At 39.9% G+C, this 72089-nt stretch overlaps 3 protein-coding genes across 5 annotated transcripts in view; 1 reads left to right on the top strand and 2 right to left on the bottom strand.

Moving 5' to 3' along the window:
- Positions 1-4941, bottom strand: part of matcap2 (microtubule associated tyrosine carboxypeptidase 2) — an 8110-nt gene extending 3169 nt beyond the window's left edge. Inside the window, exons 1-5 of the mRNA XM_028399114.1 lie at positions 4841-4941; positions 4676-4739; positions 3001-3659; positions 1255-1398; positions 98-230 (exon numbers count right to left, since the gene is read on the bottom strand). Of these exons, the coding sequence (XP_028254915.1) occupies positions 98-230; positions 1255-1398; positions 3001-3659; positions 4676-4700 (961 nt within the window). The 5' untranslated portion in view covers positions 4701-4739; positions 4841-4941. The remainder of the gene's footprint in view (positions 1-97; positions 231-1254; positions 1399-3000; positions 3660-4675; positions 4740-4840) is intronic.
- Positions 4942-5887: 946 nt separating this feature from the next.
- anln (anillin, actin binding protein) lies at positions 5888-15586 on the top strand. 3 transcript variants are annotated; one of them, XM_028400481.1, is made up of 24 exons: positions 5888-6038; positions 7554-7704; positions 7796-8242; positions 8405-8691; positions 8784-9135; positions 9324-9526; positions 9620-9727; positions 9804-9915; positions 10624-10946; positions 11036-11184; positions 11271-11412; positions 11499-11634; positions 11744-11926; positions 12017-12143; positions 12238-12286; positions 12488-12541; positions 12882-12914; positions 12997-13015; positions 13300-13412; positions 13621-13674; positions 13894-13980; positions 14066-14173; positions 14311-14483; positions 14570-15586. In XM_028400481.1, the coding sequence occupies exons 1-24, from the start codon at positions 6021-6023 to the stop codon at positions 14664-14666; spliced, it is 3525 nt and encodes a 1174-aa protein (XP_028256282.1). In that variant the 5' UTR covers positions 5888-6020; the 3' UTR covers positions 14667-15586. The 3 variants fall into 3 exon arrangements, with proteins under 3 accessions (XP_028256282.1, XP_028256281.1, XP_028256283.1); XM_028400480.1 differs by having other exon boundaries at positions 8781-9135; XM_028400482.1 differs by lacking the exon at positions 13621-13674 and having other exon boundaries at positions 8781-9135.
- A 23712-nt stretch (positions 15587-39298) lies between these two features.
- Positions 39299-54322, bottom strand: lrrc3b (leucine rich repeat containing 3B). Its single transcript, XM_028400902.1, has 2 exons — positions 54157-54322; positions 39299-43050 (listed from the first exon to the last, which is right to left on the bottom strand). Exon 2 carries the CDS (start codon positions 42900-42902, stop codon positions 42120-42122), a length of 783 nt encoding a protein of 260 aa, XP_028256703.1. The 5' UTR covers positions 42903-43050; positions 54157-54322; the 3' UTR covers positions 39299-42119.
- Positions 54323-72089: the final 17767 nt, after the last annotated feature.

Raw genomic sequence — 72089 nt, 5'->3', positions numbered from 1 at the left:
AGTGCTTCACAGTCAAAATGTAATGGTTTCTGTGAACCATTTATCTGGCTCCCGCACATTAAGAGATAAACAATATGTGAAAGCTTCTAATACCCACCAATCTCATGCCTCAGCATGCCTTCCAGCCAGTGCTCCCTGGCGGTGGAGACGTTAATGGTCAGTGTAGGTCTGCTATTCACCACTGTCATGGAGGCTCGAGACAGGAGGTCATCTGTCACCTGCACTACTACCTATTAAGACAACACACACAGAATCATAACAACAGATGGAATTATCCTTTTGCAGCATGATTAAGACATCAGTGCTACAAATATTATTTTTGAGAACATGCGTTTGGTTGTTTGACACAGTCCCAAAAGAGCTAGGTCATAGGATTGAGTGGCTGTTGTTTCCATTAGCTTGCATTGGAGAGGACAAGTTTCTGGATCCCATGAGTTAAATACAACAATAATAGTGTAGCTCTGCAGTGAGAGTCATCGACCTGTTGTTAATGTAGTATTGATTGTTCATACTTCTGATTATGTAACATCCAATATGGCTGGCAAGGAATCAAGAACACTGCATGGTAACAATATCTCTTGTAGGCTGCTTATGTGTGCAACCACGAGATTTTGGCTTACTGGGATACACAGAAACACTTGGAAATAATATCCATAGTATTTGTATACTCTTTTTTTTATTGAACAATAATAGAAGTAAAAGCCAATATATATGATTTGAGGGACATTGATATTTTGTTTAGAAACCTTGCTGATATTAATACATCATATTAAATTTTTGATATAGGCAGGCTACACACTTGACTGTTTCAACTTTTAACCCATTAGAGTGAGCAGACCAGCATGCTTTAGCAAACATATGCTACATAGCAACAAACATTAAAGTGATCAAATATTATTATAGTATAAATGTCGCCAAGAAACTCATCTTCAAGCACAGAAACGTTCATCCAAGAGTAAATGGGAATATGTCAGCATTACACAAGGTGTGTGTATATGTTCAGTGAAACATTATTAAGTTGGTGATGTAACATGCATTTGTTTGGTTACATAAACAGCTCCACACAAGTAAAGTGCAGGACGACTCCAGTGCAGGATGGCTCCCTGGAGCGCATTCAGTTATGCTTTGTGCCGCTCTATAATGACAATGTGCAAATCCGCCATGACACACGCTGCAGAGAGCAGCCCTCGCATGATCCAAGCTGAAGCATCTTGTAAAATAAAACATCAAATTAATTTTTTTTTGTCCTCTTACTTCCCCCATGCAGCCTTCCTTCTCCATGTATTTCCTGATGTTCTGCCAGATGCGACTCTTGGTGAGGAGGCTGCCACCGGTGACCTGCTCAAACTTCTCATAGCTGCCATATCTCTGCAGTGCAAGCTCCATGATGTTTACTGCCTGCAAAAAAAATTCACAATGGTAAGCTGCAACCATCGTTGTCACTGGCTTAGGACTTTGCAATGGTAATATGGAACCAGTGGCACAGCTTTGTTTCTGTTGTTGTCCGTCATACGTCCTTATTGCAATAAATAAGACCTCTTGTAGATCAAAACCTCTAAATAACTTTCCACTATCCTATTCTGGCAGTAGCTCAAAACTGCAGTTTCTCAAATGACCACTGGAGGATGTCTTCAAAGGAAGTCAATCCCCATAGACCTTCATGTTAAAAATAACATTTCCAACTTTGCAGCAGAAATAAACAGGTTTACAACCTGATAAATACATAAATCACTTCTATACTTTTACTATTGACTGGGGGGGTCAATAGTACAATTAACATAATACCTTACTACTAGACTGTTTATTTTTTTTACTGCAGCTATGCTGTGTGATGTGACATTAAATGATAAACAGAAGTCTTTTGTTGCAGTTTAACTCCATGAATGCATACTCTTATTGGCTCTATTCAGTTTTGCCATAAATATAATCACAGTAAGATTGAAGTGGAAATCCGCTTTCAAAGAGGTGTAAACACAGGGAATGAAATGTGACAAACTAGGACAGACTTGAGGAAAAAAACATGAGCATCCTCTGGAGGATTATCTTACTGCATTTCCTGCTCTCACTCACTTTTTCCTTGTCTTACTATGTGAGTGCTAGTGTTTCTAAAACATCCTGCAATAGAACACCACAGTGCTGTGATCCTGTTCACTTGTAATATGTCTGACTTCAATTCTTGTCACTTTGCAGGACATCTTGTTCTGAAGTGATTCTTATACAGCTTCAGACATTAAGTCAAATTGCAGATGATCAAACTAATGCCAAAGAAAGCCTTTTGTGAATTTGTTTGCTTTCACTTTAACAACACACTCATGCTTTCTCAGCTCTAAACTGCCCTGACACTAAACCGATTTGGCAGCAAGTCTTTGTGATCACAGCATCCACCCTGAGTTACGGCATGTGGCATGAAGTTGCCTGCTCAGCACTGAGGCTCATGCACTGGGGGACGTTGTTGTAGTTGTGATGAATGACCTGTCACTAGCTCTGAGCAAAACTTTTGCACCGGCGTGGACTGCTTGTACTTTGCATGCAAGCGAGCATGTCTGAGCTGGGAAGTAATTATTTCCACATCACCAGATAAAGAAATATAGATCATCCAGGGTTTAGTTTTAAGATGTAGGACATTTTTTTGTTGTTTGTTGTGTTGAACATCAAGTGCGAGGTCAAGTCTAATGTTGAGACTGCAGGCTCTGGATGAATATCCGGCAATGTCACCCATATGTCTCTGGAGGGGTTTTGAAACTCAGTGTGGGTGGCTCTGGCCTTTGCCATCTTGTGTACAATTTAATTAGGTTTTTAAGCCTTTATTCTGCCTCATATTTTAATATTTGCCACAAAAATTAAAAACATCAACCTTCTAAGTTGAGATAAGGTACATAGGTTGGTAGGTAAGGCTATAATTTGTTTTTTTTAAGTTGCTAAGAATAAGTTTAGAATCTAATTAGCTGCTTGCAATAGATATATCATATAATGTCATAAATCAATCAATGATTGACTTACCTGTGCGAGGAAGCGATCCGAGGCACTGTTATGCCGTTCCAGGACAAGTGGAGAAACTGGGTTGCTGTACTCAAACTGTGGATTGTAGTTGTAGTCAGACTTAAAGAACTTGGCCTTCTCTTTCTCAACATTTAACGGCTTGATGGCCGCAAGGATGCAGAGCTTCTTGGAATTTTCCACCTCCCGTGTGATTGCTGCCTTGTGCAAAGAAGGAAGTTTGGTGCGGGAAGAGTTGGAGACGCACGTCTTCCTGAGCTGCGGAAGCGCACGAGGGGTTAGGCCAATAGTGCTGCCCACGACTGCCATGTTGCGCACTGGCTTCAATAGGTTGGCGTTGCTGCCTGAGAGGGCACAATTCCTACGATCTACTGTAGAAAACATCTTCTTCTGGGCCATGCCAGGCCGGTTTCTCTTACTGAACGTGGTACCACATTTTACTGATGTCTTTGGCCTCTTGTGGGGGCACTGCTTTTGGCTCTTCTTCTCATTCTCCTCAGCATGCAGCAGGGTGTTGTGGCTGTTGGAACCAGGGCTGAAGAGGTCTTTAAGGACACTGGAGGAAATCTTTTCCAAGTACACTTGGCTTGGACTCACAGGCTTATCAGCAGAGTTTAAGATGTACTTTTTGGACATTTCTACCTCTGGCCAGTGGAGTCTTTCTGAAAGAAGAAAGAGCTTTCTTCAGAATCACTGTCACATGCAGCAGGCCTTTTTATAGATCACTAGATAGACTAATCCTCTTACCAAGGCGGGGTTAAATTAGATGGACACTGATGTCGAAGTGAAACACAAGGCAATAAATATATGAACATCCTGACTTGCAATAACTGTGATTGTTGTTACATATTTAGATTTATTTTTATAGCTTTTTCTTCACAATGGAGCCAACTCAAATGCACTTAATTGAACATTTCTTGCACTGCTGTTATGTCAGCAGTCCGTAGCTATGCATCATTCCCTTTCATGAGTCAGTATCCGGCTTTCACAAAGAGAAATTATTCTCATCATGTCTCCTGAGACAGGAGTCAGTGTAAAAAGCTATACAGTTTCCAGCATGGTGACCTGGACATCATCCCACAAAGAGCAGAGGCTGTGTTCAGACAGCAGCGCTAAAGCAGAATCCACAGACTAATGACCTCAGCTGGACCAGGAAATAGCGCTGACTGATTGGCTCGCTCAGACACCAAATCAAAGGCTATTACCTAACACTTTAGATGAGTTTCCCATCAGCATCAATTCACAATGACAATGTGGGCAATTATTGATTTAGCTGGTGATTTCTGGATGTTTAACAAATATAAGATAACATCAGATATACAAGTACATTGCCACAAATAGAAATAATCAGTGCTCAAACATTTCCACATCAATCATGACCTCATCCATTATCATAATCATAACAATCAAAGCATATATTTAGCATTGATTTAGCAAAATGATTTAGCATCATATATCTGCTTGTCACGGTGTCATTTGCAGGATACAGTAATCACCACTTAAAAAAACACAATTTGAAGTCATAATGATGTAAAAGCAACTTCCTCGTAATAATCACTTAATTAGTTACTTAATTATTAACAGGAGCTCATATTTTCTCATAAAAAGGTTCAACATTGCTATTATTATTTTATAGTATTATTATTCCTAATGTGTTATAAGCCAAATATAACATTACCTGTAACTTTTATGGACTCCAGCATTTTCTGTAAAGCAAAAACGCCACGGTGCTTGCTTGCAACCTAGCGAAAAGAGACAGCGAATGTTGTTCAAAGAGAAAGCTGTCGAGAAAAGTGAGACATTGTCTTCGAATTTAAATTAAAATATCTTCTTAAAGGCTTACAGCGGGGCTGACATTAGACGACAAATCAGTCGAACTGAGACTGAGCCGCAGCTGTCTGTGGTACTGGCTCTGCAGTCACTGCTCTGTTTCCTTGGTTTCGTCGCCAACGACGCACACACAAGAGGCTCATGGGAAATGAAGTCCCTTTGAAGTACAGTTTGCTCAAACTCTCTATATGACGTCATCAGTTTGGTTCTACACGTCTTGAGATTTGTAAAAATGATAAATAATTGTCACAATTTGATTGTAGCTTCTGTGAACTGATTACATCTGTTAGCAAAATAGATTAAGATTAAGAAACCTTTATTAGTCCCACAATGGGGAAATTGCATTTTTGCAACGGCATACAGACAGCAAGGGATAAGTTAAGAAAAAAGTTATATACATTATAAAATAGACTACAATAATAAATATAAAGCAGCAGTATGCTTGTGTATTGAGTTCAATTATAAATCATTCTTCTTACTTTAATTCTTTATCTGGACCCATAGATTTGGATTTTTGTGTAATTATACTAGTAAGAGGAAAGATGTGAATTTATGTATGGATCAATAAACAATTTAACGCTGGTGCTACATTACATAACCAACAGTAAAAGGCTACAAGGAATCACTGACATTTGTTTTAGATGACTTGCTTAATGCCTCGTCAAAAAATTAAAGCAACACGATCATGTGATCTATATTTAGCCTACTTCCAAGTGCATAAATTATATTTTTCTGCATTCTGCGGCTGCAGTTATGAATACAGCCCTGTTTATTCTAACCTAATTCTTGGCATCAGAGCAACATATGTTTTAACCGTTCATTTTTAGCATTTGCATACACAGATGACTGATTCATATTAAAATGTGCAGTGATGAAGTGTTGTGAATTGTGGTTTGTAGTCGGGTGTCATGTGGCACATTTGCTGGCTGTGATTGGTTGAACAAACGCAAAGTTCTTCTCGTCAATCCTGATTGGTTCTCTCGCGATATGGTCTCGGGTTGGAGTCTGCGCAGAAGGCGCAGCGCTGAAATTCAAATTTGAACAGTTGTTTTGTGCAGAGAAGAGGAGTGGTGAAGAAAGAGGCTGCGAGTCGTTCAGCTCGTATTCCCACCTGTTTGTGTACACACAGAGGTGTACAAGACGTTTTTAATTTTTGTTTATATACTGCATGAGTTAGTTCAAACCGTCCAAAAATGGATCCATTTACTGAGGTGAGTCGACAAGCTAACTTTAATTACTAGCTAACGTGTTGAAGTTGCTGCGTCAACGTCCCTGCTATTGCTAACGTTATATATTTTTACGGAAGTATTAGAGGTGACACAAGACCGCATCTGCTTTATTTAGCGTCAACTTATTTTTTCCCTAAGTTGACGTTGACACACACAAATGTAACGTTATTGTAATATGGTCGATGTAAACATGCCACGTGTCGTTCCTTTGTCAGTCAGCAAACGCAAATTGAGATTAAAATCTGTATCTAGTTGGTACTTACCCTACAGACACCATCATAGTTGTCTTGACATTTGTCTAATAGGAAAGTGGTTAAGTCATACTGACTAGTTCTTATACACTTTATTTTACCTGTTTTATGTGTTTAAATAACGTAAAAAGCACTGCAGTTCATAAATTGTAGTGTTAGTCACATGGAATAACGTTGTTTCTATTTATAGTAATGGTATGTGGCAGCTCTGGAAACTGTCCAACATCTGTGCTTGATTGATTGATCCCTATTTTCTTGATACATCAATTCTGCTGTTTAGGGATCAAAATAGTAATGAATCTGGATAAACATCTGATAACGGTTCTTTGCAAACAAATAAACTGGCTGCTGTATTTCAAATCCAGGCTCCACAAGCAGGAGTGGCTCATTCCTGAGGAATGCTGTTAAATGTGACCTCAAGTTTTCCACACTGCCTGGAGAAATTGCGCAGGCGGTGTGGCACAGCTGCAGGAATGTGTTTGGGCTTGCACAGTAAAAGTGCAGCACAGTAAATCAGATTGTGTGTGAGGCAGGGGGAAGAAATGTCACATGAAGAAAGAAGGAAGGAAGGAGAGCAAGCCAACAGAGGCCCTTTTTTATCTCTGGTGAAGACACTATTGTTTGCCTTGGGCTGTTAGGTTGCTTGTCAAAGTCACCCACGTAGAGCGTGGCAGTATGCTGATTACATTAATCTGTAACAACCACAGACTCTTTCAAGTCATATAGCCAAATGGGTATAATTAAAAAGGGAAAGTAAGGAGCTGCATGGTCAAAACATATGTACAGTAGAGAGTGTAAAATGTTAAAAAAAAGAGGTCTTCTGCCCAGATTGTGAATGCCAGTTCATTGGATTGTTGTTTCATGCAACCACCACCCTGATTTGATTGTGCAAAAGCGGTCGGGAACAAAGTGTCTGGCTATTTAACAAGTGCTTTTAAAGAACTCCATTTATGCTTACTTGTTGTTTAGGTGCAGCTTGGAGATGCTACACATTTTTACCACGTTTTACATACATGTACATAAGATGAAATTAAATACTTCTAAAGTGATATGACATAACTGAAGCTTTTGTTCTGTAGTAGTTGCTGGTAAATTATGTAATTAATAAAGTTCATGAAGTGCAAACCAATAGAATTATAGTTATAGCATAATCCACTACAGCAATGTTAAACTTGTCACTTTTGTGCAACACACTTAATAATGTGACATATTAAGACAATCATGTTACTTGTGTGCGTCAAACTAGAAACTGTTGGAGCGGACCCGGGCGCGCAGAGAAAACCTGCAGAAGAAAATGGCAGAGAGGCCAAATGCAGCGAACAGACAGATGGTCAAAAGGCCCAGAGAGCCACTAGCTGACACCAACAGTGTGATCACTGACTCCGTCATAGATAAAGGTACTCTTTGACTACATTTGTTAAATTGCAATCCTGTTAGTTTGGACACTTGCATTTCAACTGCTTATACTTCTCCATCTCTTTCTCCCAGTTCCACAGGTGACTTCAAAGCCCTCGCCCTCAAAGCGCAGGTGCTCTGGGGAAAATGCCCAGCCTGCAGCTGGCAGCGAGGAGAACCTGGAGCCAGGGATGTCACAAGCTGGAGCTCATATGCATCCAGATCCCCTCACAGACAAGAAACCTCCAGTGATCCCCACCAGTATTCGGCCTTCCTCATCCCTGGAGAAGACTTCAGGGCTTCAGACCCGGCCTGTCGTGCAGTCTCAGCCAGGACAGCTGAAAACTGTACAGCCAGAGCTAGAGAAGATGGCTATCACCCCTACTGGCGATCTGCCGAGCAGCAGAGAAACACAGTTGGTACCAACTGGTTCGGCTATACAAAGAAATACGGAAGGCCTGGTGGATGATCAAACTCCATCTGCTGCTGGCATGAAATCACGACTGCAGAGGCTGGCAGAGCAGAGGAAGTGTTGGGATGGTAATAGCAGGCATTTATTTATGTGTGGTGTAAGATGGTGATGATGCTATTTTTGGATTGATCAGATTTTTGGATATAATTTTAGGCCAAGGGTGTAACAACTGTCTAACAGTCTGTTATTTAGTTTGTCCATATTCTCATGTTCTGTGTTGTCATTTTCAGGCACTTATGATGCAGTTCAGGACAGTACTCCTCTGCCCTTGTTAAAAATTCAAGCTGATGTCCCACCAGCTCCTGTCCCCACTGTCTCCAACGATACGCCAGTAGGAAGGAGAGGCAGATTTGCTAATCTGGCTGCCACAATTGGATCCTGGGAAGATGACCTAAGCCATGCTAACATCCCCAAAGAGAAGCCTGCTACTGCCTCTGTCCCCAAATTTTCAGTACCTTCCAGAACTGCTGCCACCAGTTCCACTGTAAACAGCAAGCCCATACCCAGCTCTGATCAGGTAGGTTTACCTGGTGTCATATTCTCTTTCAACATGCCTCCACTTGTGTTTTTTTAATATGCTTTCTCACTGTTTGTATGTGTTTTCAGCAGGCTGTGTATTCTCCAGTAAAATCTAGCCAGGTGGTTTTTCCAACCCCCCAGAAAGCTGATATTCCCACTTCCAAACCTGCGTTTCAGTCAGCCACCTGTCCTCAGAAGGGCTCAAGTGAGAGGGTGACCACCCCCTCTAGTCCTCAGAAGAGCTCCATCCAGAGATCCGCCTGCTCTTCAAGTCCTCAAAAGGCAAACTTATCCACATCAGTGCCTCCAAGCCCTCTTAAAAATCAGGGCATCTCCAGAGGTCACAACCTCACTTCCAGCCCCCAAAAGCCAGAGCTTCGTGCCAAGCCCACCATTGCTGGCCCATCAGTCCCCCAGGAAAAAGCGATTGCTGGAACTCCTGGTGAGCTATTTGACATCATTAGTAATTGACTTAGTTTGGCGTATACACTTTTTGTCCATCAGTCAGTTATATATTTCTGCACAACCTGCAGATTTGTAACCCTCCTTTACACAAGCCAGTGCCTGGTACACATTCAGTATTTTTTACAGTTATGATAGAATATAATACAGAATATTTTTTCATAACAGGTGTGAAGTCTTTCCTGGAGCGGTTTGGAGAGAGGTGCCACGAACGCAACAACCAGAACTCCCCAGCTGGAGCCACCACACAGGCTAAAACTCCTTCTGTAACTCCATCAGTCACACCAAACACCCGACTGGTACAAGAGAGACTCAGAGTCGCCCAGGCTGCAAGCACAACCACAGCTGAACTTGCTCAAAGACAGAAGTTGGTAGGTAACATTTGCCAGTGTGTGTGCGTGACTTCTTTCGCTGATTTGATCATTCCAAAAGCAAGCTGACTTTAATAATCTCCATCTTTTCAGGAGCGTGAGGCTGAGCTTGCTCAGATCCGCAGTCGCTTCCAGAAGGGAAACAATATGTGCAAAAACAAAGAAGAACAAGCAGAAACCAAGACAAGCACAGGGAATAAGGTTAGCCACACGAAATTAGGTTTTGCAAGTTAGCTATCATCAACCAGTGTGTATTTAACAAATGTTTGCTTTTTAGGAACAGCTTGATAAGCCAGTGAAGAGTGAACTTGTCTCATGTGAGCAGCAAGATGAACCAGCAGCACTGTCAAATGAGAGTGCAGATACACCCATCAAGTGCCCTCCACCAGGTACTTATATATAATTGTAGCATTAAGTGATTATTCACCAACAATGGCTTAGCTTAATTTGCCCCTTTGCACAATGAAATAAAGGCATTGAGACTGAATGCTATGGAGCCAGGAATAACTAAAAAAGAACACAAATTAAGTAATATAGGTATCTTTTAATAGTGTCAAAGGTGTTCATAAGGTTAAAATGCAGTCTCCACCATTTGATTTACCATAGCTCAATCCTTTGGTTCATTGAATCTGCTGTGGCCTTTTACATAATGCATCTTCAACGGCTTGATAAGACATTCAGATCAGCCTGTCAATAATGACAGCATAACCTTTTGTACTCGATATATACATTTGGATCTTCTAAATCAAAAGGCACACACATATGCAGGGCTGTGATGGAAACCGGTGATGGTAAAGTGGTAAAAAAGAGTAATGTTTTCCAGAGCTCCACCACCACCACTAAAGAATAATGTCACTTTTTCTTCTGGAATTACAGTGAGTTGTTTCCTGAAATGACCACTAGATGGAGCTAATATCTATAATTTGAAACATTCGAACAGGTTTTAACTTCTAGTAGTAGTGTCAGCACTACAGTGTTAAGCACATTCATGCATCTTCCTTGAAGTTAATTACATTTAAAGTAAACTCAGTTTGCAATAGATACATGTATTGCCCACACTTATCTAACATGGGAAAATCTACTATGTCAAATTGCAGGTCATGGGTTGCTGGTGTCCCCTCCAGCATCCACTTCCAGCCCACTGAGGGTTGTCACCAACAGTGTGGATGAGGTGACTAACGAAACTCCAGAGGAGGAGAAAGAAGAACAGGAAGTGGTAAAAGAAGTAGAGATGAATGTGGACCAGTCCATCAACTCTGCAGTCATCAATGAGTTGTTTGATGGAGTCCTGGAGCAGAGCGAAGATCAGGATGAAGATGACGAGGAGGAAGATCCTTTGAATATCTCCTCCATGTCCCTCCTAACTCCACTGGCAGAGACTGTGGCTGCAGTGGTGAAGAGTCCAGAGAGAAGAATGATGGTGGGCACTCTCATAATCTGAATAATCTTTTTATGTAAATACAGCAAATAACAGCTTAACAATAAAATTCTCTTATTGTCTTTATCCAGACGTCAACTCCAGCCAGCTCATTCATTGTGAAGAACAACACTCCAGACAATGTTTCCAAACCAAACAAGTTCCAGAGAACTAACATGATTCGGGCCGCCTCCTCAGAAAGTCTTGAAGCTTCAGATGAAGACCACAAACTGCCTTATAGGTAGAAGTGTGCTGATTGGATTGGAGTTGTGTGTTTCACCTATTGTATGAATGTGAGTTATAATGCAAGTCTGTTTTGTGTATTAGTATCGATGCATACCGGTCGACTAGGGTGAAGGAGACTGAGAGACCCAGTGTGAAACAGGTTATTGTGAGGAAAGAGGATGTTTCTCACAGAGCAGAGGAGCCCAGAGGATCCAGCGCCTTCAGTATCAAACAAAAGATGAAGGTAATGAATTAAAACATTTCACAGAAGAACATTGTGTTTAAATAAAGCTTCACCCCTGTCATTAAACTACCCCTTTGTTTCTGTAGATTCTAGCTAATGACATGAACCTACAGCAGACGGTTATTCACCAGGCCAGCCAGGCTCTTAACTGCTGCACAGACGAGGAGCATGGTAAAGGATCCCAGGTGGAGGCTGAGGCGGAGAGGCTGCTGCTGGTGGCAAGTGAGTCCATCCAGTGTTTACAAGTTATCTAGCATTATTAGATTTGATTTTCAGCATCTCCTAGTGGCAGGATCAATCTCTTGATTTTCTTCTGTTCTTATGTCTCCAGCGGAAAGGAGGGTAGCATTGAAGGCAGAGCTGGATCGCCTGAAAGGAGACCCGGCAGGACAAAAAAAGACCCCAGCACCCCCAGAACCTGCTGGCCTGTCTGCCTCCAAAGGCGCCATTACTCTGCAGGAGATACGTCTGCCCTTAAAGGCTGACTTTGTTTGCTCAACTGCCAACAAACCAGGTACACTCAAAATTTCTATAATAACAGTATAACAATTTAAATATCAACCAACCAGTTTTTCAGCATGTGTCCTTGTTTTTCTTATTTCAGAGTCAACAAAACATTCCTTCTTCATCATGATTCGTGCTGGACCAGAGAACACTGTGGCCACTCCATTAGCCAGCACTCACCGTGGCCTGAGCGGAGACACCCTCACCTTTCCTACAAAGTTCACTTTGTAAGACACTTGCTCATACAAACAAACATATTTGACCACTGATGTCTGTTAGTTAATTTTATTCCAATTAAATAACCAACGACTTCACTTTTAGGTCTGATGCCTCAAGTAACTTTGAAATTGATATAGAGGTCTACTGTTTGGTAAGTAAAAGCATGTTTGAGTGAACTTAAATTACTGTTAGTATTGGATCTCATATCCTTTGGTAGCAGTTTAATAGTTATCTAACTTAGTGTTGCAAATTTCTTGGAGCCTTTTTGTGTTTTGTAATTCCAGCATCTTTGGACTTGTGCACACAGCACAGTTTTGACAAACCACTGACTTGTATTCATGATTTTGTTCAGGTGCAGAAACGCGAGGTGTGCAGTGACAAGAAGAAAAAACCAAGCAAGTCAAAGGTAAAGCTGCACTCCTTCAGCCATTACAGAATATTTAACACATTTTTAGTCTGCTGGAATGTGCTTTAATGCTAAAGCTGTGTGTGCATCCAGATAATCTGGAGACAGGTTCATGAAGCCCACGATTTGTGTATGTCGGTATGAAAAGTTTCTGTATCAGCTCCTACTTCCTGGTGTGTGTGTGCGTGCACTGTGGTGGCAAACTTTAAATGGCATCGCCACTGTACACAACTCTGGGTGGTTTTAGTCCTGACTGGTTAGCTGGCAATGGACTTGTCTGTATTGATGTTGTCATTCAGTGTGTATTAAAAAAAATATGTGTTTATTTTTATCTTTCCAGGCCATAACCCCAAAGAGATTTCTTGCTATCACTGTAAGTATTAAACAAAAAACAACAAACAAAAGAATCAACAAATGCAAATGTCATTAATTTGTTCTTTTATTTTCTCTTACAGAAAAGTGCACAGACACCAGGTATGTGGAACTATAACATCAGTCTAAAGGAAATTGTTGTTTAGTCGTTTTTTTTTCTATTGATGAGGCACTGGTATGTTACTGCTCTATGGAGCTGTGACTCCCTGCAATCACTGATCCCTATTGTTGGTGTACAGTAAACGTCTTTGTTAAGTCAATACAAAATACTACAAAAACTGTACTAGACAATCTCCATCCTTTAGCAGAGACTGCCTCAATAGTATTCACAGCCTGAGTTGTTACTTTAAGTCTCATTTGTTTTTTTCCAATCTGTCTCTCTGTAGTTGTGGCCAGCCCAGGAGGTCCCAACGCTGTTCGCACCAGTAACTTTGTTCTGGTTGGATCACACAAGCTCACTCTGTCCTCTGTTGGGAAAAACAAATTTCCTCTTGAGAAGGTATATATGCCATTATAGTCACTTTATTACTTTCTCCTCTCTTATTCTACATTCACACGTTTATATGTGGCTTACCTCTGTGTGAGTTTACACTCTGTGCCAGTAATTGTGCTTACTTGTATTTGTGTATATGTCTGTGTACAGGCTTTACAGAGACTGCAGTAACTCTGTTTGCTCTCATTCACCTGCCTTGGTATCTTTCTTTTAGATCAAATATGAAGGAAGTGAAAGGGAACTACTCAGTGACATGTTTCATTACAAGGTTACTACTTGCCTATTGTTGGTTTCTCTTGTTCTGTTTGTGTGTGGGATTGGGTGTAAGACACTGTAACAGAATCTCCTAACACTAACATTAACTTTCTTATTAGGTAATGTATTTAAAGTGTTATCTCTGCCTGTAACCAACCACATTAACCAGCCTTGCATTGTAACCTGTTTGGTGCTTTTATTAAATTTTTAATTCACCATTTTGCACTTCAAGGTGCCTTTCTTGTGCCCACTTGAAGGCCACGTCTACCTCAAGATGCAGTGTGAAGTGGGCTCAAAGGTAGAGGAGAAGGGCTTCCTGGTGAGTGCAGTACATCATCACACAGATGACCTTTGGCTCAGACAGATCTTTATACTGCATCTGAACACTTTGTTTAAACCTCCAGACAATGTTTGAGGATGTCAGTGGATTTGGAGCTTGGCACAGAAGATGGTGTGTGCTGTCTGGATACTACATCTCCTACTGGACCTACCCAGACGATGAGAAGCGAAAGGTAACCATTTATGATGGTCAAGGTTAGGATAGTTGTCTATTTGCTGCTCCCATAAAGGATCAAACCAACGTGCACTTGGTCTACTCCATTAATTCACAAATCCTGACAGTTCTGACAGTTTCCCCTCCTTCTATCAGAACCCCATCGGTCGCATCAACCTGGCTAACTGCACCAGTAAAAAAGTGGAACCAGCCAACAGAGAGTTCTGCGCTAGACCCAACACATTTGAGCTGATTACAGTTAGACCACAAAGAGAGGACGACAGAGAGACACTGGTCAGCCAGTGCCACAACACCATGTGTGTCACCAAGTAAGTCCACACCATGCATACACTCACAAAGGTCTGTTAAAAGGTTTCTCTGCGAATTAACCTACACCACTTGATGTTCTGCACAGAAACTGGCTGAGTGCCGACACCAAGGACGAGAGGAACCTCTGGATGAAGAAACTAAACCAGATTCTGGTGGATCTGCGTATGTGGCAACCAATGTAATCCCAGCCAGCCTTTCATGCAATTACTAAGTGCAATATGACAATTGTTTGATATTTTTACTTGTGGTGAGTAATCCGACCTATAGATTATAGATCAGAGGAGGTAAATAAAGCCATACATTTGAGACATTTCACTTAAGTATTTGTGCAGGACTTTTGGGGTTTGGCACTGTATGTTATCCATTTCCTGTCCAAGATTTTTGGGTGTTTTTTATGTCAATGCCAATATTTAGTGTGAGCGACACACATGATGCATGGCTTTAAATCATTCAGTTTACAGTGCTGAATCCATATAAATGCTATTGAGATTGCATACTGAAGCACCACAGTTTTATATTTTATTGTGCATGTGACACTGAACAGTACTGATACTTTATATTAGCTTCAAATGTTAAGCCATGCACAGTTTTTGATACATTTTATACAGCAGATTTGTTGCGTTTGGTAAGTTTTATTAATGTTTATGTAAACATGGATCACTACAGGTAAAGCCTGTGACATCTGTACGAAGTCTGACCAACACTAATCTGATACTGCTGTGTGAAAATTATTTATTTCCTCATGAGACAATGTGGACACAAACAGGACAAACTGCTGTAAACAAATGAGAAAATCGGTAGACCACATTTTTAGTGTTGTGTACAGAGTGTAACAGACTTTACCCAGATCCTGTAGGTGTTGGTAAAAGTGTGGATAAAAGATGGCGCTTTTTTTTTCACTGTGATAATGAATACAAACAGAGGATCTCTTTTCTGCATACATTTTCTTTCAATAAGGGTGAGCAACATCCGACACACATAATTCCCATGTCAATAAATAACCCGCTTTGACTAAAATGGCAAACATACATACAGTTCCCTTTGTTTTCATTTTATTGAGATGTAACATTAAATGAAATCTAGACTGGTTTTTAAAGCTGAACTGTGATGTCTTAATCTGTGTTAGGATAGTTTCTCACTGTCTAATGTTTAATCTGTGGAAAGAACTGCTGGTTGAAAAAGGTGCCCTTTAGCTAGAAAATCAACATTAAGACACAGTCCAGCTAGTTTTCTAGTGTTGTATAAGAAGAGACTATATTGATCCTGTAAGGGAAATTAGGTCGTTACAGCAGCAAACAAGACAAGAGACGGTGCACGATGTTCCTACAAAGTGAAATATAATGTGGACTATCGCATGGAAAAGTAACAAACAAATATTTACTATGGTGGAAGTATTACGCTGCTGGTAGTGCTTGATATTATTGTTAGTATGTGCAAAATGATTATTAAAATAAGTAGATTATGTTAAAATATGTGAATATACAAGATTTAAGTCTGGAGAACAAGTAAAGAATAAATACAGTCACTGGTCGACATTAGGGTTCTTAATAGCTAACTAGTAAAGGCTGCACTTCTTGCCCTCATTAGTAAACTAATAGACATTTTGGGTTTAGTGACTGTTTCTAAGTTTATTATGGACAAAAAACTTGTGCTTGTTTTGGGCTTGTTAACTGGTGTGTATTATGGACCTCCATTAGTAAATGAATCAAAAATTTAGTCCTATAAATAGAGGAAAATGGCCTCTGATATCAAGGTTATGTAATTAATTTGGATTCTAAATTTAAGTTGGTCATATTTAATTACACTGTGTATGCAAGACTTCCAGTTTGTTCCAACTAATCTTAACGATGTCCATTATATTAAGCGTACTGTATTGTGCAGCCACCGCTGACATCTGTGTATAACCATCTATCAAATGGAGGTGTGTGTGACAGCCAGTGCCAACAAAACAAGCTGCAGATTGTTATATGTCAGTGTCAATCCAATTCTTCGTCTGAAGTTACACATACTTAAAAAAATAAATAAATAAATAAAATGAAATCTCATACTTTTGAAATACCATGGCAGGGGCACCAATAGAACATTAATCAGCTGTTGCTGTTAATAAAATGTTAATGCTAGATGTGAATAAGGAAAATAAATATATATTCTCTACACATTTTATGTGTATAGAAATTAAAAAATAAGGTTACAAACTGTGAATAAGACAATTTACACAGTCAAGTTTTGATTGCATGGTATCATGCAATTTTTGTGTAAAATATTTTTTGTTTTTTTCAATTTAATAATATATTTCTCTGGTATATATTTACCTGTGTCTTTAGTTTCCTGTTTTATTTTGAAAGTCTAGTTTCCTCGTGTATCTCTGTCTGGGATTCTTCCTCTTGTTTTCCCTCCTCAGGCCCCGCCCTAATTGTTTCCACCTGTGTCTCGTCACTGTGTGCTTCCCCTGGGTGAGTTTTTTGTTTGCTTGTTTTTCCTTCTGGTTTCTGTTCAGTTCGGTTTAAATCTTTTTTTGTACTGTTTTATCATTCAGATGTAGGGTTTTTTTTGTTTTATTTTATAATGGTTTTCTTAAGAATTATAAATACCTTTATTAGTCCCACAATGGGGAAATTGCGTTTTTTTTTTTTTAAATTGCGAATTAACTTTATTTAGCTCAAGCTCACCTTTTATTTTCTGTATCTTACCATTTGTTGTCTGGGTTTGGGCCCTCCATCAAAGTGAACTCTAAACATTACATAAGGGTAGTGATGTTATAATGAAGCCCTGTGAACGTATTAAATCTTTAAGTACATCTGTGAGAGAAAGGCAATCCAACTGATAGATGTGTTCTAAGGTTTGTCAGAATATGTCAGAATAGATGCTTCTCAGTGTGCCATTATAGTAAAGGGTCCTGTTGTCTTGGAATGTTCTGTTCCGCAAGATATCTTTGCACTTCAATACTGGCCTCTGCTTCGGCACTGGACTGCCTCATTCGATTTCAGATGGCTGGTGAATGCCAGGACTGTTGCCAGTGTCGATACACTCTTTTTTTTTTCCTGATTTTCTGAGGTGGTCTCTTAGTCGACATAATAGATTGTCGGCTAGGAGTTTGGCAGAGTCAGATTTTACATGTGAGGCCTCGCACTGAACGTGTGGTGGGGCGTCTTCCTGAGCGGCATGACTTTGGAGGTTGACACACGCTTCTCCTCAGATAGTTCCACTGTGGCCTGGTGAAAAGGGCCCAACACTTTTTATGGTTTTCTCTATTGCATCATATTCACGTGAAGTGAGATATGGAATGTCTGTGCACAGAGATGCAAGCGATCAGATTCAGGCTGTCCAAAGAGGCACTGTAACATAAATAGGGTTTCTACTTGGATTATTCATTTATATTTTTGTCTCCTCATTCTGGCCTAAACGTTCCTTTGCTCGCTATTAAGTTCAGGGAAGGTGCAACACAGATACTGTGCCTGACCTGGAGTGTCTTTGTACAGGTTGTCATGATGGATGCAGCATCTGTGACCGAGCACCTCATCTTGCCTTTGACCCCCCCACTCTTCCATGATTTTATCTGTAACTTGTGCCAAGTTTTCTGCTGTGTGACCTAGCAAGATGGTATCTATGGTGTCATCCTCTGTAATAAAGTGGCATGTTATACTCAGATAGGCCTCCATATTTAGAGATGTCCGCATGTCTGCTGTCAGACTTACAGCTGCAGCCTCTGCACCTCTTTCTTTGCTGTGGTATATTTCTGTTCTACCATAGCCTTTAGAGCCTGGAAAAGAAAACAAGGCTGCATTATAGTCTATATATGTTTTATGGTTTATATTTATATAGCACTCTTTATCTCATTATATGCAGCCTACCAACTGCACCACAGCCACAGCACTTGTTGATTTACATAGTACTACATCTGAATCATTTTAATAGTAATACCAACACCAGCACCATATATGTGCATTGCATACTGTACCTGTCTTGTTGGAAGCATGTAGGACATGGATGAGGTTCCTAAATCCCTCAGCTTTCACCACTGTGAAAGGTTGTGAATCTTTTACAATCATGTGTACCTACAGAGATGATAACCATTAAGTCAGCACTGTACGGGCTGTTGTATTTCAGCTACGGTAGTGCCTCAACACACATGTAGCGTTGTTGCTGTAACACAGCTCTCTCAGGCACAGACAGCATTTCACCTTCACCAATAACATTGTTAGGAGAATATGTGTATATTGTATGTGCAACAATTCATATCTTGTGAATTTGTGTGTGTGTGTATGTATGTGTATATATATATGTATATATATATATATATGTATGTATGTATAAACTATGGACAGAGCTTCCGTGACGTCACCCGTTTGTTTCTGAAGAGTCATTTTGAGGCTCGGTGAGAGGCTCTGGAATACGGCAACCACCTCAAAGCGGTAACACCCATAATCTAAATATAAATAAAACAAAGTAGTTATAAAAAAATTCACCCCCATACAATTGACACTAGAAGAGAACCTATCATTTGAGACCAGAATGGTTTCTTGTACCAGGCTGTAAACATGTTCATTTCTGCTGTGAAGTTCTACATTTTAACACGGGAGTCTTTGGGAAATGACTCGTTTCTGGAGCCAGCCCCCAGTGGTTGCAACATGAACTACAAGTTTTGACACTTCTGCATGGGCTTCAAGTCTGAGCCCCAAATGTTGCAGCTTGGGTACAATTCAAATACTCAAGTAATGCTTAATTCATGATAAGTTACTTAATTTCCTATTGATCACTAGATCTAACTAGTTGATATGCTAGACACTAAGGTGTGCTGGTCATTTAAATGTATTTAAACATTTACATGGCAAAGACCAATACAACACGTCATTTTACATTAGTTAAATAGCTCATTATATTTGATGCTCCTTATCAGATTCTTTTGTTGGTCTGCTATTTACTGATGTAAAGTGGCCACTACTTTTCATGATGCATTGTGGGATAAGTTGAGGGGCCCTATATAGGGTCTAAAAATTCTCGAAGGCACTATGTAAGGCCCTATGTAGTGAAAATGGGGGATACTCAAAAATGGTAACCAAACCAAGGGAGGAAGATGCTAACAGTTACAAACCAATTTCAAAATAAAACAGGAAGTGAACGCTTAAATGTCTAACTACACTATCCAAGATGTCTGTCGATCTTAAATCAAAATATGTTTGATTAAAAACAATCCACATCCATCAATGGTTGAACAATGAATTAACATTCCTTAGGAGTGAAGAAATTATATTTGACTTTATCATGAGGTTGTCATTAAGTGTATATATATCAGGTGTACCATTGTTTTGTATGCATGTGTGTCATAGCACACATGCATCCTACACAAGGCAGCAGCAAAAATCAATGCACCGAGCCTGAGCAGCCTCACTCAAGCAGCGTAGTCATAAACGGCGGCCTCCGGGGGTGAAATCAAATGAAATAGAGTGTGGCAAAGAGGAGAATGAGCTTGTCGCATCAAATTATATGAAGCTGCCAGCTGATGTACAGCAAGATTTACACGAGCCACCTGTGTTCCTCTAGGCGTTATTCCTGTTGTGTTCTATTGATTAAGCGTTATGGACACTGTCGAAGAAAAGCTGTTCAGACACTGTGAAATGTGTGATTACACTGACAATTAACAGCAATCTTAACTTCGACTAATGGGCTTCAATTAGACATGGTTGTACAGCAGCAGTAAAGTGGTGGGGGTGCTGGTGGGGGGCAAGATCATTTGGTGCTCACCTGGGGCCATATCTGCTGTATAGTGCCTGTCAAATGTGTTGTTTAGGGTCATTTGTCACACATCTGGGAGGTCAGACTCAGAAGGTAACTGGAAAAATCATCTGTCAGTCACTAATATTCTTGCGCTTTTCAACCATTCAAGTTAGCAGTTAGCAACATGGTCTTCCTATACAAGAAAACAGACCTGTTAAAGTTTTAGGTACAGAGCCATTTTGGTGCCCTAGGCAAGATTATGATTGAATGGTACTGAAAAAACTACAAACGTAGAAATGTAGAAATTTGAATGGAAATGAAATATCTATGTAAATTTTGAAAAATGTTCCTTGATGTTTTATGTATGTCTCATTTGTCTTAGCAAGCTGCGCCTGGTCTACAGCAGGCTGCCTTGCAGGTTGTTTAGGGCGAGCCTGATATGTGAAATGTCCCTCTGCATGGACGGCTTCCCTGCCATCCTTCCAATTCAATTCAATTCAGTTTTATTTATATAGCGCATATTACAATCAGACATTGTCTCAAAGCGCTTCACAGGAACCCCCCTAAGAGCACTGTGGCAAGGAAAAACTCCCTTTAAGAGGAAGAAACCTTGAGCAGGACCCGTCAACTTAAGGGGGAACCAGTCCTGCTGCTAGTCAGAGAGGATGAGGGAGAGAGAGAGAGAGAGAGAGAGAGGATGAAGGAGAGAGAGAGAGGAAAGAGAGGAGCAAACATGATACAAACATGACACAGTACAGAGCAAACATGACAGCAAGATGAAACAGTGATTATATTGCAGTAGATATCTATATATATCGTCGGTCCATAAGTAGGAATAGTAATTTGATAGCAAGGATGAGCAGCAGGGGTTAGTGAAGTCGATGAGCACAGGAGAGATCAGGGACCAGACTGCAGGTCAGCATGCAGGTCTTGAGACCTGCAAAGAGAGAGAGCGAGAGCGAGGCACAGAACTACAAGGAAGACAGTTAACACAGATTATGAGACGATATTACCCAGTATGATCCAGACTAAGGAGAGTGGAGGAGAGGTCAGAGGGTGCTCAGAGGATCGTGTTTGTGCCACCCGACAACGTAGAGCAAGAGAGACTTCACGGGCCGGACTGCAGGTCATCATCCAGGTCTTGAGACCAGTGTGAGCCAGACTAAGGAGAGAAAAGGAGAGGTTAGAGGGTGAGAGGGAAACTGCTCAGTGGATCATGTTTGTGCCCCCCGACAACGTAGGCCTAGAGCAGCATAGCTGTGCTACACACTAGGTCTAAGGCTAACTGTACGCCTTACTAAACAGAAAAGTTTTAAGTCTAGTCTTAAAGGTGGAGGCAGTGTCTGCCTCTCAGACCCAGATTGGTAACTGGTTCCATAATAGCGGTGCCTGATAGCTGAAAGCTCGTCCTCCCATTCTGCTTCTATGAATCCTAGGAACTACTAGTAAACCTGCACTCAGAGATCTGAGTGTCCTATTAGGAACATATGGTACAATCAGGTCCTGCAGATACAATGGAGCAAGTCCATGAAGAGCCTTGTAGGTTAGAAGAAGGATCTTGAAGTGTATTCTTGAGTCCACTGGGAGCCAGTGAAGAGACGCTAGAACAGGAGAGATGTGATCCCTTTGGCTGCTTCCTGTCAGAACTCTAGCTGCTGCATTCTGGATCAGCTGCAGACTGTTGATGGAGTAATGTGGACATCCTGACAATAAAGAGTTGCAGTAGTCCAGTCTTGAAGTGACAAAAGCATGGATGAGCTTTTCAGCATCACTCTGAGAGAGGATGCTCCTGATCTTAGTAATATTACGCAGGTGAAAGAAAGCGGTCTTGGAGACCTGCTTAATATGAGACAAACGACATGTCTTGATCAAAGATAACTCCAAGGTTCCTCACAGTCGTACTGGAGGCCATAGTAATTCCATCCAGAGAGAAAGTATTATCTGATAAACTAGTTCTGAGATGTTTCGGTCCAAAAACAATTACCTCAGTCTTGTCCGAGTTTAATAGTAAAAAGTTGGAGGACATCCAGTCCTTTATGTCCTTTAGACACGCATGTAGTCTGACTAGCGGCTCCGTTTCTTCAGGCTTCATGGATAAATACAGCTGGGTATCATCAGCATAACAATGAAAGTTTATGCCGTGCTTCTGGATGATGTTTCCTAGAGGGAGCATGTAGAGGGTGAACAGGATCGGTCCAAGCACAGAACCCTGTGGAACACCGTGGTTAACCCTTGTACCTGTGGAAGACACATCGTTAGTGTGAACAAAATGAAATCTGTCAGATAAATATGATTTAAACCAGTGCAGTGCTGTTCCTGTAATCCTGATCTTGTGTTCCAATCTGTGTAGCAGGATGCGATGATCTACGGTGTCGAAGACAGCACTGAGATCCAGTAGAACGAGTACAGAGACGAGACCCCGGTCCGATGCCATGAGGAGGTCATTGGTGACTTTAAGCAGTGCTGTTTCTGTGCTGTGATGGGCTCTGAAACCAGACTGGAAAGCATCAAACAGACTGTTCCTACGCAGGTGGTCGTTTAGCTGACTTACAACAGCTCTTTCGAGTAGTTTGGAGATAAAGGTGAGGTTGGAGATCGGTCTGTAGTTTCCTAGGATGTCCGGGTCCAGTGAAGGTTTTTTAAGTATCGGAATGATCACAGCAGTTTTAAAAGCCTGTGGTACATATCCTGTTTCCAGAGACAAGTTGATCTGTCCTAATATAGAGTCTCAGATCAGTGGAATAGCATCTTTGAGGAGCTGTGAAGGGATCGGATCCAGAAGACAGGTAGTAGGTTTAGACTTGCTGATGCTGGTGGTCAGCTCAGGGAGGCCGATGGGCACGAAGCAGTCCAGAGTTAGATCAGGATCCGTTTCCAGAAGTGGCGGTGTATCCTCAGCGGTCACAGAGAGATTGTGGTTGATTTGTCCTCTAATAGTGGTGATTTTATCAGTGAAGAAGCTCATGAAGTCTTCACTACTAAGAGCTGCAGGAATGCGAGGCTCCACAGAGCTGTGGCTCTTTGTCAGCCTGGCCACGGCGTTAAAGAGAAAGCGCGGGTTGTTCTTGTTTTCTTCTATTAGTGATGAATAGTAGGCTGTCCTAGCTTTGCGAAGGGCCTTCTTATACGTCAGCAGACTGTCTCTCCAGATCCTCCGGGAGTCATCTGATTTAGAGGACTGCCACATCCTCTCCATCCTACGTGTAATCCGTTTCAGTGATCGGATGTTTGAGTTGTACCACGGAGCTAGCCTCTTCTGGTTTGTAGTTTTCTTCTTCTTCAGTGGAGCAATCCTGTTTAAGACTGAGTGTAGTGTGTCTGCAGTGTTGTTGACAAAGCGGTCCAGCTCTGCAGGAGTAATATTTAAGTTGGTACCCAGTGGAGGAATCTTTAGGCTGCTGTTGTGGCTGCATTTTGACGGAATTTTACGGTCTCCTCAGGTTTTTTGGAGGCGTCAGTGCTCCTATTCCTGGAAGCAGTTTAACTCCTTCGCATTGCAGCATTCTTTGTGGAAGCAGTGTTTGAGTGTGTGATCAGATTGGACTGAATTATGTGTCTACGGTAAACTCTCTAGCTGAAATAACAGCACAAAGTAACAATGTTACGTGACATGACGTGTAAAAAAATGGCCAAAGACTGAACTGAATGAATGAATTAAAGGTTATAAATCTTTGTGATTGAGTTAGGATAATTTTGCATTTAAACTTCTGTATTATTTCTGATATTCCTGCGAGTACCACAGTTAAAAATCTTTGAAGAACTTAAGCTACACTTTAAACCCGAAGATGAAGAAGAAGTTGTTTACATTTTGTCTGTGGAGGTGGAAATGTGGCTCAAAGCTTGCAGGAACGTAATTCCCGGTGTGACCGGCAGAGAGTTGGTAGCTACATTTGTAGGATTGTCTACCTGCAGCAGGTAAACGCCTATATTATCACAATTGATGCCAACAGACAGTTGTGTATCCTTTGTTATTTGATCGCAGTCTGGAGATACTTGTTGTAGGTTTGCAATTTGAAGCACACTTTTCTCAAGTTTTAAAATTCTTTCTTTCTTCATCACTTCTTGGAGTTGAAGTATTACACTATGCATGCACCTCATGCTTGCAGTACAGTGATTTGTCCATTTCAATGGAAATATGATAGCTTTTGCTATTTGTACACAGAAGCTCAGTAAATATTTGAAAACGGACATTTTCTCATAATTGTGTCTCCAGCTGTAGCATCCTAGTAATCAAACTGCATAATGTATAAAGTCCAGTATTAACACGCTGTGTTGATCTCTGATAGAAAATGAAACACCAGCTTCATTATGTGTGCCTACGTTATAGCACAGCATACACACAAGGTGTCAGTGTGGGTAATATAATACAGCAAGCCTAATGTGGATAATGGCATAGTTACATAAGGAAATACTGACCTCATGCTTTATTATTATTACTATTTTGTGCGAAGTCCAAAATGTGAATTGAAGTAAGCAGCCCGTGAGACTTTCCATATAAACGCAGAGATGAAATGGCTCCACATAACAAAAGCCAGTCATTTCATGAATGTAATTTCAGGCTGAGGAAACTGAATTATTATTTAGCATCTTCACACGAGCATTCTAATTTCATCACCGGAGAGAGTCCAACATTTAGGATTTCATTTGGCTTTAGAGTGATGGAGTCATGTGCCCTGCCTGCCATGATAATAATACTAGCAAACAGAAGCTGTTTTTCATCAACGTTGTTTGTCTCAGTTCAAGCAGCAAACAGTTATGCCTTTGCCAATTCGATGTGATTTCTCCTCTGCTGTATCTATTTACTGTCCCTTTGTAGCGAGTGGGTGGGGTGGGGTGCGTTGTGGAAGGTGGTGGGGTGGGTGCTGTGCACACACATGCTCATGCACGAGCCGTGTACAGGCACGCCAGCGTGTGGTTTGTATATGTGTGAGAGAATAATGATGGGAGCTGGTGGAGGAGCTGCCTGTCATCTGCAGCAGCAGCTCATTAAGAAGAGAGAGAGAGAGAGAGAAAAGAAAGTGGGCTCCTCTTCCCAGAGCAGATCAAGGAAAGCTGGAGGCATGCAGCAGCCTAAATGCTTCCAAAGAACATTTTAATACACGTAAAACGTCAAGAGACCAGCAGAGTGAGGGGACTAGGTTCATTCATTTTGCATAGAGGGGGGCCACGTAAGACATCAAGTTCGGGCTTTATGTGTTCCAACAGATAAAGTCCGGGCATGTTTGAAAATCAGAAGAACAATTGGTATCATTATTGCATGTTTTTATTTGCTCAACCACATGTTTCTACAAGTCTGTGGTGGGATTTGAACCTGCGACCTTCCAGATCTAATCTGATCATTTCTGCTCGTATTTCTTTGCCTGGCCATTTTCTATTCTATGCAAAGAATTACTCTTTTAGACTTTTAACTGCATGTTTTAATAGCAACAAGCTAGGAACATATAGTCACAGGGTATTCTGGGAAATGAAGTTTTATTATTGATTTTTTTTCCTCCGTTTTCTCTGGTCTGGTCTTTTTCCAGTCTATAGACCTTCACGATTTATGATAAAATCATCTTTGTTAGTAGCATTCATGTTGGATACTCCTTCATATTAATACATGACCATGACCAAAGTTAGCTGAGTGCATTCAGGCAAATACAAGTCTAAGTCTTTCCAGATTGATGTGCAGCAACAGTTGCTTCTCTAACACCATTGTTTATGCCTTTCCCTCTTGGATGTGGACAGCATCTTAATTGCCTGCACACACTTCTTGCACTGTACAATAATATTGTGGGCCTTATCTGCAGTCTGAACCTCCAACACACCAATGCGTTCTTCGTCGACATTGTTGCTGTCTGACTAATCACACGCCAGCCACATGACGGGAGAGACCAATCAGAAGGCTCCCTGTGTAGAGAGAGGACGCTGTCATAGAATATTGAAAGTTGTTCAAATCACATGTAATTAAAAGTTTAACCATGGAAATTTCCAAAAGAAAGTCTAATTTAATTACATACTTTTCTCAATTAATGTAACTCATTAAAATGACGATCATTTTGTAAGTTACTTAACGGCGTTACATGTAGTTCGACTACACACGACTATGACTGAAGATGTTTTTGGATTTTCCCCAGGTAGAGTTTTAACATGACATTATATATTCCATATACTGTACTTCAAACCCCCTCCCCCTCCTCTCCTGCCTGCATGAATGAATACATTTGTCACTGCTGCTTATATCTGGTGCAACTTTTAAGCAGCGTTCCCCTCTTTGATGTTGCTGCCAGTTTGACATTAAAAAAGCCTCATTGTCATCATATATTTCCATCTGAAAGTGTATTTCTGTTTCATCTCTCATCCACCACCACCTTTTACTTTTGACTTTCAAAACACAAGGTCCTACACACACACACACACACACACAAAAAGGGTCTTCCTTCCTTGAATAACTAGCGGCCTGCTCTAGGATTGTTTAAAAATAATTGAACACATTCATTCTGTGGGGAGATTTATAGTCTTTTCTTTCTTTCTTTTGCACTTTCATCTGCAGGCTGATGTGTGCTTCAGTGTGTGGGAAGTCCAATTACTGAAAAGTGCGATTTTTCCAGCCCTGAGGTTGGAATTATACTCCTGTTCCTCTAAGACATTACTATCATGACAAGTAAGCAAGAGCTTTCTGAGCGGCTCCATTTATCAGCCTCGACAAAGAGCTGAAAAATCTCATATGAGCAGAGAGGAGAACAGACGGGAGGCCTGCATGTGGTGATGGTGTGTGTGCGCGTGTGTGTGTACACAGTCTTTTCTCTTCTTTGTTCATATGTGATAACCAGAGCTCAGAGTTACCCCATCTGCTGCCACATGGTGTTAGTCCCTATACAGCAATGTGAGCAACGCTAAAGCGTCAGCCGCAGGAGATTTACACCCGGGAGATATACATAGCACATGTACGTAGCATAAACGTTAAAGTGAGGCTAGAAATAGCCAGCCTTACCATAAGAGAGCATTCGTGACGAAACTTAAGTATAAATGTGTCAGCTGATGGCTTAACTCGACATGGAGCGGAATCAGGGCACGGATGTTTGCAACAGCGGAAGAAATTATGACACCAAAAGCTGGAGAGTGGAGAATTAGCGGTTAATCTCCAGGCTGGTTTCAGTGGAATTTTATTACCTTCATTTTCAGGCTTTTATTTTAGCCCACCATAAAAAATGCCATTCTTTTTTAAAAATAAAAACATTTACCATAATATTTTGAAGAGAATAAAAGAGTAACAGAACCAAAAAGTATCAGGGTAAATAGCCTATTATTTAAGAACTGCCCTTTGTGTTTATCCATAGACAACAGACTGTCATGCTGATGCTGCTTTATGTCTACATGAACAAATGCATTGAGTTGCTGCTGTCTGATTGGCTGGCTAGCTTTAACAAGCAGGTAAACTAGTGCATACAGGTGCTGCCGATGAGTATGGAGATGTCTATACAGAGAAGAGAGTGAATGTGATGTAACACTACATAATGTCATTGTTTAAGCTGTATATATTGTATAGCATAGTAGTATTATGTATTGTTCTCAATATTTAATTAACTGACAGATGCAGAACATTTTAATTGTGCGACACAATTAACAGCACCAACATAATGCTCTGAGTATGGTGTCTCATGTAGTGAGTGACACAGTCTACGATTATGTTGTGTGAACCATAAGCACTGATTCAGTGATTAGGGATAGTATCATGATTCTTAGTTTTAGATGGGCTTTATTTTGAAACTTCTTCTCTTGTGCTATGTTCCTGTTTTATTTTGAAATCATCATATCATGGTTGGAGTTGTATAATTACTTGTGCTTGTGTATCTCAGCTTATTTTACTTCTGGTCATTGTTCCCTCCTCTGCCCTCCCCCTTTATTAAATCCACCTGTGTCTGTTTAAGCTCATCAGATGTAGCCTAATTAGTCTGTATGCTACACCTCATGTGTTTTTATTAGTGCTTTATTTTGCCTCATTTTTGGCTTATTTTCATAAAGTTGAAAACATGTTGTTCCTGATCATCCTGATATGCATAATCTTTAAAATGTCTCTAATGTCTCTCTCTCTCTGTTAAAGTGGGTAATCTGTCTATTTTACCAATTGTCTCCTATTTTGCATGCACACTCTTGGCAAATAAACTGCTTAAGATTCCACATACAATGAAACAGATGTAATTTTCACAGTCCTTCTGCCAGCGTGTTCAGTGGAGCTAATGAGTAATACAATGAAATATCTACGCTGCAAGATGGAGTGCCATCCAGGAACACACACAGGTTAGACAGAGCCAGACTTTCTTTGAATGACAAAGCATAAGCTCACAATCAGAGACAACTGCTATCATGCTGTTGGTTATAAACAGAGATTTTTTTGTCCCTCTTCCTGTTTTAGGCTCTGCGCACCTTCAAAATGAGCACATCTTTTGATAAAACGAATATTGGAATAATCAATATGATACTCTAATCAGTAATATTTGTTCAGCCATTTTTACCCTTTCATTATGTTTTGATGTTTGATGATTTTAAAATACAATGTGGATACGAAGTTATGTTTAACATGTTGCCATTCAGCTGACATTCAGGCAGTCCCTTAGCTAAGAGTGATCAATGAGCAGAATCTGACACCTCATTTGGTCAATAATAGTACATCCCCCCCATATTGGACATGTGGTTATGTTCATGCTAACAGACATATCTATGTATTGAACAATGTATTTGATCATATGACCTAGAGTTCCCAGAAGTCCCTTTTCAAGTTAGGTTTTATTATCTCTCACTGTCCAAGTTACAGATTAGAAACTTCTGGTTAAGGCTAGGCATTATAAAACAGGGTAAGGGTTAAGGTAAAGATAATGGTTTTTCTGTGGCTGTACATTTCAGGTACCTTTAAAACCATTGGACTGACTGTTGGTGGTGACACTTTATAGTAGGTGGTCAGTGAAAGCAGCACCTGTTTAAGCTTAAGATTAAGGTTTTTCAGCGTATTTTAACATGGTGATCTTGCCAGGTTAAAAGAGAGCCACCAAAGTGATGTTGCTAACCCAACAAACCTTACTCTCTGTGTGATGTACTCCCTGTAGTCCTTTCCACAGAGGCTCTGCTGGTATTTATACACTTTATTAGATTTGAGGGAAGCTGGCATTTTTCCCATGATTCCTTTCACTGTCAAAACTACAGGAAAAAAAAACGTGGGATTTCTTTGAAACCACCTACACGAGCACAGGCTGGAGATGGTAGCAGATAAATAAACTTTCAGGATAATCGCATGAGGCATTCACTTCTCACAAAGCGCCGGCTAAACAAAGAGGCTTTCAGTAGAAGTCGCCTTTGATTACTCCGTCTATGAATCAGCCAGAGACTCTACTGATAGGGAAGCACAACTCCCAAAATGCACTTTGTTGCACATCTCCTTTGTATCACTATCAGAAATGTAAATCGGATATATTTGATCAGATTCCATTACTGCCGCTTTGGGTATTGTGCACCTTCATCTGACTCATCTGCAGTCTTTGATTCATAGATTGATTCATTCCCAGATCGGTGATGCCTTCTGGATGTCCTTTAATTGGTCTGCATTTTGACTTTACTTTAAATGTCTTCAAATTGTGACGAATCAATTCAACACTAGGTTTTTTAATTTAATGACGTTTGGCACTTCAGGTGAAATATCTGTTAAAAAAAGTGATGAAAACAAGTGAGCGTCGGAAGTCATCAGGTGTGAAAGTGACTAAAAACAGGTTGTCTTCACAGGGCTCCTCCGGGGTCGGCCCACGTACCTCGCAGCATGCTAGAACAGAAGCTGTGACCTCATATACGCATGTTTCAAACAGCTACTGAGGTATAAACAGAAGCATGGTGGGAGTTACTGCGGCCCTCAGTCTCAACACAGATGTTTCCACAGGGCAGTTTGTTTTTTGTGTGTTTTTGTTTTTTTTTTTTTTTTACATAACACTGGCACCAGCTTGAAGACTTCAACAGTGTCAAACAGTCTGTGACGGGTGAGAAGCACATTCTGAAAATTGTATTTTATGTTAGGAAAGAGGAGGAACAACAACGATGCTGGATGAAGCTTGCATCTAAATATTCAAACTAGATGAGCTCATACATATGTTTGTGTCCAGACGTTATTTAAATTTTCTGTTGAATTATGGTCAGCAGACATTTATTTTATCTTCCTGGTAAATATATCTTCTCCTGTATGTGTTGCTACATTTCTTTTACTACATACCTTCCCAAGCCTTCCAGGCCCTGCTGTTAAGACCCCGTTCAGACTGGGGAAAGTCAGTCCAGCTAGAATGGGATTGAATCCGGACTGCTGTTAAGCCAGATACATTCAGCTGTCTGCTAGGTGTTGCATCGTGAAATTCAGAAATCAGATCGGAGTAGGACAGGGTGCGCACATGTGTCATGTGGTTTCTTTCATTTCGTTCGTTCCTTCAGGTTTTTTTTTTTTGGTCCACAATGCAGATTCGTTTGCTTTCATAGTTTGACGGATACACGGAACACACGACGTTGCTACCCGGATTCGCTAGCCGCATTTGCGTTCAGACCTTAGCCAGATTTCATGTGGATCTATTTGATTGAAATGAATCTGGATTTAACCAGATTTGCGATGTTGCAGAAATCAAGGTCGTATCCCGCTCTAGTCGGATTGATTACACCAGTCTGAACGGGGTATAAGAAGCATCCCACCACTACACTTCATAAATATGTGACTCCGACCTCACCCTATAGAAGCTGATAACAGCCATACAGAGGCCCAATTATAACAAAAGCCCAGGATGGGTTCTACAAGGCCTTCAAATGATAGCCGGCCCTCATTCTGTGATTTATTTTTCATGTCTTTGTGTGGTACGTCCTTGAAAGGTTAGGGGGAAAAAGAAAGTAACATAACACCATGTGGATTACACAACAAATAAGTCAAGGACATAGGCTATGATCTGTGAACTGGTGAAGATCTAGACCACAAATACACTTCAAAATGTTGGAGTTTAAATGTTGTTTTTCTCTTTTTTAATGATGGAATACATCAGGCAGCAAGTCTGAACACCCCTTTTAATAAACACCACTCTGTTGTTCACACATGGCCTTGTCCCACTTAACCCCCTCCCCAGGTAGGTAACATTTTCTAAATTCACATTTGGCAAGATTCAACATGACGGATGCTTGAGCTAGATGTGTGACTATCTGCCTTAATGCATGCTAGCCAGAATGTTGCACATGCTGACGAGTTATTGGATGCTAGGCCAGCGAGCAGCATTTGCAGCATAGCATGAGTCATGGACGGGCACCTTTTGATAGTCTCTTATAAAATGAGCTTATTCAGCTTAAATAAGAGCTTGCCCTCTCATAAAGCTTGGTCTGGTAAAGAACAGAATGTTCAGTGACTTTTTAATATTCTTTTCTTGGAGATGCTTTGTGTTCTTCTGTTTTTTTAATGGTGTAGCTGGAATACTGAATAGCTAGTGACCTCTATGATTCCACTTATAAATGCAATAAAAATGTTAGATAAATACTTTCTAGAGGCTCTGTGCAATGTAAACAAATACATACAGTATGATGCTGCTTAATAACAAGACTACAAAAGTTGCAGCATGAATCTCCATAATTAGATTAATTGGCAACAAGTGAGTCACATGGTTGTCACATGCTAGTCCAATCTTTAAGATAACTGAAGCATTTTTTTTCTGATTATCATCACTGATATATGCTTTTCCTAAGGATACACAGCTGTTTAGTCTCAGTCCCTTCACCACACCTCACAATGTGTGTGTGGAAATGTTTGTTGTCCTTGGTTTTCTTTGAATATGTTATTGAAAATATGTTCTGTTCCTTCCTGTTTTAGTTTGCTTTCCTGTATAATACAATATTAGCCCACTTGTGTTGGTAAAAATCTTCTTTTAGTGTCAGTTTCTGTGTGTTTTTTGCTTCCTGTTTCATTATGGCAGCTGAATTTCCTGGTGATTCCTGTAATTGGCTGCCCCGCCTTCATTGTTTCCACCTGTGTCGCATTAACCTCCTTCTTCATCTAGTCCATGCTTCTTCCTCAGTTCTTTTGTTTTGTTGCCCATGTGTGTTCCTTGTCTGTTCCCAGTCTGAATGTCCTATCCCTGGTTTGCATGTGTTTTTGCATAATTTATTCCTCTGTAGCACATTATGACACGTTTTTTCATTTTATTTTTATTTTTTATTGTTTTGGACCATTAATCACAATTATTTAAGATAGTTGATAGTTCACCACTGTCCTTCCAGGTTTTAATAATGTGCTGGACACTTTTTAACCCACTTTTAGTACTTAGCATCTCCTTGGTTGTTTTGTGCTTGATGCAGGTTTCTGAAGGTTTTTTCGATCTGATTCTGTGCTGTCTGAATGTGTAGAATATGTGCATTTCATCACCATGGCATCATACTCCTGAGAAATGATCTTCAGGCAGCACTAGAGGAGGATTCCTGGGAATTTCTCTTTCTTAGACTGCACTCCTCATATATGAATGAGGTCCTGTGATGCTAATTTTAATCACAGAATTATGGAAATCGTGGGTGGGATATTTTTTCATATTTTTTATGAAAAAGGTTAAATCTGTCAGTACAGTTACAGATATAATTAAATACCTGGTACCATGAAAACATCAGAAGTTTATTTTCAAATTGCCTATAGTCTTTTTTTTTTTGCATTACAATCCACGCTTTCAGTCTTGCACTATAACTATATTTTAACTATATCTTTTAACTATATCTTCTTGTGTTTAACCGTCTAAAATACACTTCCTGTTTTAACTTGGTAATCACCTTTCCTGGTTCAGATTTGTTTTACTTCCTGTGATCTTCCCTCTTTTGTGATTGGCTGATTGGCACTCATTGGTTTCACCTGTGTGTCGTTACTTCCTGTGTTGACACCACAAACTACAGCATTCTCCATTTTGCTTAAACTTAGACCTCGTTTTAAAAAACTGAGACTTTTCCCTTCGTTTGTGCCTTTCATTTACACATAAACAGAGTTTTCACCTCTGAAAACAAATTTTTCTAAAAACTCCGGCAAAAGTGGAGATTTTGGAAAACACTGTATTTGTGTTCACTGTGAACTGACAAAAACTGAGAAAAACAGCGTTTGTGGCAGTCTGCGTGACAGTTGGTGCGACCTTTTTTGCTCTCTAGCTGCTAGAGTAGGCTGTAGTCTAGTAATAGAAGCATTCCGGGTAGCGTTTGCATTTCTCTTGGTGTTAGCACTTTTTGTTTGTTTGCATTTGCAAACACAACTCCTCTTACTATGTAGAGGAGCAGAGACATGTTAGGTCTCCAGGTTTAGCAACTTTGGAACAACTTCTGACACAAAGCGCCAGACTGCGTCGATGAGGCTTCTGATTGGCTTGCTCGGCTTGCACGGCTTTCTCCTTCTTCCTACACTGCCAGCCACAGGCCTGGTGTAGTTATGACGGCTCTTGGGAGTGTATTTATGTGGGTTAATGTAAACGGAAACTTTTTTGAAAACAATGATGTTATTTTGGAAAAAAATTAAAATGAATGAAAATATATATATATATATATATATATAGTTTCCCCTGTGTGTCTTGTTTTCCCTCCACAGTGATTGCATGCCCCGCATGTTGCACCTGTGCCTCGTCACCCACTCCCTCTGGATTTAAACCTTGTGCTTCACCATTGTGTTGGTTTCATTGTTTGTGTTGCACTTTCCACACAAATAGATTGTATGGACAATGCAGTTCTACCCTCACCCATTGTTTTTTTTTTTTTTTTTTTTTTTTAAGAAAAAAGTGAGGCAAAAATATGGCTGCCATCTTGGAAGTGAAGCCACACGGTCGTTGCTCCCATTGGTTGCTGACCATATCATTTTTTTCATCTTTTCACCTCTTTCTGCAAATTATTAAGTATGAATATATAAAAAAATAAAAAATGAAAACAGAAAATCAGTGTGATTAGAAAAAAAAACATATTTGGGGAGAACTTAGCTTTTACCTTGGTCTGTGTCATTTCTCTAACATGGAGGGAGCAGGTTAAGCTTCCCACAGTTTAAATAACCTACTAATGTGCACCTGCAAAATAACACAACTTATATTTGTTTAGGAGTTTTTTCCCCTTTTCTTCCTCCACTATTATTTCATTTTCCCCTTTTGTCACACTGCACTCTGGGAGGTCGCTTAAAACACAAATTGTTGTATTATCACCCTGATTTCTGACTAGGCCTTTTTATTGTTGTGCGGTAAACTTTAAGTGTTGAGGAAGGTTCACATTTGATCTGTTTATTTTCAGATTCTGTGCAGGAGTGACTGTGGATTTATTTATTTTTTTATTTTTAACAGCTTGTTGGTGGATTCTGTGAACAAGAATTATTCTCAGATCATCGTGGACACACACACACACACAAACACACTGAGACCATTACTCTCCAGTCTGGCTCTTTTCAGAGTAACACTTGCTTTTTGTGTGTAGCAGCCTTGATTCCGCAGTGTTACAGCTCAGAATGCCTTCATGATCACATAGAAGATATGATTCAGTGATTCATCCCACACTCTTTCCATCTGACTGCGAGTTTTATGTGAGAGTAGTGTGTTTTGACATGACCATTATATGGTCCTTGCCTCTGCTGCAGTCTGCTTATTTGTATGTCTACAATGAAGAAAGCATAGCGGCGACCAACACCATCTGGAAACATCAGTGATGTAAATCCTTGCAAACATGTGGCTAAACTAAAAAAGCTGAGTTGATTTGTAAAATTATCACAAGCTTATTATTCCGCTTAATTAAAAAGGGGCTTTTAATTTTCCACTTGCTGAGAATGACGAATGGAATGTTGTGTAGCCTGTTAAACATGCAGGTGTTCCCACTCCTGCTGTGATTTCAATGTTTACTTAGCTTCATGCGTATTAAAAAAATCATATGTACATTAACATTAAAACAGCTCTCTATAAGCATTCTGTCTTCTCTGAGATCGGACAGAATTTCTATCTTCAGTGAAAGTTTTCCTCGTTGAAACTGCTCCGGCATGAGAGGACAAGGGCAAAAACTGCAGTTCCCCTCACAGCCTCCAGGGGGGAGTCAATCCAGGCAAAGAGATGGAGGGCAAGTCAACCTGTGGTGGTAGCGTTTTTATGGCTGTAATGTTAATTTACACCACTGATCTAACAAATCTCTCATTTTCAAGAAATTGTTTCATTTTTTTAATACTCAGAATCCACAGATATCTAATATATGACATAAATCCTCTGTAGTCAGATGTGTTTGATCATATATGTTATACATTTGTTGATGTTTATTGGTATGGCATACTGTTTCTGAATATAATAGGATGTATAGTAATAAATGTTGATGCAACAATATGTTGGTAAAGTGTATTTATGTATTTCGCAAATGTAAATCTACATATTTACATGAACTACATATGCGTCAGTTTATTTCTACTATGGTTTATATGTAGTTATATTGTTTTCTAACTTAAAATGGTCTGATCCAGATCAACAAAAGTCGGTTGGCCTTTGACAGTTTGCAATAAATATGTCTGCTTAATCCACATCACTAAGAGATTTACAAACTGCTGTGCTTTATGCTCTGACACAATGCATGCCATTGATTCACTGTGGCCTTGATTTTTATAAAAAGCAGCAGCTTTCTGAGTGAGCTGTGATCTGTGAAAAAGACATGTACAGTAATCCAACTCTCTTGAACATGGCGTGTGTGTCTCTAAATCGTGCCTGCCATTGAAACCTTGAGTTTTTATCATTTCAATAGAACAGAGTATGTGAAAATGTCAAAAGGATGCACAACTGACTGTTAGCATCAAGGGGGAGCATCATTTTGATCTATTAATTTTTTCAGGTTTTGGGAAATAATTAAGTTTTTGTTTTATTTTTAGTTTAGTTTTACCAAAGGAAAGATTCCCAAATAAAACTAACTAAATTTATTTGCAAATGTTATGTAATTGTGTCCTGCTGCTGGATGCTATATACTGTGATTTCAGTGGGAACCAGGACTGCAGCCTTCAAGCGCTATCTGTGGAGTGTGGTCATTGTCTCCATCAGGCAGATAATCAATTGCCTTGTTTGAAATATAAAAAAATAAAAACATATTTTCTGGATGCACAGTGACGTCAAGCCTACAGTAAATAAAGTCGGTTAAAAGATTCATCTTATACATGAAAAAATTGGTTGACACTGACCCAAAGAGTCTGGTAGAGATCCATCTTCAAGGAGCTGTCTGGCTTTCACTGCATTATGTATCAGCCTGCAGACCACACAGCCCACTCTTCAGACTGCCCTCACTGCCATTTAAAAGATAACACTCTGCCATCAAGTACTAAACAAGCCCTTTCAGAAGGAGCTATCTCTTCAAAGGGACATATGGAATAAATGTTTCCTCATTTTCAGTTCTGTAGCAAGCCTTTCTGAAAAACATCCATATTGTAATATCATAATGTTACGCTGTATGTGGACGGTTATGCTCCCTCTGTGAAATCACCAAAGGCCAGTTTGTGTCACCCATCATACTAATGGATGGATGGATGGATGGAGGCCCCGTGGGCCCGTGCCGTTTATCCGCACCTGACCCAGAAGGACCATTGCTCTCTCTCCTTCATCCTCTTTGTCCTGTCTCCCTCTTCTTGTCCTCCTCTACCCAGCCGACTGTCAGCAGGAAGGTTCTCCTTATGAGCCGGGTCCTGTTCACTGTTGCTCTTAAGGGGGTTCAAGCTCTGGGTCTCTGTGAAGCGCTTTGAAACAATTTTGATTGTAATATGCACTATATAAATAAAATTGAATTTTGACCCTCAGCCCATCCTGTAGTTTTGGAAGTGATCAAGCTGTAAAGGAAGTTTAGGATGTGATGGCGCCACATTGTCCAAAATGTAAATGTATTACAGTGTTGTATATCAATAAACCATAACATCTGTCTAATTAGTGGAAGCAGAAATCTCATTGGTCAAATTGTGCCATATATGTGATTTATATGCTTCATTTCAGAGAAAACTTGAAGTAAAATTTATTTATTTATATATATATATATTAATCTGAACTGTGAGTTCTGCTTGAGAACAGTGTGGCACAGCTCCATAAGTGTGAAGGTCACCACTTGGAACACCTGCAGAATGAATTTCCTTATTTCAGTGATTCAGCTGTTGAAGGATTCTTCCACTCAGTTATTTTATTTTATTTTTTTCTGCATTTTAATTGATGTCACACTGAAGCTGAATCTAAAAACACCAACTGAAGGACAAAAGAATGTATAAAACGTTCCCCCTCTGATGCTCTAGCATATGTGTGTTTTTATAGGTAGCAGAGCATTGTAGTTTCTTTTGTGTACTCAAGGTTAACCAAGCTCAACTAGCAGGAGGTTACTGTGGAGCTTAAAAAATGACAAAAATGAGCATTTGTTGGAAGGGGATTAGGAGAGAAGTGCAAATGTTAGCCTTGCCTAGCCATACAAATTTAACCAGGCTAGTGGAAAACCTAAATAGGAAGTTTGTTGCATTAACAGAAAAAGAAACTACAACATAAACCAATGCATACCTCCTTTATTTCATTTTCTATATGTCATGCCATTACAACACAACCATGATAGTCAGTGCTAACACTGTGTGAGTTAGTCTATCACTCACTGCTCTGTCGTTGCACAGACAACTGTGATATGATACAGTATAATTTCAATAGTTCTTTACATCAACATAGTTGATTTTTTTTTCTAACTTGCAAAAGCCTAAAATCGACAAATCCACTGAACAGTAAGAATCTTAAACTAGGAGTGTTCTGAACAAACAGGTGGAAAGGTGGAAGAAGAAGAAGACGTCAAATAATAATAAAAAAATCAAATGGTGAGAGAAGTATTCAGGCACTTAGAAATACTCTCGGGTCCTTGGCTACACTGTGCTTCATTACATTGTACATGCATTTTCATAGACTATCCTGATCCTGTCATGAGGAGTATGAGGTTGCCTCTACAAGACAAGGCTAAGGGGTGTAACATTCAAGAACAACTAATTAAAGGGATTTTCAAGTATTTCACAAAACATCAACGTTCTATTTACATGTGATCCGAGTGTTCTCTACATACATAATCTCATTGCATATCCCCCGAGGTCAGAGATATACTTGCTTTTTTATACTTCTTCGTGCGTACACGACTGGCTACTGACTGTGTGAGTTACAAGCTGATTCCACTAGGGGGCACACCAAAAATTCAGTTTTTATCGTAGCATTGTTGTGTTTGTTTCTGGTAGCATGAGGGGAGGGTGATAGACCCAACAGCTTGGCTATAGGTGTCTAATGTCTGGTGGACAAAAATGTCCCTGCTTGATATGTCCCCTTTTAGTAAGTCCCGACATGGTACATTAAACATTCTTTGCCTTACAGGGACAGACATTTTTGAACATTTGTCTAAATTGGTCCTGGCATCTCACCAACTCCATCTGTCAATCAGTCACCTTTTACTCCCCCCAACGCTGAGCCTACTGATGATGTGCGCCTTGTGTCTCGTGTACACAGAAGACCAGCTGCAGCAGTCAACAGGAAATGCAAGTCAGCCAAGCTTAGCTTAAAGCAAGTATGTCTCCAGCCTAAGGCGTCATTTTAACATCCATTATTGTTCAAATAATGACAAACTAATTAAAACAAGAACTGAACAAAAACATTTAAAACAGCCAGAATCCAACATGTAACCAATACTGTGGTATATTTCTTTGTGTTTATTTATTTATTTATTTTGGCGAGAAACTAATTTCCTGTACTTTTACATATCAATCTTTCCATCAGCCTTTTCTTTTGACCCTCCCTGGTTCTACATTTTTAGTGAGCTTCAGTGACTCTGATGAGAAGGAAGCCATTTGAGAAAAAGAGCATCAATTTTCTCTTCAGACAGCAGCGGGAACATTACTGTACAGTGTTATTAAAGGGAAATGATGCATGCATTGCCATCGTGACTTGAATAGGGTTGTTTCAGATGGATTGTCATGACCGAGATGATTATATTGACTGCTATGTTTGAAGCATCTATTCTCTCCATGAAAGGAATTGATTAGAAAAAGGAATGGTAGACAAAACGGTAACAATTACCAGACACAGAAAGACTCGAGTAACCACAAAACACACACAAGAAGAGACTAAAACTGACATTTAGTCTTGTGCTTACTTCTACAGATATACAAAGGTATCACTCTGATTGACAACAGGAAGAAATGTGGACAAACTGAAAGAACAAATACACAAAAATACAATACATCAACAATCAGAGCCAGGTTCCATTATCCAAGGTTTTTTTTTTTTAGACACTTTTTGCAGCCAAACATTACAGTCTTTATCTGCAGGGATTTGGCCAGACATCTTGGAGGTCTGTGGCTAAATATGAGGTTTTTTGCAAATATTTGTGATTTAATAATAAGGAATAGAGTAAGGTAATGCAAATGTGGTGCTGAATCCATCTACTTCCTGCCTTGCTACATAAAGGTCATACTGCTTTCTGGTTGTAATTCATGGGATGCAAGGTTTGCCTGCCCAGGACAAGGTTCAAAGGCGGCCTTGGGCTTTTCTATGTTGAGTGTGATGTCTTCTTACAGTATATGTAATGCTCTTAGACTAGTCTTTCTGTCTCACAAATGAATTATTACAGCTCTTACTTGGGATGTAATACATTGGGGTATGTGCTAGTAGGCTATTTCATCTAACTCCAAGATGACTAACTCAACTCAACAAACTCAACTAAGTCAATCCTTGGATGAATGCCTTAGTAGTAGAGTGCTGCAGGGATGCAGATTTTGCAGGGAAACCTAGAAGTTAGCAATTAGTTAGCATCACAGTGGTTGAGAAAAAGTCTGAATATAATAACCAGAAATATAGGAAATGTTATTGTTCATGTTATAATTGTTTTACAGCAGAAATAAAGATGTTTACAGTCTTTTTTGGTCTCTAGTTATAAGTTCTCTTTTTAGTACAACTGTATTTTTATTTAACTCTTTTTAATAATATTAAACTGTTGCATTATTTAGGCCAAAAGACTGCCCCGAATTGACAGTCAACTCTTCAGGTGATGTCATAGAAGCTTTATCCATATTCATATATGTCTCTAGGAAACTTTGTAGTCACATTTAGCTACTTGTTAGCATCTGCCAGTTAAAGCCTTATAAAAAGGGGGTATTAACCAGTGAAACTTGCATCATAGAATAAAACCTCTTTGAGCTTGCGTTAACCACAAACACACTGAAAGGTTTCATTGACTTTGGAACAAGGGAACTAACAAGTGCTAAGATGCCAACATATGTCTAGGTTTAGGAGTCATTCCTACAGCACTGTACTGGAATGTATGTTTCTTTAAAACTGCTTGTGTGGTTGTATTTAACATATTTTTTAACCCTTTCTGGATTACATTCTGAAGACTACCAAGAATACATTGGATGTGTACTCCTACTAGAATTTCCCTACGTCTATGAATAACAAATCTATCTATATATCTATGTATGATTTAAATATACAAATTTTGCAAAGGCCACAAAAGCTATTCTGGGGACAGTCTTGAATGGGACATGTTTAGTTAGGGTATAAACATACTTAGTTATGATTTAAGTATACAAATTTTGCAAAGGCCACAAAAGCTATTCTGGGGACAGTCTTGAATGGGACATGTTTAGTTAGGGTATAAACATACTTAGTTGCAGGTAGAGGGAAAAAAAAGAGGAAGTGCTGTAAACTGCTTTGAAAACATGTAAAAAAATGGTCAACCTCATAAGATCAAGGGATAAAAATCCAGCTATTATAAAGGTGTGAGCTGTAATAATAGTTAGATATGGGGATAAAGTTTTGTATTTCTTGTCATGGGAAGACATTCATATCAACATGTACACACTCAAAGCATGAGGCTGACTTGTTTGTGTAAGGAAGTAACAGAAATGGCCAGATGCCACACTTTGTGTCCCTGAAAACATGTGTGTCCATGTGCAAATGAAAAGAAGGGGGGGCATGTAAGATATGTAATACATAATGGTTTCTTCATTGATTGAATGTCTTTTGGAGTCAGTGAACACAAATATGGGTAAGTATAAATTAGACAAAATAGCATCACCGTCTATGGAGCCACTGACGTAAAACAACGGTGTGACCCCTGCTTTACTTGCTCCTCCCAATTGTTGGGACTGTCTTTATAATATGGGTGATGGATACTGAACTACAATAAGCATTGATTTAGATGTAATTCATATGGCCAGTGGGCATGCTACATCACAGTTATCAGAAGAAAAAAATGTACTGGCATTAGTCAGTTACAACGAATGAAAATCCATTACTGTTTGGAACAGTATAAACTTAGATAAAATGTAAATAATAAAAAATACTAATGCCATTTTATAAAGTATTTTTACTTTTCTTGTTCTGGCAGAAATAAGCTTCCATAGACTCCAGTGATCTTTGCCATATTTATGATTGTCTATTTTAAAGACAGGCCATCAGACAACTTTTTTACACTCTATGAATATCGAGACATGCTCAAACTGCAAAAACTGCTACTTGAAATACTGTTATTAATTTAATTAAGTACGTCAATGCAGAAATAAAATTAGTTAGAATTTCATATTTCATTAAGACCTAGGGGAGTATAGGGTGTCATGCCTTACAAATATTTTTGGGGATATTCCAAATATTTGTTTAAAAAATTATTTCATTATTTAAACCTGAGATTCAATTTGTTTTTAAAACTCCATAAGTAATTTTTCTTTATAGAAAAGACTTCATGTGGCCACTTTTTCCATCTCATACTGGATTGGTCATGAACAAACCTGGGTAAGGACATTTGACAAAATTTCCGAAGTACAAAGTTTGTGATGCTCACGTCACCTAAAAGTTTAAAATAGTAAACACTATAAATGTGGGTCCTGTTACATAAACAATTTGGTGTTCATTAGGTTTGTGGCGGACGACCAATCACTGCTGTCAGACAACAGTGCTTATGTCATCAGCTTCGTCAGGTTTCTTGGGCTTGCTTGGGAGGGATTTGAGGTACTCCAGGTGTCGTCGGGCATCCTCCTGATTTTGACGTACGTAATACACGACATATGAAATGACCATAGCAAACCAACCAAACATGGTCACCAGCATAGCGTAGTCTGTGGTCCTTTTGGCTAGGTTACAAAGGTCTGTGTCCACCGCCAAAAAGGGTCGTCCCTCTTGATCGCGCAGCTCCGAGCTCCTGCAGAGAACCCTAGCGGCAGCCTCGTGGTTGTGGGCCATTCCGCCTATGGCCTGCTGGAGAGCACAGTCACAATGCCAAGGATTATCATCCACAATGACGCGGGCCTTCAGCCGAGCGAAGGCATCCTTGTGTACGCTAGTGATGCGGTTGTGGGAAAGGTCCAGCACCTGTAAAGTCCCTTCTATGCCACTGAAAGCGCCTTCCCCTAAAGTCTCCACCGCATTGTAGGAAAGGTTGAGCTCTCTCAAAAGCCTGAGTCCATGGAAGGCTTGATCGGGTACAGCCCCTATCTGGTTGTGCTCCAGCCTCAGCAGGACTGTGTCCACTGGAAGGTTGGGGGGTATCTCTTTGAGGCGGGACTGACTGCAAGTAACGTTGAGGCCGTGGAGGTGGAGGTCGCGTTGGCAGATACAGCCCTTTGGACACATGCTGGCCGATGGGAAGCACAGGGCCATGAGGACAAGGCTCTGAAGGAGCAGGCACATGGGGATGGAGCGCGACAGCCACAAGTCCAGCAGAGTCATACTGACCGGCTGTCAGCAGCATCCCGCCTGGGGCAGCAACACCACCACTGGTTCCTTATGCACATTGCATAGTGGCAACTGGTCCTTACAATCCACCCACTACTGGTACCAGGGTTTGTGTAAAGATGTAATCATGCTGTGTTGAGGCCTGGAAAGAGAGAATACACAAGGTCACAGGTGGCATTTTAGTTGTTTATATGCTAAATGTATGACTTAGCTTGCTGTTTAGCTTCTGTTAGAAGCAGGGAAGCACCAATTTGACTTTTTTAAACTTGATAATAATACCAATACCTGGACTTTGCACAAACCTGAGTTTGAGATTTTGCAAATAGCAGTTGAACATGGTGGCATAGGAGACATGTGTTACGGACCCCTGGTCCGTTTGGATGAGAGTGACGTTGTGTGTGTGTGTGAGAGAATGCGTTTGGAGGTGGGTCCGAGTCAATGAATGGGAGTGAATGTAGGCGGGTCCCATGCAAACAGGAGCTTCTTCACGAGTGGCTGGCTACGAGACTCCTCCACCAATGTTCGTTCTGCAATCTGGGCGTGCGCTACAAAAGCCTCGAACCACTACATCTCGGCGGAGACTGCCAAAGAGAGGGTTGCCGCGTGTGTGTGTCATTCTCCCCAGCGCAACAGAGGTGTCTGTTATGCTGACTATGGTCGTTACGACATGTGCTTTAAAGTTAAGAGTTTGTTTGTGTAACTTTGTGCTGCCGCTCTCAGTAAGTGACTTGTACTGTTTTTTTTTTGGGTGGATTGACCTCGCTCGTACGAACGAGTAGATTTGTGTTTGTTTTAAGATGATCGGTTAACCTCCGTGTGTTAAACCCGAATTGAAATTGTTCTTTTTTTTTGTTCTGTGGCGTGGCTGGACCTTTTGTCCCCCGCTCTTGATTTGTAATTTTCTTGATTAACCCAAGTAATGTGACAACATGAAATACCTTTATACAGATGACTCTTTTGCTCACACCATGTTGTCCTCCTATGTGTTTGTTAAGAGTCAATTCTACTGTAATGCTGCATGTGCCATGGCCCATGACGTAACACACTTACAAACATAAACTTAAAGTGAATAAATTTGTCCTATGGGTCACCCCTATTATCCAATGCTCAAGCTATCTATAGAGTCACTATCTGGGCCGATGTATCATTTCGGAGCATCCCTAGTTGGAATGGAAGTTCCCATGTCAAAAAATATATGGCTTTTGGTAAAATCCTTGTAAATTTATGCTGCTTGTTACAAACTGATGATTTAATATCAATAAGTATCCATAAGTATACAATTTTGTGTCAAAATCTTTTTTTTCCTTCCTTTCCTTATAAATGTACAAATTTAATATCCAGTCATAAACTGGTAAGTTTATATCACTTTATTTTATAACCTTATTGAAGACTCCTCACACACTAACAGATTTTAGTGCCGACTGTCCCCAACAAGTGCAGACTGGTGCAGACATTGCCCGACAGGGAATTGTGGGTAAAATTGAGCAAAAAATATTTGTGTTGTGTGTCCCCAGCCTTAATCATTCGGCAGGAATGGAAATAACACGATTACTGCTAAGTTAACAAGTGTGACTAATTCCTTCTCAACCACCTTAGAGTGATCTCAGACATATTGTCAGAGTGAGTCACGCTCCCATTTCACGGCAGCACAAAGAGACAACACTTCCATAACCTGTGATGTTCACATTCTGCACAAAAACAGCCTTTAAGGGCCTTCATACATCCAACATCTATTTCCATGTACTTACTACATTTTCCAACATAATACACGTTCATAAAAGCTTTAATAACTGCTGTTTATTGATTCAAATGTAACCTCCAAAGAATGTACCACATGGAATAAATCAAGAGAATACATCTACACAGCTGCTTATTTCTTCAGTGGATACCAGACCGTTGACAGGCTGTGTACCTCTTTTAGAGGCGTCTCCTATTTATCTGCTGGCACTGAGGTAGCAGTAATGTGTGAGGAAGAGGAGAGGCGAGGGATCATCTGTTTTCTGCCGCTCACTGAGGACCAGTGGCAGCTCCCAGACCCACATCAAGCTGTTTATCCAGCTGCTGCTCTGCCACAGGAGGCAAAAGCTGCTGTTGTTGTATGGAAACAAGCTTTGCGTGGCATCTATTAAAACCTGTACAATGCTTATGGGAGGACTGATCTGTTGGTATACCTCCTCATTATTACAGTTCATTAAAACCGGCTTATGAATTACCTCACAGGTTTGGTCATTAGGATGAGTGGCACAACAGGAACAACAAAAGCTGTAAGATGATCCACAGGGACTGGACTGAAAGGAATCTTATAATACAACTCAAATATAGTGATAATGTTAAAGTGCATTGTTTTTATTGACACCTTTGGGTTTTTATAATGCTGCACATACAATGTATGTGCACATACTGTGTTATTGTTGTCCCCCTGTTAGAATAAAATCAATGTTTCATCCTTGCTTTGCAGTTTTGGTGAGGACAAAATGGGGCACAGTCCTTATTAAACTGTGGACTAAACTGTGGACAATAGACATTTAATATATTTACATTGGGTCTACACCTTTGTACTAAGGCATTATTGGCAGTAGTGCAGTCCATCACTCGTGTGTGGTGTTTGAACTGCCTCAACTCTGGTGTCTTCAGTGTAGGACTGCTATTGAACAACATGGCTATGTTAACAGCACTGCAGCCGTAGCTCTGTACATGTCAACCAGCATATTTCTAATAAACCAATGATATACACTATCATCCTAACCAGTCTACTTTCACCCTACTAGTAGATCTCAATTTGATCACTCTCAATTTACTGGTAACTCTATGCAAAAGCACTTGTTGGGGTGCTAGGAAACAGTGGCTAAAAGTGGCTAAAATGAGTTTTAAATGATGTGGCTCAAAACAAGAGCCCAGTCCCTCACATTAAATGGATCTAGTTGAGGTGATTCAAGCCCCTTTAGAGGTCTACCAGATGTGCTGAGCCTCTGGATCAGCCCAGTAGTTGCTGAGGTAGTTGGGGATCCAGCAGGAGGAGCTGGAGAAAGTTCCTGGAGACTAAAATATCTAGGTGTCTCTGCTCCACCTGCTGCTAGTCTGACACCATGCCGGCTATGCAGATTTTTAACTATGTTTGATATGTAAGCTTGAACATAATTTCTGTTACCATATTAGACGAGTTGGTGCTGCTGAGAATGTTTTCAGTCTAGGTATTTGGTCATAGCCCACTGTATTGGACAACGTTTTGGTGTGAAATAAATTAGAATCAATTTTTCAATTGGATTCTTTTGTACAACATGAAGTTTGACCACAGAATACAACTACCAGAGATATTTCACACCTTAAAAACATGACAATTGGCCCCCCTGCCGACTATAACTATCTAAATTAAAATGTCACAACGATATGCGCAAAACCTGTTGAGATATTTCAGCCCGGATCAAAGTGATGGACTGATCGACTGTGGCGTCATTACAGCCTCACAGCCGGTGTGACTAAAAGTATTGTGCTGTCAAATGGAATTTGGAGCCATTAGCTTCAGGGGCCTTTCAGATGATGTGAATATGCTACTGTGGGAAGACTTATTTCTGTGTCTTTCATCAACAGTCTTGTTCCATAATAAGCTCCCAAATGGCTCAAGGATTGAAGATGGGCCAATGTCATAGTACGCCTAAAATATATATATATTCTAAAGCATTGAGTGACAAATCTGAGCCTATGAACAACTATTGTGTCTGATTATTGCATCATTTTATTCATCCTTTATTAAAATTACCACACATACATTGTTAGTCATTCAGACACCACCCAGCTGGCAGAAATACTTCAAACAGGATTAAATCAGGATTCATCCACAGCAGAAAGTAGTCCTAATTTTTTTCTTACCATTTCTGCATCCTGCTGTTTTATAACATTAGTGGTTTAAAAAATGAAAATATAATCTGTTACATTTTGTGCTTGCATGATGCATAAAATAAAATGTTTTTCACTGCCATGACTCTTCTTGGTGTTTCCCACAAAAGTGTGTCTGGTTGGGATCTGTGTGTTACGTATATATGGTTTTTGGGCAGTATACGATATACACCAAATGAGGGTTAAATTTGATTCAGAACACCTCAAATGCATGACCAAGATCCCAGGATAGACATCTAAACATGGCTGGGCTGTGAGCAGCTGAGGAATCCAAGGAGGTGCTGTTTAGTGTCTTTTCTCCCGTCGTGTTGCAACAACGGCTAAGCCGTTTGGAGGATGAATTAATGTATGGATAGGTACAGGACAGATGCAGGGATAGGAAAATAAATGTATGAAAGCATTTGTTAATAAATGAATAAATGAATGCATGCATGCATATGTAGATATGTTAATAGATAGATGGATGTGGAGTATAATATGAAGGGATGTGGATAGATGATGGTTCCATTGAAGCAGGATGTTCTATAGAATATGCACTCACAGATTAGAAATCAGAGCCTTTTAGACTTAGCCTAAAAGCCTAAATTAAGCTCTTTCTTGGTGACGAGCAGACACATGCTTCATCTGTGTTTGGTCTATTGAAAAATTCACAAGAGCTCTGAGCTCATTTTTGAATTTTGAACAGAGATTGTGCTTTTTACAACTAATTTTATTTGTATCGGACCGTCTCCTTACACACACTTCAGCCTCTACTGCAATTGACTAACACTGCGCTAATTATGCCATTAAACTGTTGTTTACCTCACTATTTTTAACATTTTATGCTCTTTCCTGGGTGCCACTGTACAACAGGCCTACAGGACAACAGATGAAAACTAGCCTTTGGCTAATTCGGGCACAGTACAGATGTTCTGTTTTTAATATGCACTGTCCTGCTAAAAATAAAATATAAATCAAACTGGAGATGGCTCATTGCAATTATTTAATCAATATGCAATGTCAATCCACAGCATCTTCAGAAATAGTGGTGCCAGTCCACAGTCATAAAAAAGCATAAATGAACAAAAAAATCAATGTATAAATAAATAAAGATTGTTAAACTGATAGAACTAGATTAAATCAAATAAGAAGTGTGACTTTTTCTTGATACTTTATTATATTATTTTATTTCTCAAATTTCATAATCCATCATGTCTAATTTCAGTGTGAAATGTTATACTGTAATTGACATTTTGCTTAGGTATCTGAATACATGAATTCATTAAATAGTCACATGACCATAATATATATTTACTGCAGTAAAAATCGTGTTTCAGTAGGGGTGTCCTAAAATGATTTTCCAAAGAGCAACTACTGCAAAAGAGTTATTTCTCTAAATGTTTTTTTCTATAAGCTTGAGGTTGTAACAGTAGATATAGATATTTTTTTCATCACATACATATCAGGTTTCTAGGGATCATGTTTATTTACTACTGACTCTGTGAGGTGAACGCAACCATGTGAATGTGTGGCTGAGCGGCTGCTGTAGGCAATTAGCCAAACGAGTAACCCAATCAACAAGGACATCCTCCTGATCAGCTGCACCTGATCACCTGATGAGGCTATAAAGGTACCTTCCTCCACCTTTCAGTCTCTTTCTGCCACCAGGCTCTGAGTCATTCCACACCACATTGTTTAATTTTCTTAGTTCCTTTGTGAATTAACAGGTCAGTAATGTTAGTCAGGGTTTATCGTCCTTGTTTCTTTGTTGTTGTTGTTGCTACCCTCTAAGCCTGGGTAGTTGCATATGGGGGCTCATCCAGGTTCATTTTGAACTGTTTGTTTCATACTTCTGTGGGTTGTCCTTTTGTGTGCATCTTTTGAATGATTAATTGGCAGAGAAGCTGTTTGTTTAGGGAAACCTATTTGGATTTTTACTAATTCATGCAGACACTTTTTGGTATTAGTGAGTGTTAACGGCAAACATTTAGGACTGGAAACTCTGTAATTGAACTTTTAGGCTGATACAGCAAATTAAAAAATTTGTTATATGGGTGGGGAGGTGTTATGTTTCTAGTGTCTGGCTCCAGTTGTTTGTTTCAGGTAACCCAATAAACAAGGACCTCCTCTTCATCAGCTGCACCTGATCACCTGATGAGGCTACAAGAGTGGCCTTCCTCCATATTTCAGTCTCTCAGCCAGTTGGACTAGCACGCCACTCCACCCTTAGATCCTTTTTAAATTAATTGATAAACACTGTCATTTTTCTACCAAAGAGCGCTGACTGTCACTGACCTCAACCTTACTGAGAACTCACTGTATGTCCATTAAAAAAACAATCCTACCTGCTGTGGATCAGCTTGGTGAGGGAAAAACCCAACTTTCTCTGAATATAATACTAAACATTAAAAATGATGGTCTGTGCCAGCTGAGATGTCCATCTTGATTTAAGATAGAGAGCTGGTCTGTTCTCCTTTCTTCCTTCCTGTGAGGCACATAACCTTCTGAACTCCAGTCTCTACATATTTTATCCACAGACAGCTGAAATTCTGCTCTATGAAAGACTAGTCCTTATTTCGGGGTTAGAAATCTTCCATCTAAAAAAGACATTAATACCAGAAGTAGCTCACAGATGTAGATTTTTCTAATACTTTTGCTAACAAACGGGATTAGTAGTTCATGGTTCAGTCTTCTTTATGGTAGATAAATTTATTACTTACAGCAGAGATGGAACTAGTTTGATCATTGATTAATCTATGTCTTTCCCTCTTGGCATTATGTTAACACCTTAACACACACCTTAATGTTTCAGAGCAGCAAACTGCCAAAAACATCTGCTTCCATAGGATTTAATGATTTGAGCTGCAGCAGGTGCTGCTGATCATCAGTCCTTGAGTGATCAGAAGGTGTATAGACCTCCTATAAAAGCATGCAGCTTCTGGAGTTTTGGACTAGGTGGATAACAGAAGCATGACTGAAGTATGAGTAGATGGAGCCAGTTCCACACTATCACAGCCAGTAAAGGAGGCAGGCTTCATGTCATGACTTGTCCTGCTTGCCTTGATCAAAATTATTAGTGGAATTGCTTGAAACACCTCAGACATTTCTTGACAGTTCTGATTGGAAGTTGGTACTGAATCCACAGAGACCAGACTAATATTTTGTATAGAATAAAAAATGAATTATGATGGCTGGCCAGGCTTAAGGAGTAGCAGTAAAAATGGCCCATCTTTCAGTGGAAAAGGTTACAATGATTGCTATGCTGCTCGCTGGCCCTGAAATGAAATGATTGATCAAGCAGTGGTGGTAAAATGGAGACACACAGGAGAACATGGTTATTTTGCCCCTTTTTCCCCAGTGTGATTTCATGACATCCTGAAAGTGTATCCATCTCAGAGAACACTGAACACACTTGTAAGAAATAAGTACTGTAACAATGACACACAGAGCTGGATAACATTCACACTTCATTCATTCATTGTGGCTGCTTGCAATGCTCCCTGAATCTCCTGTCATTTCACATCCAAATCACCTGACTCCAAACAAACACCTGGTCCCTTTTCCTCACTGTATTATTATCTGCTGGTCTGGTTTCCTTATCCTCTGTGAAACAACCTCCTGTCCTGACCTCCTGCTTGTTTTTGGACTTCCTCACCTCTCCCTTATCTTCTGACTGCAAAAGGTTCAGCTGTTTTGTCTCTAGAATGCCTTTAAGTTCTGTTTTTTTTAGTCCTTTAATCACTGCCTTCCAAGAACTGTCTATTTGAACTATTTAATAGTCATACAAACAGTAAAGTTTTACACCTTCACACCAGGGGGCAGTCATATTATTTTGGCCTCACTTTAATGGAGTCCGTCTGTGTTCCTTTTGGTTTTGTCTTGTTTTCTGTTTTACTTTGAAAGTCCTGCTTCCCTTGTGTTTTACTTCCCCTGTGTTCCCGCCCTTTGTGATTGTTTGCCCTGCCCTAATCGTCGTAGAGGTCTTTGAGGGACGGGAGACGCCGATGATCCTCTAAGCTGCTCATCGCATAGTTCCCCACCCGAAAGGCCCCCCGCATCACAGGAGACCCTACCCACCCCTCACACCGCTTCTTCAGTCTGCTGCCATCAGGAAAGAGACTGCGTAGCCTCCGGGCCAGGACCAGCAGACCGAGGGACAGCTTCGTCCACCAGGCTGTTTTTTGGGTTTGAATTTAATTTTCTTTAGTTAACAATAAAACTCACCTGGTTTACTGAACCCTGTGCCTGAGTACTCTATTACTCCCGATACCTTCTGGTTTTTAATCTAACACACTACATGGTTTGTTAGTGACAGGAGACGGGATGAACAATTTGTCTTTATGACAAGATTTCAGAGCAAATGCAAGAAGCTGCAAAATATTTATGAAAGCTAGCAGTTTTGTAAGGCAACTATCTGTAGGAATTAACCATGCACACACCAAAAACTGCTATTACTTCTATACTGGAGGCTGATTGGTCCGAACCACCTGTGGTACCATCACAAGCATAACTTTAAAGCCTGGCGAAATAGACTTCTGTATGTTTTTTGATCTCATGAATCTCCTGATAATCTAGCTGCCATGCAAAATAGTTAAAAATCAATGAATGCAGCATCAACTTCTGCATAAAATTGTAAAGTAAAGCAGATGACATCATAATACCTGTGTTATAAATAGTAATGTGAAGTGAAATATGGCCACACAGCATATGTATTCTGACACTGGCTCATTTTTTTTTTTCAAAGGAAGCAAATGTGAGGAAAATAGGGCTGTTACCACCTGCCTCCAAATTGCTCGCAATCAGAATGTTTGTGCTTTCCCCGAGAAGGGAGGTGCTCGCAATCAATGAATCATTAACCTGCTGGTGAGAAGCACTTACTGTCCTCTCTGCCTGCCACCGCTTTCTACCAGCAGCATGGATTACAACACGCAGCTGGCAGGTCTGACACACTACAACCTCCACGGGCACAGCGAAGCCGCCTTCGCTCCTATTACAGGGCAGCTTGTGAAAGGTCACATCACTTCATCTGGGAGCCAGGGATTACATGCTAACAGGTTAAAATACCAGACCAACATTGCTGTCTTTACTGAGGAGATGCAAAAAGACAGATGAAAAGTGCATAGTGAGAAACACAAAAACAAATATGGACAAAGGTTTGTGGACATCTAACAACTATTGTGTGTATTTTTGGAGAACATTTTAAGGTCCATAAAATGGCAGAATACATTGTTTTTATGATATGATTACTCACTATCAATCAACGCTGCAAACAACCATCAGCTGCAGACCTAGCATTCAGAGTTCCACTTTGACAACTTAAAATAGACCAGTAAAGCAACACTGTATGCTATCCATTTACTTTTGCTGCTGTCTTTGTGGATCTCATCAGGCCAATTTTGATGATTTTTATTGGTGATTCAGCACGGTTCCATGTGATTTTCAGCAAGGTGAACACATAGCTGCTGCACTGTCATCACCAATTTGTCGTGTTTGCATCAGCTTTGACAAGGTCACTGGTGGCACAGGGCAGCGGCGGCAGCATGAGAAGAAGTAAAATGCACATTGTCTGGGCTTTGGACTGCTAGGAAAGAGGTCTGTTAAATCTAAAGTCAGAGTCTGTAGAGTCAAATAGGTGGCTCTGTTTTCACCTGCCTAGATCACCATGGTAACTGCAAACTTAACCTGGCTCATAGTTTCATCTTAAACCTTCGATAAAAGGTCCTGTTTTCACTGACTTTATCACCATTCACAGCCAACCTTATTAGACTTAACGGTACTTGAACTGCACCAGGAGGCTATGGGTCACATGAGAAATGCCTCCAGGAGCTACAATTATCTAATTATAATCCAAAGCATGCAGGGATTTTCCAGGGTGGGGTGGTGAGAAGCCATATTTCTCTATGCTTCATCTGAAGGTTGGATCCCACAGCCTCAGACTTTGACAACCCTATAGATTAGAGTGACATCATCCTCATTATCACAGCCTAATATTGAGTTTATGACCAATCTATGCTCTATAATAACCACCTGTTTGTCATTGATCCTTGAATTTCTCACAGAGAATAATACCTTAAACAGAGTCATGGACTCCACCAGACCTCCTGGTCCATGGATCAGACTTGTTAGTCCAGCACATCACACAGATCCTGGATTGGATTAGAATCAGGGAGGACAGTAACAACTTATCTTCGAATTTGGTAAATAGAAAAAAATTATTATGCAATGATTATATAATTATAAAATGTTAATAAAACTTAAGTCTGTATTTTAAATAATATTTTTAAAAAAGCCAGGGTCCATGAGAAAACCCGACCTTTTTCTCATCTGACTCTCCGCACTGGAGTCTCCATAACGGTTGTGGGGTTTACCTCGTTCGTCAGGAGCGTGGTCGCCGCCTTGTGAATGTAATTGTCTGAATTACAAGCACCCTGTGGCCGGGTGGCACCGAGGATCCCCCCCACCCCCCCACCGGTGGATCCAGCTGTTTGTCTCCACATGTGTGGAGAAGCTCTGCACCTATTTAACTGACGCATGCATCTGATGCATTGATACCATATGACAGGCGAGGCTGTGCAAACACAGCATGCTGTAACCTGACCAAACACGAATAACAATTAGCTACCAGCATTGCCACACTGTAATACACCTAAAACTGTGGCCGCGATGAAATGGAAAGAACGTCACGCAAAACTCCATTTGATAATCTGCTTATTTAATGTGCCGACATTTATTGGGAGACAGTCTCTTAACATATTGTGTATAATGAACGATATTATTAATCTATCAATGAGATTTAATAATTCGGCACAAAACACACACAACCAGCTGCAGTTATGAGAATAATAATTTAACTTTTATGAATGGTTTACACTGGCCGCGACCGCCCTCCGAGTCTCTGAGACGCGCTCTGCTCGGACTAAACTGCGGATGAAGCAGGGATGAAGTTGAAATTATACAAAAATCAAAATGTTTCTGGCAACAATATTATACGCCGAATTAACGTATGACATCTCCGCCCTTGAATGATATATTGCTTTAAATTAAATGAGCAAAGGTTGTTCGATTATAACCACATAAAACTGAAATTCTAGATTTTAAAATGGCGTTTGGCACGGCGTTCCCTGTGAAAACACCACGCATCAGCCGACGCCAAATCAAGCTGTCTAATTGTCAAACGAGCCAAAAATGCAAAAATAAAATACACAAATATATTTTAACAATCAGCCAGTATAGACATTATAGCTCAATATCTGGCCCTATTTTTTTCAATGTAGTCATTCATGAAAGCAGCGGCCGTAGCAGAGGAAGGCTCCACACATACACAACACAAGGCAAACACAGACATAGGAGCAACAGGCGACACCAGTCTCCTCACCTGCAGACGGGCATCTCCTGCTGGAGTGACAGCGTCCCCCCTTTCTTTTCTCCCACCTCCTCACATGAAGCCGATCAGAGGGGCAGAGAGGGCAGCCTGCCTCCTCAGGTATCCGCTCTCTGATGGACTAGTCGCAGTGTGAATTCGCATCTTTTACCTTACAGTACAGAACACCGCACAGGAGTGAATGGGGAGAAAGGGAGGGGTTCGCTGTGTGGAGTCGCACTGTAATAAAGACAGATGGACTTCCGGCCAGAGATTTCAGCATAAAGCTATATTAATCATGATCAATATAATAGTTTTGGAGTGCTGTAAAAGTAATAACAAAAGCAAAAATGGAAATGTATATGATGTAATATACAATTTTGTGGATATTAGTTTATAGCTCAAAGTCATACTGACACATTTGATGCACACACAGCGAGTATTAGTCATGTCAGCTTACCCGCTGATAGCAATGTGTTGCTGATCATATATTCTCATCATTGGGACAGCTAAACACCATTTTTGTTATCTTCATCATTGTCATGCTCCAATTTTGCCATCGGCATCCTCAGACACATCTTCATCTCCAGACCCCACTCCCTCGTAGTCTTGTATGCTGTCCAAATGTGTAGTAAGAATTATTAAACTATACAGTGGAATCAATATATATCCCACAATGCATAGTGTATACAACTGATTGTCACTACATTAGCATCATGTAGCATTATACATTGTGCAGCAATGTGGCACTTTTTAATTATACAACAACAGCGACTCAATTAAAATCACAGAGAAAATGATGACTGTGTTTTTTCACACAGTCCCCGACAATGAACTCCCTATTTAATGAGTAGACAGTCATGGCAAAGTAGCTATTGTCAGAAGTTCCAAATGTATGGTAATAGGGGCTGTTATGGCATTTATGGGAATATTCAATAGAAACAGAAAAATAAGGATGCACATAGATTTTTGACTTAAATTTTCTAATTATGTGATCAATTTGTGTGTGTATGCAATTATAGTCAATTGCTTTTAAGGCAATTGTGTTTTATTTATTTAGCAGTATGTACATCAGACTCAAGCAGACTTATTATTATCATCTGATGCCGTGGCTCTGGATCCAGCCTCAAGTGGTCAGTAGCGGTACTGCAGTTTTAGTATAACATCATTTTATATGTTGTTGCATTGTGGTGATCAGATGGTTTTGGGATTTTTTTATAGCCTTAATAATACAACCATTATTCAATACTACAGGCTATATTCTTTTGGAATTGTTTTCCTAAGGCGTGTTGCGCTCTCTCATCCACTTTGAAGACACCTTGTGTCTGACCATCCTGCTTTGCTTCTATTATGATGAGCAGAATGAGCTGGTTTCCTGTTAGCACTGTGGCTAACTGCAGCAGCTTGATGCAGCTGTGTTGTTCACTGTGAGGAGAGCAGATCAAATGAATGGAAAGTCATCATCTGGTAAACGGGTAATCTATCTGTATGTATGTAATGACAATGAGTTTTCAAAGGGAAGTTATGTTATTGGATTTGTATTATTATCAATATACAGTAGGTGAGATTTCCTGTTGGTAGAGCCATCAGCAGTTCCTGCAGCTGCAGCTGTGTTGTGAAATATTACAGTTATGTGTGGTATTATGCTCATAAATTGTCAGCAGGTCACAGTCACACAATGGGATGTGTGGGTCACACACATTCCTACCAAGCCAGGGCACGGCTGTCTGCATTCTTCACCTTTAGTCATGTCTACTGCTGTCCACTACATATGATAACAGCACATATCTGACTGTGACATCATAAAAACTGAAATGCTGCAGTAGATCTGGAGGTAGGTGCCAGGTGCTAAGCAATGCTTCATACAGTGCCAAACAACATAGAAATTTACACAGACAATTTTTGACCCCTCACATCTGGCTGCACTAAACATTGACAATAATACTGCGCCCCTCCCTTTCCTGCTTCCATAGAATTTAATTAGTTGAGCTGCAGCAGGTGCTGCTGATCAGTCCTTGATGAACTGATCGTCAGCAGGTGTGCAGACCTCTGTTAAAACAGATGTTTTGACAGTTTGCAGCTCTAGAACATTCAGGTGTGTGTTAACACAAAGACAAGAGAGAAAGACAAACAATGGTGTTAGAGAAGCAGCTGTTGCTGCACATCAATCTGGAAAGACTTATAAAACCATTTCAAACTATTTGGAGTTCAACGTTTTACAGTGAGAAAGATTATTCACAAGTGGAGAACATTCAAGAACATCTTCACAGGAGTGGACGTCACAGCAAATTCCCAGAGCCTACAGACCTCACTGAGCATGCTCAGTGTTAATATTCTTGACAGCACAATTAGAAGAAGACTGAATAAGTACAGTTTGTTTGAAGGGCTACCAGGAGATAGACTCTTCTCTCTAAAAAAAACACATGGAAGAACAACTGAGGTTCACTAAACTGCATCTGAACAAAGAACAACACTTGTGGAACAATGTCCTATATGGACAGATGAGTCCAAAGTGGAGTTGTTTGGCGCTAATGTGAGGAGTGACATTGTGATGTCATTTTACTTCTCCTGTGTTCCAGCCTTTGGTGATGGTTTGCCCTGCCCTAATGTGTTTCACCTGTGTCTCGTTACCTTGTCTATTTAAGTCCTGGGTTTTCCTTGTTTGTTCTGGATTCACTTGTTATACTGTTGCCCCGTCGTCTCCTTGGTTGCTTCTATTTTACAGGGTTCTCGTAAGTTTGTTTGGGATTGTTTTTTTTGGTTTAGTTTTTGTATTTTTGTTGTTTAGTTGTGTATTTTGTGTAAGTTTTTTTCAATAAATCTCACTTGGTTGCTGAAACCCTCTGCCTGCTCCTGAGTCCTCTTAACCAATCCTGACAGGGGATGCAGGGGAAGCAGAAAGCTCATGCTGTGAGTTGGCACCAGACTGCCATCACCTTAATCTTTCAATTACCTTCATCCACTAACATTTCTTTTATAACAAACAAATCCTTTTTGTTTGGGTTGTGGTCCTTGGTCATGAAAAAGTTATAGATACAATCAAAGGGGAGCACAGATGCCAGGAAATATGATCTGGTCTTGACACCTTTCTAGGTTCTTCTGAGAGTCTCTCAATAGATGATTGGCTGTGGCCTTTAAGGATAAGTGGCATTAGTTAATTGATGAATGGCCCATCATTTAAATCATTTATTTACCTAAAATAAGTACCTCTGCAGGAACATTAAACAGTTTAATTAAAGAAACAACTAATGACAGAACACAGTTGTTTGATTTTGTAGAAACAATCATCATTTATAATGAAATCCTGCCTTCAGGAAATAGGCTATGATCAACCAAAATATTGGTCAATAGGTGAGGAAGTCAACAACAGCCCATCTGCAGTAAGTGTCATGGGGGGTATCTTGCTTTGGATCAAAGACTTGAAGAGCAGGATGGAGGAGCACAGACCAAGTGATGGATCAATTGATTGCTGGTTGGTAATTGGCCCTCAGTTAAGAGATGAACAAATTTCCAAATATATGTTTGAAACAAGCCATTAAGGCTCCACTAACCCACTGCATCAGAGCGGCTGACCTTTCCAATCAGAACATCACAGATCGATGAAACGCTATTTGACGGTCATGTTGATGTTCGGAAATTGTCCATTCCGTCGTCCAAACTCGATACAGTAATGATTCGGGAATGATTTATCGTTGCTATTAGTCCTTCTGTGGGGAGGAAACATACTCTGTTTAATTCCTCTGCCAGGCTTCCATGTGTATAAATATTTGTGAGATTACTTGGTCAAAAGTGACATGAAAAAAAAATTAATGAAACTCATATGAGTCATAGTGTGACATTTGGACATGAAGCATTGTTTATGCTTCTCATCAGGTGAAATGTTATAATGAGCCGTGTATTGAGCAGATAAAAGCCTTGTAGACATTTATTATGCATCTCTATTCTCTGGCTCCATATACAGCATATAATTATCTCTGAGCTACGGGAAGGCTGATCACTTACTGAGGAGAGGAACAAATCATGACCTTGTTTCCTGTAAATGAAAGGGAATTCCTCTGTGTTTTGTCAGCGGAAAACACTCTGAAGGAGTCTCGGGAGCACAGTGGAAAAGGGCCCTTCACACACACACAAGCAGCATGACTCACCGTGAGCTAATGTAACTTTTGAAGATGTTAATGGAGCATAGATTATGAGTTGAGAGGAATTTAAACCAAGAGCAGAAAAATCATGATCTCCAAATACTGTTTTTTTTTTTTTTTAATCTTGCAAATCTAACAACAGTCATATGATTATAAACTGTTGCATCAAACTGATAATAATAATAATAATAATATGCTATTTCAGAATCAGAATCAGAAATACTTTATTGATCCCAGGGGGAAATTGCTTTCATTCCAGGTGCTCCATGTATACTCAAAAAAGACAGAAATACAAATAAGGTAAAGTAGTGAGCGTAAAAATAAAAAATATAAAATAAAACCTAATAAATTCTAAACATTAATATACATTCAAGTCAAATCCTGGCAAGTGAAGACTAAAGTCATATATAGTCTTCACTTGCCAGGATTTGATTTGAATGTATATTTAATCTGTAGTTTGCAATATTGGCACTCTAGATTTATTATTTACCATACTGTGGTGGTGTATATATCAGAGCTGTGAAGGCTAAAATGTAGCCACACACACCAAAAAGTAGCATTTACCAGGCTAATTAAAAAGTAAAATCCATCTGTCTGTCTTCAGTGGTAGTCGCCATGGAGATAATAGGCTGGCTTCTCTGTTTTGGGATGGCCTATTGCAATGATTTTGGTGCCACCCATCACAAATCGAAATGCGATTGGTTGATTCAACAACTAGAAAAAAAACACAAAAAACACAAAATATTATTATTAAAAGAAATATATTAGTGCTAAATTGTTTTAAGGCCATAAGGGTTATATTAAAAAGATTGAAATGATTAGATTCAAAGATTGTACACAGAGCTTATGAACACACACGTGTCCATACACTGTGGTTAATCTTGCTGAAAAGAAGCTAAAAATAGTCCTCTCTCTTTTCATACAGCAATTAAATATGAAGAGGACATGATTATCCAACCATTTCAGCCCCTGATCTTCTCATCTCACCCCACCCCTCTGGGAAGACTCTCACCCCTCTCTCATTCCCTGCCTAACTTCAGTATGAAAGCGCAAGGAACACCTTCTCTGTCATTTACAGTTAATTAACACTTTGCAGAGCTGAAATATAGTCAAATCTCTGGGTTGCATTTAGATCGGGGAGAAACTAAAATAGACTTCTGGGGAGAAGTTTTCAGCCTGTCTATACTTAGAAGCAAGCCTTAACACTTGTGTTTGAAGGCTCATTGCACATTATAGATGGTAATTGGTAGAAAACGGTGCAGAAGGAATGAGCAGAACACTCTCACAAGTTTATGTTTTATGTTAATAACAATACAATATCGTCTGATGGTGTCATTTTGGAAAACACATGGGCATCTTCTGAGAACAAGATAACAATTCTCAGCTGACAATATATACTTAAATGCTAACCTCTATTACCTGAATTCTTTTAAGCAATCCAAAGCAATCTAAGCAGAGAGGTCAGTCTTAAAACCGATCCTATCTTGAGGCTAAAAATCAAGTGGCAGACTGAGGCCAGACACAGACAGCCTTTGGCCTGTTAGCCTCCAACCCTGACCCTAATCCATAATGAAGACTAATTCTTATTTTACAACTGTTTTTAGGGATAGGATTGGATTTAAGGCTCCTTGGATTGGATTGGTTTGGATAAAATTGTTCAGGTTGGAAAGCTTTTAGACATTAGTTGGGATTATGCATAAATCCCCTTTAGTAAGGGTTTATCTACCCATCATTGGCTCTAAATAAAGGGCTTAGTAATGAGAACCATATGAAAAGTCTTTCCCTATAGACTTCCATCTTAAAATGTCCAACTTTAGAGATAAGAATGGTAACAGCCTAATATGGGTATCATGCTTTGAGTGACAGGCCATTGCGGACTCACACTAAGCAGACTGTGATGCTGCCAACATGACAAAAGCCTCCAACAGAGACTTAAAACAGCACTTCAGAAACCCTTTGTCAGTAGTTTTATAGAGTCTATGCTTAAAGTCACATAAAGGGACTTAACCACCAACATTAAAAACATTTTTACTGTCTGACTTCTTAGGTTTTTCTTGTTGGATCTACTAGGATGTTTCATGTCAAAGTGAAAACCCCCTTTAAAGTGGCTGACCAAATTTAACAGCAGTCCAGCTAGTTGAAGTCAGGAGGTGTTGCACTGATCACCTGAGTGTGGTTTATGTGTGTCAAGTGATTGTAGTATAAAATCACCTGTGTCTGGGAGGACCAAGTCTCTGGTTCATCAGTATTCCTTTACAAATGCAACATGAAGATAGAAGAATACTTTTTTAGATGTTGTACCTATTTTCCAACCCTCTAGATTCTCCTGAGAGTCCAGTTTTCAATGTCCACTTCCCCTCTGTTCTCCAGGCTTCACATGTCAAAGACAAAATGACTCCATAAATTTAGTAGAAAGCAGAGAAACAGTCTCTGAGAAAAACTGCTTTCCCTATAAATACCTTGGTTTGAATGGGGTATTTAGGCTGTATTGCCTTGCCTGAATATTGGCAAGGCTGATCAACCACTTGGCTGACTGAGAGCAAATCTCACACCAAACTTTCACGGTCATTAAAGAGGGTTAATTAACTTCACAAACATGAACTGACAGTGGAAAAACTCCCAGAATTTTCTAACATAAAGTCACTCTGACATGCATGTGGATCCTCTGGGCTGGGTCGGGTCCATTTCCCTTGATATTTGGTATAATAACCTCTGCGTCGCCCGCACTGACAGCTGCAGCTGTGGTCTTCCCTCTCTCCTCGCTGGGTCGACATTAATAACACTTGACATGCTTGCACACCGTGAGCAGCGTACTGTGGCTTCCCCCACAAAAGCCATGCGTAGAGGTCAGTATGCTGTCAAATAGCAAATGTGCTTGAATTTAACCTGACCTGAACTGCCACTCTCTCGAGCAGATGTTTGTCCGTGACATTTCAAATATTACATTATGAAAGAGGACGTAAGTACGTGGAAGCTTATGTATCCAAAACATTCTGTATCTATCCCTCGTGTCAGTACTCTTACCCGATTCTGGACTGTGTTTTGGGAAGTCTGACCCGGTCTGGCTTTCTGGATTAAAGAAATTGTTCTTGCCTCTGTAAATCCTGCTGTGCAATGGCCCCGAGCCAAGTCAGGGTCCCCATATCAGACTGTCCACAATATGATATGCTCACATATGACAACCAGGATTCAGGTAGAGCCATGTTTTGTGTTGTTGTTGATGCATAACTTGGTGTCAACTTGCATGTTGTTTTGACCAGTCGTATTTTTTCGGGGGTATTTGTTTATGTATTTCTGTAATAGTGATTGGCTGGTGGCACCTCTCCCTCCATTTTTCTTGTGTGTGTGTATGAGAGAGTGTGAGTAACGAGGAACAGGTGCTGCTCAGTGATTGGTCCATCCTCTGATTTGGTGCCACAGGATTGGATCCCAGGAGAAGTGGAGTGTTTTTAAACAGCAGAGCTCCACTCTCTGCATTTGTTTGAGCCACGTTGTTTGTTGGTCTTTTGTAGTTAGGCCTACGGACCTGGTCTTTTAAGGTACACGTTAAAGTAATGCAGCAGCCATATATTTATTTGTGAGATTTCTTTTTTATCCATCAGCTTAGACCCATGGTGTCTTTGGCCGGTATAGGTCCTTAGTGTGTCAGACCTGGGCCAAGCCTCAATATGCCATGGTGGGCTACATTTAGGTCTCTAGTTTACATGACTGTGCGTTCCTCTGTAGATCTTTAAGGATCCAAACCTTTCTGCAGAGCTTTATAACAAAATCCAGCTGCTCACTGCTGTTGAAAATAACATTGTCTCTAGTCCCAGAGAGCAAAAATAACTATTTAAATGAGGCTTTAAAAAGCTGTGGAATGATTTATTTGTGTGGGATCTCTCGACTGCCTCACCATAATAATTCAATCCACTGCTAATATGAAAATCAGTGAACTGGTTCTACAGAATGAAAAACATTTCCACTGAAGAGCATTGATTAAACATGAAGTCATCAAGCAGTTTATTATAGAGGAAAAACAGCATGCTAATGGAAGGAGCCTTAATTTGTCAGCATCATTCAGAGCTGTTTTTAAAATCTGTTGGGACCCTCACTAACTGATGTCCATCCATGTTATGTTATAAACAATCTTCCTAATTTTTAATGCCTTTGCTGTCATTAGAAATGCATGAGAGAAGGTCTTCTAGTGTCATTGCCACTGATGTAGTGTGTTTGGGCTGCTTTCTCCCACTATTCTGATATCTTATTTACTGCAGAAATACAGCAGCCTGTGAGTCTATATGCAGTGTTGTTCAAATATTTAGATTTTTATCCAGCACCATCAGGGAGTCATCCTTAACCAAATCTGCAGCCTGACAATGAGACTAAACATCCGGCCCAAGTCATTCAGCCACAAGAGGAACACTGAGTCCTACAGCAGATGGTCTGGACCTGATCTCTGCATTGTGAAATCAGGATTATGATGATACAGAGGAAAGCTTTCCAAGATACTGGAACTACACTTTGACAGAATTTCCAAATGTATAAATTTAAACTATTTAGAACATTGTGTGTGGTAAGATTTTTGTTAGCAGTCATATGCTATTCGGCACAGCAGAGTTAATGAAGCCCGTCTGCACTGTTAGACTTGCAGGATGTATCCAGGATTAGGATGACAAGGACAGGCAGCAGTCTCATCAGCACTGAAGTGTAGGAGAGCTTAAGCAGACATTCCTGTCAGTGTTGTGATAGGTGCTCTGTAGAAAGGCTGCAGTGTATTTTTGAGAGAGAGAAGCAGTAGTAGAGTCGATATACACAGTCAAAAAAGTATGTTTGTGTACATTAAGATAATAATATAAAAAAAATATTAAAAACATGGTTACCCTGCTCACCAGGCTTTTTACAATGAGGTTTCCAACTGTCAGTACCTACAGTTGTATTCGTGATTACCATCATCATGATAAACCATCATCTACCAGGAAGAAATGTTTGACTATTTAGAACATCATAGTCGTTAAGAGACACAAAAAAATGACATTTGCTCATACTACACAACTACACGAGCCATGTGAGGAAATGAATAACTACAATGCGTCTGACTCATTTGTACATTAAGAAATAAAATATTCAAAGTGTCCCGTGGGTAGCTTCGTGTCCTGTTGCTGACACATGACTCTGCTGCTGGCCCACACAACAAGTGAACAAGTGAATGTCATCTTCACAATGACCAGTTTAGCATAATAATAATTACAATAACCTGCTTCCAGCACACAGGCAAGAATCTCATTTATGAATTCATTCCACTGTGAATGTCAGACTTTTGGGATTTTGTTTCATTTTACAGTTTTTTCTTTTAACTTTTATAGTTATATTTTAGGTGAGTTCTGGTAGGTCTTTTTTCACAGATAAGTCACAGCCTGCAGTCCACACGTTAAGTCTGAGAGTCTAGAAATAGAGTGGCTTCTCTCTGTGGAATTTATTCACTTGTCTTCACCCTGCCATAGCAATTGAGGTCCGGTTGAGACACAGTGTCAAGAGCACAATGTGAAAATCACTCAAGTGCAGATGAGAACAGCCGGATGGACAATGAATTACTTACCTCTGTCATATGTATGTACATGTAGGATCAACAGACTGTGCCTAAACATATGCCACACATATCCTTTGTCACAAACAGAGCTGTCATCATTTTCAATGCTTTACAAATTTGTTCAAGTACACAATCAAATAGGTCTTGACCTCCATATAACAGTCTATATAAGTCCTGTTTGTGATTATTTTTATTACAAAAATAAGCAAAAATAATTTTCTGCTGCCTATTACTGACTACTTTACAAATATCCCTGTTGTGTGTTTCCTCTTAACTAATTCTGATTGGTTGAATTTGCGAACTTGAAAGTCACTGTGGTTGCTGGTTGCATTCGACCCAGATGTCAACCTCCTGGCAGTTCAAACTGCTGCCTCTAGGGGCTGGCTCCAAAAGCAAGACTCCCATGTTAAACCCTATCTAAAAACTTTACAGCAGAAACATATTACATGAAAATACCACAGCGCTTAACCAATCACATGGCTGGAAAATGAAGTTACCAGCAGAAAGTGCACTCCCCAACAGGCAGGGTGTTGTAATTGCAAGAAAAAAGCATTAACTGTCAGACAGATGTCCTCACATTGGCTCTAGAATACTCTGGTGAACAGAGAAGTTTATAGTGCACTTAATGACTGCAATGTGTCCAACAAGATATCTAATGATTTCAGAAATCTCTTTGTAGACATCAGTGCTCATTGCAAGCCTTTGATGATGCTATTTCTTGTTCGGCTTGGCTGTAATGTAGGATTTAAGCAGCAGTTAGTAGTAATGGCTAATATAATCAGTGCTTAAGAGATGCTAATGAGGCAGTGAAAGGCCTGCGCCGAGTGCAGACATGGTTCGTGTTGGTGATCACGAGTTTGTGTCACTATGTTTTGAGAAATGCTTCCATCTGTCCGGCATGAGAAGCGTCTGTTGAATAGTGGACAGCTCATGGAGGCTGTCTAAACAACGACAGCAGTGCTGCTTCAACACAACATGAATATGAGCATGCTGTAAATGCCATCGTAAGTCCCATGAGTCCATTTCTTCCACAAAAAAGGGATGACATACCTTGTCTTGCATTTTCTGAGTCAAACACTCGGAGTAGAGCTCAAGGGAACACAATGAATGAGAAGGCTGGCATTTAACAACTCTCAATCGTCTCATGAGGCCTTGATCTCCCGGATAAGAACAGCAGCAGATGGTGGAGGCTTCTCATTCTTTTCCTTCTACTTGCTGCAATCTGTTGGTCAATAATAATTTGCTGAGAAGAAGAGAAGGACTTTTCTTGGCAATATCCCAGAAGGAGTATACCGCACAAAAGCTAATAACCCATACAGGCGTTCACTATCTGCAGGAGGCTTATTTGGGTTAATTAGGTAGTGTTTACAGAGCTATGCTGCTGATCTGTTTTATCATTGTTCTGTAATTAAAAGACAAATGAGTAGTCTCCGTGTAAAGGATGGCTGTATGAGAGAAAGAGAGAGAGAGAGAATCCATGACAACACCTCATCCACAGCTGGTTTCAGGCACACAGATTGGAGTCTTTATCTGATCTTAATCATAATGCTCAAACATTAATTTCATGAATGACACAAGCTGCCATCTCCCTCTATTAAAACGTAATGGTGTATGATATATATATATATCTTTTTAAGAAACATTATTGTTTTTACATTCAAATGATTTGCAAGGATAAAGAGCGCCAATGTGACGGTAAAAGACAAGGACGTGTCATCACCTATTGTTGTCATGGCTGTTTCTATACTAGATTTCACCATGGTCTAGTGACTAGACTCTAGTCTATCTGAGGTCCATATAATAGAAGTTGTTGGCTCAGAGGTATTGTGTAACACTAAAGTGTCTTGTATGGTGGGATAACATCTGTTGTTAATATAATATTGTAGTCAAGTGAGCCATCATCTGTTTTGCCATGGTCCCTGCTCTCATTCTGTTGGTTTTCTGTTGATTTGAGGTATGTCTTAGTATCTTTCCTGGTTTTGGTTGGGCTTCCTGTCTTATTTTGATAGTCTCGTCTCCCCTGTGTATCCTTGTCTATTTTAATTCCTAGTCTTTACCTATCATTGTGATTGACTTCCCTACCCCATGTCAAGTTTTGTATTTCATGTCCTCTGGGTGATGTTTTTTTGCCTCTCTTGTGTCCCTGGCTTTATTTTAAATAAAGTTTTCCTTCTTTTGAATAATTAATAATAATTGTGTTTCTGCAATTCAGACCACACAACATGTTTAAGCCAAATGCAAAAATGTTTTGATGCTATACAAGGTGTTGTGGTATGGGTGCTCAGACCAGCCAAAATGTCTTGATTTCAGTAACTATTTGTCAAAAAACCTCACAATGTATGATGTCTAATGGTTTTATAATGACAACATAGTATAGCGTTAACACCGCTCAACTACAACTCTAACCAACTGTCATGCCTACTTGTATATCTAGGAAGCACAGTTAGTCACTGTTTTTTGACCCCATCTTCTCTCTCCCTCCCTCTCATCCATCCCCTTTTTCCTTATTTCTTTCTTTTTCAATCTGGGTCCATAGGAGGTGTAGCTCATCTGTACACCTGAGACTCATTCAACCTGCTTCTTCAAACAACCAGTCCAGCTTGATCTAATCACCTCTTTCCTTTTCCTCTTTCCTCCTTCCTGCAGTGCCTATGCTTTATCCAATCATTCCTGTTATATTAAACTGTCTCTGTTGTTATTTAAACTGGTCATGAGGTCATCTGAAACATTCAGTAAAAATTGTACTCCATTATGTTGACAACTTTCATGTCTTACACAGGCTGTGAGAACATTTCTACATCATTTAAATAATTTTTTTGGACTTCAAAATATCCTGGTTATGGTGACGATAGCTGTTGTGTGTTTGTAACATCTAAGAACCTGTTGTCAACGGTGATAATCTCAGCTGTATATAGATATAGCTGTAGATATTTTTTGTGTTTATCTGCAACAAATCCCAGACTATATTATATATATATATATTTTATTGGCCCTATCCCTCTATCCAAAAGAGAGTAAAGACAAATAGAAAGGCTTAGGTTAAAAAAAAATAAAAAAATATTGGCCCAAGGGACTGCAGTACAACACAGTACAAAAAGCAAAAATTCCACACTGACGTAACTAATTAAACTTTAGTAAATGGATGGAAACCAAAAACATTGCAAAAGAAAAGAAATTTTCCTTGTTGAAAACAGCAATCAGTGAAAAGACATGTATACGGCTCAAGATTTGTACACAGAAATATTCCAATCTAAGACAGTCATTCACCTATTAACATTTAACTTCAATGTGAATACTGTAGGAGTCATGAGACCTTGACAGTTACTCCTTTTCAGCTGGCAATTCATATAGTGGAGGAGGTGGGTGTTGTTGCTGTGGAAACCAAACCTTAGTGATGAACAGTGTTTTCTAAACCTAACCAAAATAAGAAATGGAAGTGAACTGAAGCAGTAAGTAAGAAACAAAAGACAAAGACCTTTATTTGGGACTTCGAGGATGATGATTATTTGGCCACATGTGGAACTTAATCCAAGTCCCTGGTTCTTGAGGAAGTAAACAACAAGGTAACTTTTAGGAGAGAAGGATTTAGCCTGTCTGCACATCCACCTCCAGATTTAGCCCATGACATTCATCTGGTCATGTTATTCTCAGAAAATCAATATTGTTATAGATCATTATCACTAATTTACCACAAGGGCCTTTACAGTCTGTGTAGCATGTCATATTCTTGTAATCGTAGAAGAGCAATATAATATTTCAGATTATTATTATGCATGTTTACATACATTACAAAGATCAAACTTCTGCTGTTCTATATTCACTTAAGGCTGTTCCATACTCCACGAGACGTGTGTGTGCAGAACTCCTTATACGGCCCTCCTACACAGCGCATATCACACACAAAAGGTTGACATGCAATTTTATGGCAAATTGTGCACACAGTTGTGGTTACCTGGCCTAACGAGCTGACAGATAGAAGATCAGTGTAGCTGACTGTAGCAGACCTCTGGTCTGTGTGAGTTTAATTCTGTGAACGTGTGGATGACTGTCTGCAATAATACATCCCGTCTCCCGGTGTTTAATGTGCGTCGAGCTGCTGTAACGCCGTGATCAATACTGGGATTATTTTTTATTGCCACCTTTTGGACAGAAACTCTGCTTTGTGCGCCGTGTTTCTCCTTCCAGGAGCTGTTTGCCAGCTGCTCACGCCCACAATAAATTCCGACCAATCACAGCATGGTTGACGCACAGCCTTGAGAGAAAAAGTTCTGCCCGTGCATGTGTCCGAGAGTGCTGCACAACGTCCAGAGAGTCCGAGAGAAAAAATGACGTCATTATTAAGAGTATGGATCCAGCTTTATACATATGACTGTACATTCAATGTATGAATTATAAGCTAATAAATGTGCAGAGTGATTCTCTGTTGCTCTGACGACTTTTCCTAACCAGACAAATCACATTATGCAAAGTGATTGCTGCAGTCCGTTACAATAATTGTTGCAACAAAATATACTCTTATGTCAAGGACAACAAGAGAATGCAGTATTACTATACCAAGCACATTTCAATTGGCTAATTACTGTGCATATGGTGCTTGATAATGACTGATAATCACCAAATATGATTACAGGTTGGAAACGGCTCATGTGAATGTCACAAGGATTGTAATGATATACAACAGCTGTTCAGGTTGAGAGACCTGAGAGCTGGGAGGATAAGCTTTTCAGAGTGTGACATTCATGCTTGGTGTAGGTTTTCTGTCAATACATTGAATTCACCTCAGGAACACACACAGATGTGTTTTTTGAGCAGAACAGGGCTCTATATAGGGAATGGCACCATCTTGCTGATAGCAGCTGGGTAAAGGATGAGAGGGAGGTAGATAGAGAGAACAGGGCTTATATTCAAGATGGAGAAATGGATATGATGGCTCAGTTAAGTGTGTGAAATGTGTTCTCAGTGATATTGTATTAAAATTAGTACTGAAACTGACATCAGTGATGTTATTTATGTTACAGCTAAAGTAAGGCAATCACACAAGATAGCTAAAAATAGAAAAGTGAAGACAATCATGGTAGGTCAGTGGGGACAGGAATAAAGATCAACTTGCAACTCTGGAGCAAGTGATACTTACAGAAAGACATTTAATACTGGCCTATATATGAGACCGTAGGCTAAAGAGAACAGCCTACAAAAAAGAGTGGCACATAAATGTAGAAGTGGACCTAAAGAGAAAGAAGAAGCATGAATCAGACATGCATGTGTGGCACATAAATGGGTAAGATGACCTGAGAAGAAAAGCTTGGGACAGGAATGCAAGAGTGGTACATAAATGTGAGAGTGGGCCTGAGGATAGGAGCATATAGATGTACAGCATGCCTAAAGAAAAGAAAGAAGCTCAGTACAAACATGCATATGTTGGTTGGAACTGAGGTGGGGAACTACATGCAAGAGTGGCACATAAATACAAAAGGGGTACTGAAGATGGGAGAATGGTCTAGACGTGCAAGACATAAATGTGGGAGTGAGCCTGAAGAGTGGTACAGACATGAAAGAGAGGCTTGTAAATGCAGGAGTTGACTTGAGGAGAGGAGTATGGGTAGACATACATGCAATTGTAGCACATGTGAGTGGACCTGAGTGCAGGCGTGCAAGAGTGGCACATAAATGTATGAGTGGGCCTGAGGAGAGTAAAAAAGCACAGTGAAATCATGCTAGATTGCCAACAGTTGCACACAAATGTGAGTAGCACAGGAGCGAGATTAGAGGAGACTGTCCAAAGCAATGTCTCTGTCCAGATTTCACAGTGTGTCCCACCCCATCCCACAGCATCACACTCTTGACACCTTCCTGCTCTTAAGATACCTGCAGCAAGGTTGAAATCGATTGTTGGCCCTGTTTCCATAATTTTTGTAGCTAGTTCAGTCGATGTTTTGTTTTTGCACAAATGAAGATGAAATAATAAAAAGCTCTCAGTCGACTTTGTTATGGTTCGAAATATACAATATAAAAAACACGAATCAACCACAAATAAAAGGCAGAATGCTGTGAATCTATCCACAGGATCAATCTTGATGATTTTTTATGGAAGGTAAAAAGCTCCACACTTTTTCAGTGCTTCAGTTTATTTCTAAATACCTGCAGTGATGAAAGTTCTATCTGTCTTTTTCAGCTTATTATTCAAACCTGGTAAACAATGTAATGATGTTTAATTTTTAGTTAAAAGTTTTATTTAAGTATAAATTTTACTTTACTATTGGAGTTCTCAGACACCAACAGAAAATACAACACAATTGTTGGATTATGTTCAAAGGCAAAGTGTTTTGAATGAAAACAGTACCACAAGTGTGAGTTGTGGAGGTGGATGGGTGGATGGTGGGTGTACAAAGCGCGCAGCTCTTTCAGGGATCAGAGTCCACTCAAATCATTGTGACTTGCCAAGTATGAAAATTAACCCAATATGATCCAGTTGAGGTTATGTTCCCTTCAATTATTTTCCATCCCTGTGTAGCTTGTAAATACGGCTCTGTATTTAGTTGTAACAGGACTTATACCACAAAAATAAATTCCAATCTGTTAAAGGACATTATAACACAATATGTTACAATATGTCCTTGGCAGCACAATTAGAAGAAGACTGAACAAGTACGGTCTGTTTGGAAGTCTTCTCTGTTCAAAAGTACATGGAAGCACGACTGAGATTCACAAAACTCCATCTGAACAAAGCAGTTTTGTCCTATGGACAGATGAGACCAAAATGCAGTTGTCTGGTCTTAATGCTCACCACCATGTCTGCTGAAAACCACACAGCATTCCAGCATAAACACCTCATACACAATGTCAAGCACGGTGGTGGAGGGATGATGATTTGGGCTTGTTTTACAGTCAGAGGATCTGAACTCCTCTGTATACCAGAGTACTCTAGAGACAAAATGTGAGGACATCTGTCCGACAGTTAAAGCTTGTTGAAAAATGGGTCATACAACAGCACACTGTAAATAAAAGAATCAAGGTTTTGGATTGTCCAGTCAAAGTCCAGACCTCAACCTAATTGAAATACTGTGGTGGGACCTTAAGAGGGCTGTGTTTTAATGTTCAAAAATCCAAAATCTTCCATAATAAGTCATACAGGAAACCATTGCTTCACCTTATTGCTGATAAGCTGTAGGTGGATCTACAAGGTACTGAATCATAATGGGTACTAAGTATTGCCCACATGTTTTTTCCTATTGGCTTTATTTTTGCTGAAGGTACAACTTATATACTGGCTTATACAAAGCAATATTTTATGCATCTGGTCTTGTGTCATTTGTTATAGAGGAATACATGATGAATTTTTACTTTATTGTAATATCTTTGCCAGTGCTACTAATATAATAATTTCATAGGACATGGATGCAGTTACTATTGTAAACACTTTTGTTTGTTTACCACCCATGGTATTTTGTGAAAACAAAAATAAGCTGGCACTGTTTTTTTTTAGATACTGTATTAATCCCAGAGGAAATTCTTTACGGCTGTGTCATACAATGACTAGCAAGGCGCGCCACAGGCTAGGGTAAAGTGTGACTAGGGAGGAGTTAGGATCGAACCACCAATCTTCCTGTTACTAGACAACCCTGCTATACCACTGCGCCACTGTTGTCTGTTCTCTTGCACAATAGTGAAAATGCATTCTGTGTGCAACTGTTAAAGACATCTTAAAAAATGATATACAGTGTTTTCTCATCTGAGATGTTTTCACATATTTAAAGCCCGAAGGAAAGACAAAAATACAACAATATCGCTTCACATGTTGAAGTAGCTTAATAAATTCCTATTCAAAAGCATGGTGTTATTCCTGTTTGTTGTCTTTTGTCATGAGTGAAGCTAGTGTCAGTCTGCGAACGTGCCTCCACTCTGATAAACATTTCATTAAATAAAAAGAGCTGAAGAGCAAAGTGCTACATATACTAAAGGAAGAGCAAGTCTATGTGCATTTTTAAGAAAAGCTGATGTCACATCTACAGCCTGTAAATCAAGGTCCGCCATCCTTGACCCATCCCGTCCAAACTGACCCAGGGTTTATTACTATGACCCTTGAACTCACCACTCTTATCATATATTTAGAAGTACAGGTTAATTTAAGAAGCATAGGTGCTCAGTCTGCTCTTTGGAGAATGCGGTCCTCTTTAAGAGAACAGGTCACATGACAGTGTGATGTCAATCAGTGCCATATACAGGATGGTTGACACTCACAA

Source organism: Parambassis ranga, chromosome 2 (genome assembly GCF_900634625.1).
Source record: "Parambassis ranga chromosome 2, fParRan2.1, whole genome shotgun sequence".
Taxonomy (NCBI): Eukaryota; Metazoa; Chordata; class Actinopteri; family Ambassidae; genus Parambassis; species Parambassis ranga.
Note: the sequence above shows the minus strand (reverse complement) of the source record. Positions and strands in the feature narration are given on the sequence as shown.

Coding starts and splice junctions, on each gene's coding strand:
- anln (XM_028400480.1), top strand. Junction 13,675..13,893: donor GTGACATGTTTCATTACAAG/GTTACTACTTGC, acceptor TTGCACTTCAAG/GTGCCTTTCTTGTGCCCACT. Junction 14,484..14,569: donor AACACCATGTGTGTCACCAA/GTAAGTCCACAC, acceptor TGTTCTGCACAG/AAACTGGCTGAGTGCCGACA.
- lrrc3b (XM_028400902.1), bottom strand. CDS start 42,902: ATGACTCTGCTGGACTTGTGGCTGTCGCGCTCCATCCCCATGTGCCTG.